Below are 69176 nucleotides of genomic sequence, written 5' to 3'. Positions count from 1 at the left end.
CATCATACAGAAATCTGCCAGCTTCATTAACTTCAGATTTAGAATTTAAGAAATCTGTTTCCAAAAGTTTATAGGAAAATTACATACCATTTTGAAGTTATTTTTGTGCACCTCTATTATGAAAAATTTTAAGCATTGCCAATATGGTATCCAAGAAAAAATACAGTTATCAATTTCACAAGTCATAGAGGTTCATCCAGACCCCTGTCAACAGCAAAGTCTAGGTGAATGCCAGAATTAACAGCAAAGTCCAAAGTTCTTTAGTTCCAGTTTCCATTTCTAATGCCTGAATTAACAACGAAACTCCAAGCTGTCAAACAGTTAAAACAATACTACATTATATTTCCATGTGCACCTGTGCGAGCTTGCTGCTTGCATAACCCACTAAGCTTGTATATTTCCTCTTCCCAGAAACAACATTCATGTCTTCCGTGTCAACAAAGCCAACATAATGCATCTACATGAGGAAGTGGACATGAATCATGTTATATAATAAACTAACTTGTATTTTAACATACTCAGATATCATCACAATGCATAATTTGAGAATAATACAGCTTGAAGTTATGTAAATGAACCCTGCCCCCAAAAGATATATATAAACTTAAATATCCATTGCATCTCAAAGTTTTAAACCTAATAACCATTCACAATCCATACAACACTAATTATTTGCAACCTTAATTGGCTCAATGGAAAAGATGTAACAGAAAAACATCTGCTCAACATTGATAAAGGGGCAAAAAAGTTCAACGCAGTTTCTGAAGTTCCTAATCAGATTTTCCGTTCTTAAAAATTACAAAATAAAAGGAGAGTCTAAAGGTTCAAAGATATGATGTGTTTAACAGATTGCACATTTATTTATTCTACTATCCATTTTGCATGCTGTAAGACCTACAATTTTATTAGTGATAGATAAATATACATAAAGAGCGCAGGATAATCCACAAACAAATACACACAGACAAGTGTTAATGGTATGTATGAGAATTGTGCGACTTACGACAGAATTCACATTAATTATACGACTTGGAGAGCCTCTCACAAGGGATGGCAAAAGCAATATTGAAAGCAACGCAGGAGCCAGATGATTGACTTGCATGTGTTCTTCATACCCATTCTTTGAAAATTTTTGCGGCTCTTTAAGCAATAAACATGAAAATATAAGTTAAATACAGTAAAATTCCAACTAAAGTAGAAGTATTAAAAATGAAATATATATTGCGGTTTAATAGCCTACTTTGAAACCTAAAAAAAATAAATAAAGAATACAGGTGTAGCTGATGAAACCTACTTGAAAAAATCTGTTTACAAGATGTGTCAACATGAAACCTAGAAAGTTTAAACAACGGCTAGAGTCACAACACAGACACAGGTTTGGTACAGTTACCTCCAATTGAAAAAATTCCAGCATTATTAATAAGAACATGCAAAGGTCCTAAACGCGCATTCCAAGCTTGAGCGAAGGAGACGACGGAATCCAAGGAAAGAAGATCAAGTTCCATGACCTTCGAAATAAAATAAAAAATAAAAAATAAAAGGATGAATGAATAACAATTTTTAATTTTAAGTTCTGGAAAACTGAAAATGTTGAACTAGTACCTAAAAGTAAGAGATAGATAAGAGGTAGTGCTACTACCTCAATATTGAGGGGGAGACCGAGGCCCATTAGAGACCAATCGTTCTGCCACGTCTGAATCAAGTCGTGAGCAGCTTTGGGATTCCTGACGGCCATAACAACATGTGCGCCGGACTCGGCCAACTGCCTGGCAATTTCGCGACCGATACCACTGGTGGATCCGGTGACAACGCAGGTAATGTCGTTGAGAGGAGGAAGAGGCATGGGGTTGTGCAAGTGGCTCGCCATTATTCTCTGGAACAGCATCTCGTATACCACATTCACCCATCCCCTCATCCATTCCATCCATCCTAAACCCTCCTTTTTCGATGATGTCATTCTTCTTCTTCTTCTTGCATGCCAAACTTATCAATCCAAGCTCGGAGCTCTCACTTCATTTGGAGAGACTTTGTGTTGCCTTGCGGATGGGATGAACCCAGAGATTTAGAGGCCACGCTACGCGATTCTAGGAATTTTTAGATCTTCCTTTCCCGTCCCTTCCCTTCCCTTTAACAAGTCTCTTTTGAAACTTCAATTTTTACTTCTATTATTCTTCTGCCTTTTTTTTTTTTTTTTAATACCAAAAATGCTTATTTTAGATTCTCTTATAAAAGTGAATAAATGTGTTTATTTTTTTCCAATAATATATTTATATTTGAAAGATATAACATTTTTAGTACATCATAATCGCCATTCCCATAAAGCAATATCAAAATTAATCAAATCTTAGTAATGGAAAATGATTCTTAAAAAACTAATTCTCATGAAATTGAATTTGAAAATCAATTTCCTCAAAAATTTAGCAAAGAAAATGATTCTCATAATTCAATTTTTAGAAATTAGTTTTAAGAGAATCAATTTTTATTTTATAAAGTTCAGTTAGTAATATAAATTTTATGACTTAAACATAATTAAATTAAATTCTGTATTACAAGGTAGTTTAATAAAAATTACATAATTAATTTTCAAAGATTTTTAACATTTATATAGGTAGGAATAACATTTCAATTTACTTTCTCTATATTTAAAAATCTGATTTTTACCCCCACCATCTCAGCTCCTAAAAACTGTCCAACGGCATGAAAATAAAAATAAATAAAAATAAAAAGCTGCTTTCTTAAGGGATTTAAATTCCCACAAACACCCTAATTAGCAAGCAAGTTTGTTTGAAAAACATTATACTATATAAGATTCCATTTTTTTTTTCTTTTAACTATATAAAAATCATTATGTTTAGCAATAATAAAAGTGCTAATAAGATTAGAATTCTAACATGTTTAGGTTATTTCTTCTTTTCTTTCTTCTTCTTCTTTTTTTTTTTTTTTTTTTTTTTTTTTTTTTTGGTTTTTGAGTTTTGGTTTCTTTGGAATGTAGTTTTTTAGAGGTGGAAAAATTCAATTATTCTATTCACACTATAAAATTTAATAACTATATTATATTTTATTTAATTCAATTTTTACTGACTACACCCGTATTTTATGCCTAATTTACTTTTAAATAAAATTAAATAGATACATTATAAATTTTTACCATTAATTTCCTTTGAAATTGACAAACAGCTTTTAATTGTTCTAATTACTAAGGAGGTTTATTTAATTTAGAGTTTGGAGGATTTTAAAAGTGATCAAAAGTTTAAAGGTATTTAATGTAGATTTTAAAGGAGTCTATACAAATCTAATGATATTCAATTCAGATTTTAATAGATTTTATAAAAGTCCATTAAAATCCAAATATATTCAATTAAGACTTTGTAGAATTCTTTTAAAATTTAGTGGTATTTAAAAAGCCATTAATTTTAAAAAATAATGGATTTGAAAGGATTTTAACAGTAAAATTATGAAGAAAATTATCAATATGAAATCCAGCCTTAATCTCAAAGATTTCGTTGACTGTTATAAATTCTTTATGAAATCTATGGAAATCCATTATCAAATCCTTTAAAATTTATAACTCATTTTCAATCCATTAAACTCTAAATTAAATACACCCCCCTAAATCAATTTAAAAAGGGTTTGTTGATTGGCTCATCTGAGTTTACCAATTAGCTAATCACATTATAGTTGGCTATTGCAGTCACCACTTTTGTGTATCTTTCTTTTTGTTTAGATCATATAATCCAAATATAAAAAGATACACTTGGTATCTGCCATTGTTAGGTTCAATGCTGGACAACAACTCATTTGGGTGCTTAACAAGCTCACATAACCATGCTTTTTGACAATTTTATCTCTCTCTCTCTCTCTTCTCCTCTATACAAGGTAGCTAAGCTTTTAAACTAGTTGGCAAGGCATTTTAACAAATAGTTGGCAGAGCTTTAAGAGCAGTGTATCATTTAGCTGGAGGGCATAGGAACTATGTGCCATGCACCGAGTGTTGGTGGTTGGTTTTCGCAATTAGAAGTAGCCCATGTACAATGCCAAACTATCCAAACTATATAATATGTATAAAACAAATATCTTCAATATACAACGACTACTTCGCATATCATTTGTTTTCATTTAAATTATATAAGCCACATGAAATTGGGGAATGTCCCTGCATAGTTTCAAATTATTTGGATTATATATGGTGGATAACTACACATATCGTTGATGTAATTACTTTCTGCTATATAAATAACCTCATACCTATTCATAACGTTCAGGCCATTATACCAAACAACTTCAAAATATATATAACAAAAATTAAAATAATTAATATGAAGAATAGATAAAATGAAACTAGAGGGAAAAAAAAAAAAAAAAAAGAAGAAGAAGAAGATGAAAAGCATATAGAAAAAACAAATAAATCATAAAAGCTGAATACTTACATTTTGAAGATTGAAATGAATGATTTATCAATCATTTTTGTGTATTTTTTCCTCTTTGATTGCTAAACATCATTGTCTTTAGAGTATATTACTTTTCTAAAGCTCCATTATAGCATATATAGTAATTTATTTTTATATAGTTTATGTATTTAAGGGTAGTTATAACCTTTTAATAAAGGATATGTCTGGGACATTAAAGTAATTGAAGTAATTGAAAATGTAATATTTTTATGTTTAGTGAGTAATGTGAAAGTTGAGATTTTTAAACAATTAAATTTAAAATTATTTTCTTTTGTATTTTTAAAATAAAACCTTCATAAGTAAATAACTTTTCTACATATTTTCTCATATAGGTAATAATCTAATTAATTGTATCCATACTTTTTTACTTCAAAATAAATATCTAAACAAAAAAAAAATTATTACTTGTTAAAAAAAATTAGATTGCCACTAACTTTATTATTATCTAAATACGCTAAACAAAGGAATAGTAAATCTTAAGAAATGGCTATTTTATTCTTATTTCTATTCGGCATATTAAGTATCCTTAATTTAATTTCACAATAATAATCATTAGCCGACAATGTTAAAGCTAAAGTTTTAGTCAATTATGGCTAATGAATCATAACTAGAAGATAGAGGAAAGAGAGCTAAATGTCTGTAAACCCAAATATTTCCCCAAAGTTTTAAATTTAATAATGAATAAGAACAAATAGAAAAATAAAAAAAATAAAAAAATAAAAAGGAAGCGTTCTAAAAAAGTTGGAATGGAAGATTGGGTTGCCAAGTCTTGCCTAATTCCAAAAATTTGGGTTCAAGTTAGCCGTTTTTGAATTGTAGAGAGAATTTGGACATGGTTGGACCAGATCGATGTTCCAAATTTAAAGGTTCAGTATCCAGCCCTATGGGTATGAGCTAAGTCTCGGGTTCAAATATTGGGTTTGGGCTTTAAGTTTTTAAATTTTACTTTTTATAATCTCAAAATTTGATTCAAAAATAACTGTTAAAAAAAATCTTTAATAACAAAATAAAAATAATCGCTTATATTATGGTATTTATAAAATATAAAATATCACAAACAATAAACAAATACAACTTAAAATATAGTAAATATGATATAATAAATTAAATAAAAATAATAAAATTATATCAAACTAGTCAAACTAGCTAACTGTTTGTATCTAGAAAAATGAATTAAATATAATAAAAAATAAGATAAAAATATCTCAGTGAACTATACAATATAAAAAAAGAAACTACTTGGCCAATTACTTTTAAACCAATTTTCTATTATCAACAATGATGAGGTTGCATAATGGGTTTAAGGAGATTCTAAAAATTCATAAGTTTCACAAAGTTGTTTTTATATTGGATTCTACTGTTTCGTTATGGTATTAAGTTATGCATATACAAGCATTACTTTAGTTATTTTAAGCCTTTACACTAATAAATTTTTGTTACCACTCCTATGTTTTCGGGTAAATTTTCTTAATGGGTGGATGAATTTGCAGAACTAGAGCTGGGTACTCTAGAGCTGATTAATTCTATGCATCTTACCCTACTGGAATTGAGATCTTGATAAATACGACAAAGATTTATGTATTACATGATTTGGAAGGTTTCCTTTTTATGATTTTCCAATGCCGATTACCTATTTGATTAATGGTTTCGTACCTTGGAAATGATATTTGTTTGCTTTCATCTTTTGGGTAGTTATATAAAGCTGCACTTGGCAATTGCTTTGAAGCAGAAGATGTGGCCCTATTGAGTTCTGTATCATGGCTAAACACTTTGAGTGTCAGGGAAGTCACCATATGCTCACCATTCTATGAGTGATTCATGTTAGGATATTGTGGTACCACACACAACTATAGCTAAAATGGAAATTATAAAAGTGAGAAATTTGTGTGAAAAATACCCAAATAAATACACACAAAATAATAGATAATTGTAGAAGGATTTTATTATAGCAAAAGAATATAATAATTTCTCTCTAAAATAAGGATAGCATAATTGATAATACCCTCTCTCTTATAATAAGAGAAAACACACACTTTCTCTTACAAAAGAAAACACAAGTATTTATGAGAAACTCTTTTAAAATTCTCCCTCTAATACTTTCACTTTTTCTCTCTATTTCTAAGTATTCTTTCTTTCAAAGAAATGGGATTGGCTTACAAGAAATGGGATGGGGATACAAAGTGTGAAGGTATGTATATATAGGTGCAATGGTGATTTAGATTGAGGACTAAGTTGGCATATAAGGTGATTAATCCACCTACTGCAAGCTATCATGAGAGCTTGATTTTTTCTTGCTAGCCTTCCACCGCCTTAGTCAAAGGCTTAATGGATAAGAAAAGTGGTTTTACGGCCACATATCTTCCACTTAAAGTCACTTTTACTGCAATCTTCTATCCTTTCTACTTGCCATTTCATACCTATGCTACCAATGTTTCTGCTAGGCAAATAGAAAATTTACACCACATAAACTTATCAGTACTGATCTGCTAGGTTATTTCTGGTATGGATTTTTTATAGATCCACACTTCTCTCTTCCACCATCTCACGAACAAAGTGAAATGAAACTCATATGTGTTTTATGTTCAAGTGATATGTTGGATTTTTTACTAAATGCAAAGCTCTCTAACTATCACAAAACAAAGTTATCTTCTCTTGTTTATGTCTAAGCTCCTCTAGTAGCATTTTCAACCAGATCACCTCTTTGCTAGCTTGTGAAGCTACAATATATTCTACTTTTATTGTAGAAGTTTCCGCGACAGACTGTAATTATGAAACCTAGCTTACAGCTCCTCCAATAAGAGTAAACAAATATTCTATAGTGGACTTACTTTTGTCAGGATCACCTGTATAATCTGAATCAATATAGCCTTTAACAGTAAAGTCTGATCCTTTATAACATAATGCAGCATTTGAGGTACCATTTACATATCTCAGGATCTTCTTTATAACACTCCAATGTTCTCTACCAAGATTCGCCATGTATCAACTAGCACTCCCATTGCTTGTGCAATGTCTAATCTTGTGCATATCATAGCGAACATTAAGCTACCCACTGCTTATACATACAGTATTCAAGATATTTTTATACTCTCTTTTTCATTGCTACGACTCATACTTGAAGATAACTTGAAATTAATAGGAAGAGGGGTAAAACTTGGCTTACAATTTTGCATGTTGAAACACTGCAAGATTTTGTTCAAGTAATTCTTTTGAGAAAGCCAAATCTTCTTATTATTTCTGTTTTGGTAAATTTGCATCCCTAGAATATTGTTTGCTAGTCCTAAGTCATTCATTTCAAATTTCCTAGCAAACTATGCCTTCAAATGTTTAATACGATCTTTGTTGGGCCTTGCTACCAACATATCGTCACCATACAACAGTAGAATAATGCAATCATCATTACCAAATCTCTTTTAGTAAGCACAAGGATCTGAATTAAGTCTATTATATTCAAAGCTCATGATGAACGAATCAAATCTCTTATACCAACATCTAGGCTCCTATTTGAGACCGTATAGAGATTTGCTCAATTTGTAAACCAAGTTCTCCATTCTTTTTTCTTCAAAACCTCCTGGTTGGAGCATGTAAATCTCTTCTTGAAGTTTTCCATGAAGAAATGTAGTTTTCATATCCAACTGCTCTAAATACAAGTCAAATGGATAGATATCGCCAAGACTATATGAATTGTTGTAAGTTGAACAACAGGAGAGAACATCTCAATGAAATCAATACCTTCTTTATGAGCATATCCTTTCACCACCAATCTAGCACGATACTGCTCTACTTGGTCATTACTATCTCGTTTGATCTTGTAGACCTATTTGTTACTAATAGCCTTCCTTCCTTGTGATAGTGGAACAAGATCTCATGTCTTGCTTTTATAGAAAGCTTCAATTTCTTCTTGCATTGATGTTATTCATAGAGAAGTTTATGGACTTTTTGTAATCTCTTGAAAAGTTTATGGCTCTTCATCTTCTGTTAGTAGATAGTATGCAATATTTCCTTCCATAATATATTCTGAGTGCCAAGCTAGTTCTCTTTTCTCCCAAGTTGACCGTCGAACTTGTGGAGTTACAAACTCAGCTTGCTTTTGTTCTTTATGCTCTGGTACTGCTTCAAAAGAATCTAGAACTTCTTGTTCTCATCTTTCTTCAAGTTGAACTATAGTAGCTTTTAGTTTCTCTTTTATAGTGCTCACTTTTATTTTCTTCTATTTTATCTTCTGTAAATAGCATATCTCGACCGATTGTCACCCTATGGGCAATAGGATCCCACATGTGTTATCCCTTATCTCCATCAGCATACTTTAAGAAAATACATTTTCTAAATTTTGGATCCAAAACTTTGATGTTTCTTAGGTGTTGTACATAACATATACAAAACTTCCAAATGTATGTGAGTGAGAATAATCGGTTAACTTACCAATCCACATTTCCAACGGCGTATTTAGATGAATTGCAGTTGATGGTGACTGATTGATCACATAACCGGTAGTTTTAACTGCTTTTGCCTAAAATGACTTGGCAATCCCCACAGTTCTCAATATTGCTCTTGTCTGTTCCAATAAGGTTTTGTTCATCCACTTGCTACTCCATTTTACTATGGAGTGTATGCCATCGTGAATTGTCATTTGATACCTTCTTATTGATAAAATCTATCAAATTCTTCATTGGTATATTCTCCTCCATTGTTTGTCATTAAATACTTGATCTTCTTCTCAGATTCATATTGCACCTTCACTTTGAATATTTTAAAAACTAGAAATACATCTGTTTTCCTCTTGATTTGATACACCTAACATCTCCTAAAGTAATCATTAAAAAAATATGAAATATCTTGCACCTCTTAGGGACAGAATGGTGCTTGCCAAACATCGAAGTGGATCAGCTCTAAAATAGCTTTACTTTTAGCATTAGAACTGTTGAACTTTAACTTGTGCTACTTACTAGTAACACAGTGCTCATAAAAGGGTAATGAAATCTTTTTGAACCTTGGAAGAAGCTTTCATTCAGCAAGAATTTTTAAACCTCATTTTGACATGTGGCCAAGCTTACGGTGCCACATCATCAGTGATTCTTCTACAAAACTTACCAATGCTGTAGATGCTTCTCTTTCTTATTGTGTTTCTCCTTTAAACATGTACAAATTTGCAGTTATCTTTTCTGTTTTCATCACCCATCTTGAACATGGGTTTTGCACCCATTATTATCTAACTGTCCCAAAGATAATAGATTTTTCTTCAGGCTTTCCACGTGTCATGCCATTTGGATGGTACTATCATGCCATAATACATTTTTAATTTGATGGAACCAATACCAGCAATCTCCAAGGCATGATCGTCTACCATGAACACAAATCCTCCTAAGTAAGTTCATATTGGTGGAACCATTCTCTCTGGGGGGTCATAAGCAATGTTGCTCTTGAGTCCATCAGCCAGACATCAGCGAATCTTCTTTTGCATTCAGCAACTATTGTCACCTCACTGTATAAAATTTTACCATCATCTGAGGTACTTACCATACAACCTTAAGCTTTTGATGACTTAACACCTTTTTCTTTGGTTTCTTTGTTCTTCTTAAGATGCCAACACTCCCTTTTGTAGTGTCATTTTCTTGCCACAGTGATGACACTTGACATTCTTCTTATTTTTGGATTTTGATCTACTTACTTCCACTAGGACCACATTCTGTTGATCTCCTTCTTGTCATTATCAAAGCTTCAACTTGTTGTGAGCTTCCCAACCTATCTTATTTGATTTTGCACCGACTTTCTTTTTCAAGAACCGCAGCTACAATATCATCAAAGACTAGAATTTTTATGTTGTTGGTTAAGTTGACAATGAGTTAATCATATGAATCATGTAGATTTTGAAGCAGAATTTCAGCACGTTCACTCATGTCTATGTTATGCTCCATTGTTGTAATCAGTGAAAATAAAGTATTGAGAATGTTGATGTGGTCAACCACAGTAGTTGACTCCATCATTCGAAGACTGTAAAGCCTTTTCTTTAAGAATATTTTATTATGTAGTGATTTGGCCTCATATAATTTAGTCAAAGTATCCCATATCTCTTTTCTGTCTTTTTCTCTACCGTGCTTAACAATACTTCATCGGCTAGTGCTAGGTGCAGATTAGCAATAGTATTTCCATCCATCTTGTTCTACTTGCTGTCATCAAGAATCTCCATGGCTCTATCTTCAATCATCGCCAAGCAGTTATCTTTTCTCAAAACTGCTTTTATTCTTATTTTTCACAATGAGAAATTATTCCCGTTGAACTTTTCTATTTTGTACTTCGCCTCCATTATTATAGGTGCCTCTTTTCTACTAACTAGATTTGATTGTAGGATGAAAAACTATCTATAAACTTGGCTTTGCTACCACTATTAGGATATTGTGGTATGAAACACACAATTATGGTTGAAGTAAAAATTATAAACGTGAGAAATTTGTGTAAAAAATACCCAAAAAAATACACATAAAATAATAGACAATTGTAGAAGGATTTTATTATAGCAAAAGAATATAATAATTTCTCTCTAAAATAAGGAGAACACAATTGACAGTACACTCTTTCTTATGATAGGAGAAAACATACAATCTCTCTTACGAAGGAAATACACAAGTATTTGGGAGAAACCCTTTTAAAATTCTCTCTCTAATTCTCTCCTTCTTTCTCTCTATTTCTAAGTAACTTTTTTTTTTCTTTTTTCTTTTTTTTTTCAAAGAAATGGGATCAGCTTACAAGAAATGGGATGGGGATACAAAGTGTGAAGGTATGTATATATAGGTGCAAAATGGCGGTTTAGATGGAGGAATAAGTCGGCATAAAAGGTGATTATTCCACCTCTTGCAAGCTACCATTACAGCTTTTGCTTGCTAGCATTCCACCAGCTTAGTCAAAGGCTTATGGATAAGAAAAATGGATTTACCGCCACAATTTAATCTTACCAACTGCTTATTGTTTTTGGTACCGTTGAATTCTAAATACATTTGGTTTTCTTGCTTCTTTTCTGTCTATTTATAATCAATTATTGTGAAAAATGGGTGTTTTTAATAGAGATTAGGATCAAAAGGCTGAAGTTTTATTTGTATATGCATTTTTTCATGACATGCACTAATTATATTTTATTGAATGCCTTATTTTATGGGAATGGTAGTGTATCCTTTTTGCTATGGAAAAAATATAATTATCAAAATAGAGATGACTTTTAAAATTAATACTAGCATATATCTGAAGGATGCTGGTTTTGGAATCTTATGTAATTGTTTCTTAAATTTTATTTGGGTTATTTGTTTGATTGTTAGCAAGAGGCCAAATATTGAAATTTGTGGAAGTATTGAGACATCAATACCTATATTCCTAAGTCTAGAAAACTAGATGTTAGAGCTTGTTATATGAATTTTCAGGTTTATCTACAACTTATAACTTGTCACACATTACAAGGACCACTTTGGGTGCCCATGCCAGTATCGATTCAAAACATGAAGTTGCCAACAATTTTCTTGACAGGATCCAAGATATTGCAATTACAAGAATTGTTTTATGTGGTTTAAAACTGACAACTCAAACAACCAAAGAGTGTTATTGTCTACCTACCCATAACAAATTTTCTTGAGATGATCCACTTTTCAGCAATTCTCTTCTAGAAAATTATGCTTTATTATGATGTTTGATCTTTGCATATTATTCTGATTGTTAACATAAGGAGGGTGGTGGTGTCTTTTGCATTGGATACCCATGCCAGTATCAGTTCAAAATATCAAGTTGCTAAAAAATTTCTTGGGAGGAACCAAGATATAGCAATTAAAAGAAATGCTGCATGTGGTTTAAAACTCATGTCACACTAATAAAGAGTGTTTTTGTCTATGAACGTATAACAAATTTTCTTGAAAGGATCCAAAATTTAGCAATTCTTCTCTAGAAAATTATGCTTTATTGCGATGTTTGATCTTACATATTATTCTGATTGTTACCATCAGGAGGGTGATGGTACCTTTTGCATTGGTTGCCCATGCTAGTATCAATTCAAAACATAAAGTTGCTAACAAATAACTTGATAGGATCCAAGATATGGCAATTAAAAGAATTGTTATATGTGGTTTAAAACACACACCCTCACACTAATATAAAGTGTTTTTGTCTGCTAACTTATAACAAATTTTCTTGACAGGATCCACGGTTTAGCAATTCTCCTCTAGAAAATTATGCTTTAAGATGATGTTTGATATTGCATTGGATGAAAATATTATTCTGATCGTTACTATGAGGAGGGTGGTGGTATCTTTTGGAATTCTACTTTTGAAAGAAAGTTAAATGATTTTAAGGTTCTGTATAAGGTGAAAGTTAGTGGAGTTAAGAAGGAAGAAATAGTATTGTGTTTATAGCAATTTAATAATTAATATTATATTGTTTATTAGGCTTTATTGTCTTCATCTGGTATGCTTTCCGATAATGGTGGCCATGTTCCACCTATGGTGGCTTTCTTTTATCTATATCAGTGCTTATAAAACATATTTAATTCTTAAAATGTGGTTGAGATGATGGCTATTTGTTAATTGATGTTATCTTTGTAAGAGATAAGATGATAGATAGATCATTTAATTATTCATATTTCACCCAAGGGTAGATTTTTTAGATACTCTTAGAGTGCTTGAAGAAGAGTCCAATTCTTTTTTTATATTTCAATTTTGTCATAATGTTGCGTGCCTTGTGTTGCTCTTATCATACAATGTATTATTTAGTATTTAGAAGGAGAGGCATTCTTTGCAATTTAGTATAGCTGGGAGATCTGAGAGATGTTGGTGCTAGACTTTATGTTTTCTTTTTCTTAAACAAAAAAGGGGCCAAATGCCCAAGGTAATGAAACTAGAATATCCTGGGATTACATTCTATCAATACAATCAGCTATAAGGTCATGCCTAAACTTTATAGAAGCTTTGTTTAGAATATGAAACCAAGACGTAACTATGACCTAAGTAGGCAAGTGAAATACTGGACCTTTTTGTTATTTGATACTATGAGCTTAAGTTGTTATTGTGAGGTGGAAAAATGTGGACCCAGGGAATTAGATTCTCACTAATATAGGAAAATATAAGAGAAAGTTGTTCCTATCTATACAGATGGTATTTTGTGAATCCCAAATAAAATAGTTTTAATTTTTTTTAAAAATACATATTTATCTTTAATTTGTTATACAATATTAAATTTAATTACTTATAAGTCTCAACTTTCCTATTACTCACCAAACATACCAAGAGAAAAATTAATTTTTAGGAAACTAAATCCCAAAAAACTAGATCCTGAGAATCAGTTTCCCTCTTAACTTTAACACTTTCCAAACGGAACTTTATCGTTAAATCCATGCATGCATCATCTAGACCTTCTCTGTGGTAGTTTTAGAGTACATATTGTGGTGCAACTGCATTCTGACTTGAAAATTGAACACCCCTTTTAACTTGTAAAAAAATTGACAATTAAGCTTATTATGTCAGCATAACAGGACAGTCCATGGCTTTCAATTATTTTTTATGTTTGTAATCTTCCTTTTTTTTTTTTTTTTTGTGTTTGCAGCATTAATACAGCACAACTCTTGTCTCTTGTACAATGATGCACAATTTCTATAAATATACGGGTCGTATGAAGTAATAGAGTGATGAGAAAGTATCGTTCTTATAAGGATTGGTTTTAATATTTAACTAATTACTAAAATTTTGACTAATTGTTTTTATCTAGGCACATAATTTAAAATGAAGTAATTAAAATTAAAAACAAATTAAGAAAGTAAACAATTGAATTGTAAACTAAACCTAAATAAATGATAAGCGAAAAGAAATTTATTCACAAACACACAATTCAACAACTTAAAATAGAATTACAATGAACTAAAAACCCAGAATTTTGATGTACCTTATACTCTTCCTACATTTGATCAATAAAGTTGATAAAATACCAAATTTTATCCAATTTCTAGCCTAAAGAAATTCCATTTAATATAATCTTTTTTTCCAAAGTAAAATTAGAATCTATAAGTTCTTAATAAAAATTAGAAATTCCTTCCCAAAATTTCTAAGTCCTCATATCTTAAACCCCTCTTTTGTGGCTATCTAATTCCTAATTAAATTTTTTAATATTAATCAGGGCTTAGTTTGTGTCAATTTAGTGACCAATTCACCAAATTAAACCTTTCCAAATTTAAAGTAGTAAATTTATCCAATACCCAAGCAAATTCCCAAATGCAAGAGTATGTTGAACAATAAATATAAGTTCACATAAAAAAACGAGATAAAAAGCAAAATAAAAATCAACCCATTAATTAAATATTATCCAAGTAGAGGTTTATCAAAATCCTAAATAGAAATTTAGTTACATATGTTCATAGTAAATATCATAACAAAATTTAAGGAAAAATCCATAAATGAGGACATAATATTCAATAATTAACAATAAACCCAACACAAATTAGAGAATAAAAGATGGAAGAGAAAAAAACTAATTTAGTTGAAAAATCTTGATGCCTCAATGTCTTGAAAGGCTTCAATCCTCTTCAATCAAAGTTTTCTCTCTCTAGTTCTTTTTCTTCTCTTTCTAAAATTTTCCTTGGTATTTATGCCTCCTTTTTCCTCATCTTCAAAGTTAGCCTCGTTTCTTCCTTAAACCTTAGCCAAAAATGAAGATCCATTTTTTTTTTAGATCAAAAACCCTTCCCCATTTGACACCTCATCATCAATTTTCTTTTGTTCACAAAATAAAAAATACTGAAATATCTTGATGCTTGGAGATTAAAGGTACACATCATTTTGGTGCAACTCAACACCACTCTCTCTGTGAAAAAAAAAAAAAAAAAATGATGGTTGGCATGAACTGAGGCGTGGAAGGCTTGAACACACGCATCTTGGCATGAAGCTTGTAGTGTGGACCATGGCGTGGAGCTTGACATGGAGGGTGGTTTAGCATGGAGCTTGGCCTGTAGGGTGGCGTGGAGAGTGATTTGGTATGGAGTGAGTCCTTTTGGTGTGGACTAGGGTTCACTCTAAGATGGCGTGGAGCAAGGGGTACACGATATCTTAGCTTGGAGCCTTCCCATGTTTGCCAACATTTGCTCCATGCTTGATCATTTCTTCAATAACAAATAACAAGCCATTAACTCCAATCTAAAACTTTCGTTCAAAATTTTCACAAAAAAAGCATTAAAAGTAAAATAAAGCTTGAGTTTTTAAGCCATTAATCAATCACTAAAGGTCAAATAAGTGAGTAAAAATATCACTTATCAGACAACTTGGTGGAAGTCACTAAAAGGGAATTACCAATAAGCTGCAGAAATGAGAAGCTCAGAATTTTATATTAGAATGAATGGAACCTAAAGCCGTAGCAACATCTGATCTTATTTGTACCGAAGGATTAATCAATAGATGTTCTCCTGCTTCATTGTTCATTTTCTCATGATTATCAATTTTTTTTTTTTTTTTTTTTTTGGGGGGGTGGGTCTTCGGTGTAGTGATACTCTGGATCACAGTCATTGAAGAGACAAGTCCTAGAATAGGTATTTTATGGTTTCCCTCTCTGGTATATCCATTGTATAAACATCTGTTATTGGGGTCGACTAGGTATCTTTATCTATTGCTTTCTCAAATAGTTTGTGAAATTGACAAGTAGAAAGAATAACAACAAACAAAGTGATCTAGATTGAGTATGGCTTTTCTGTTGCAAGAATCTGATTCTTACATCTTGTTTTCGTTTTTGTTTTTTGTTTTTGTTTTGTTTGGTAGGGTACTAGAGAAATAAAGAGTTCAATAATCTATCAACTAACAAAAAATTTAAAAATAGAATTACAAAAAATTACCGTTATTTAAAGTCTAATTAGATTTAAGGATTACCTAAGAAAATAGTTTTTAACGATTTATTCAATTTAAACTTTAAAGAATTTTAAAAATGTTTAAAAGTTTAGAATTATTCGATTTAAATTTTAAAGAAGCCTATATACTATTAATGGGTTTTATAAAAGTAAAATCCAATTGTGTTCAATTAAAATTTTATAGAATTTTTTTAAAATCTACAAGTATTCAAAAAAATTATTAATTTTAAAAGATTTTAAAAAATAATAAATTTTAATAAATTTGAAAGAATTTTATAGATTTTAAAATTCACAATTTAATGAAATATAATTTAGTATCTCATATTTTAAATTAAAAAGAAAAATAGTATTTCATGTTAGACCATTAAATTGTTGCAGTTATAAGTAGAGTCCAATGTGTTATCTTTTTAATAGAAAGTCTAAATTACGATATCTTAGAACAAAAATGTATTAAAATACAATTAATCATAAAAATAAGTGTATATATATCTAAGAAAAGGACTCTATGTATGTCTTGTTCATTTTTTTTTTAATTTTTTTTATACTGAGGTCAATAATTGTTATAGTTAAGGATTTAGAGTAAAAATAATAAATTAGAATCATCGATTATTAAGTTAATAATTGATTACATAAAATACATAAATACATATAATGCATAAGTACTTTTATAATATCTATGTTTCAATAAATATCAAAAATTAATATTTTTATAAAGACCTAGGAAAATATCAATTCAAATGATAGAAATCAACATATATACAACTACCGAAAGGAGCGAAATTGACAACCCAAATTAAAACAATAAATTTGTTGTTTGGTGTTCAAACTGTTATAAATCTGTTGGACTGACTAAGAGCAAGTTTTTATATTTATATTTTACTACAACTTTGGAGAAAAGAAACTTTAACCCAAGCCAAAGGTTTGAACTTTATATTTGGAAGTGTATTTTTAATGATTTTACCAGTAGGCCAAATGGGAGTGGGAAGGAAAAAATTGCATGTACTGCACATGCAACCGACCATTTATCTGAAAGAATTCTTTTTTATTAGTATTATTTATTTTCATAGCCAAGGTATAGGGCTTAATTTCCCCACTGTGATAAAATGATATTCAAATATTTTAACAAGAATTGTACGAAGTAAAATCTAGAAGATTAAAGAGTAAAACTAAAAGGGCGCCTATGAACTTCATAGCATGTGCGCTCAAAATTCCATAAAGCATTCCATTTACTTGACGAAAGTAGCAGAGCAGAAGATAGAGCTGCTGTTGAAGTCACTTGGCTTCAATATAATGTACATTCCACACGACCTCAGCATTAAACTTCCAAAACCACCACCGCTGCTGTGTGATAACAAACGGTCTCTTCATATGTCACATAACCCAGTATTTCATGCGCCTACTAAACATATCAGAACTTGACTACCCCTTCATTGGTGAAATAGTTGCTACTAGTGCTGTCAGAGTTAGCTGCATATACAGGGCCTGCATCCAAACCGCAAGTCATTTGAACATTTCTGTCGAGAGCTTGACGTTCATTCAATCTCACTGCCATACTTGTGGGGCCTGACAAGCTCTAGTAAATCTAGAGCAACATCATATGATTGCACGAAAGAGCCAGTGGAATATATTTAACGGTCGAAAGAAATTTGGCAGAATGCTCTGCTGTCTCAAGGATTCAAACCGTCAATAGTTTCATAATAAGTTCCATTAGTGTCGACTCATTTCTCTCTAAGAAATCAAAGCTTTCTTTCCTAAATCATTTGTGTCCACTGGAGGTGGAAATCATATTGTATATGTGTACCAGTAGCTTCTCGTAAAAGTTTGACCAATGCAAAAATATATTTTAAGCTTTTATTTTCAAAACTATTTTATTTTCTTTATTTGAAAACCATTATAGTTAACTGTGAACAAAAACAGATTCTGTTAGCAAAAAAAAAAAAAAGGGAACAAACCTAAATAGGTACACTGATACTAACTAGCATATAGAAAGGAAATACCAGTAAAAGGTATTAAGATTAGTCCATTCTAAAAGGATTATATATCGACTCAAGCCTGGTAAAGAATCCTATGGGTTAAAGGCCTCGCAATGAGTCCATCTGTGACCCAACCAACCGATTCCCCATCGTTTTTGACATGGTTAAATTCTCTTTGTACATAATCTAGAGATATTTGCAGCCGTCCCCCTGGTTTGCAGTCATAACAAGCACTTCTTCCTTCAATTCCTGCATTCTTCTCCAGCCAGTACAGATAATTCACTTGGAACATTGCCTTGAGCATGTCTTGCGGCAAACAAGTTTCTTTAAGCACCACCTGGTACATGCCAATGTCTAAATTACAACAAATATAATAGAGAAATTAAACAGACCACACCTTAAAATCTTTCTAAAATATCTATGTTTTTGTATTATTTATGTACCATTGCTTTTTGTATGTATAATAGAGAAATTTACTTACACAGAATCTTCCATTGATCTCAGTCAAAATGTATCCCTCATTTCTATAGAGACTGAATAGTGCAAGCACATCCTCTTTGCTGTTGACAACATCACTGAGTTTTGAACCCAGTTGCAGTCGATTCTCAATTGTAGAAGCTGCATCTTTTGCCTCTGAAGATAGTAAATTTGGTTGCCCCTAAAAACGGAAATCCAAAAACCACAGTGCAATTATTTTTTCAAGAAGAATGTAAAGGTTAGATTAAGCAACCTCCACAACCAATATAATGTTTATACTCACTATAAATATGTTTTATGAAATATCAGGACTCTCTATTTCCTGCCTCATACTCCTATTCTTTTCTAATTCATAGTGCACATGGTTAGAAATCTATGTTTCTTTTAACAGCACAGTTCTCATTCCACTCTACCAATCTCTGACACCCTTGCAATGGCATACAAGGTTAGAACCTCCCACAACTCTCGCAATAAAGCCCTTGGATCAGTAGTGGTCACAATTTCTCTTAACAGGTTGTTTTCAGATCAACATAATAATTAATTATCTCCAAAAAATCAACCAAAAAATTTATGTATTTAATAGATGTGTTAAGTAGGGTCATAAACATGTTATGATGAAACATTAGTTAACGTAGCTAAAACATAACTCAATTAATAATTGTATTTATCTGGTTAACCCCTCATGAAAAACAAGTGTTTATTGTCAACCCACATTTGATTCCAGTTCTCATATGTTTTGAGTTGTTTATAATATCATGACAAAAAATGATACCATTAGACAGGTTGAGTTTTCCAAGGTTATCCCTCACCACCAGGGCAGTTGCCTCAAGCTAAGTTAGCAATAGATAATGGAAACTCACTTTGTTCATAGGTTTCACATTTAAAAAAGGTACAGCAGGAAAAAGTGGTTCCTCATCATTTACATCTTTGACTGAAGGTGCTTGGCCACTAATAAGATATTCACTAAAAACCAAACCTGTTAAAACAATAGATGAATAAGTTGTTAATATCCAGCATTTTATCCATGGTTGAAATAAAATCAAATCATATTCAGCAGTAAGGATACAACAATCAGAATGCTTTCATCAGCCAAAATTGAGAGACATAAAGAAAGAGAGAGAAATACTTGCACGATAAGGATTTAAAGTCCTTAGTTTAATGGATTGATATGACTTGAGATTGCAGAACATATGGACCCAAGTGACCACACTAAAAGAAACGAAGGTAAGAAATGCAGAGGAGCCTATGCAGTTAGCCAATGCTATGCCAAGCACAATACCAATGGACTTGCTCACCATTCCTTGAGCTTCGCCCTTAGCAATAACCTACATTTCATTATTTCATTTAAAATAGATAATTACAGATCAATGTAGAAATGCACGAGTAAAATGCCAAAATGAGCAAAATGACCTGCCATTTTGCTTGTAACACGAAATTCCATAAAAATGGATGGAACTAGGTGGGAGTCTAATACCACTTCACCAAAACTCCACATTTAAAAACCTGAAGCATTAAAGCAAAAGAAACTACATTTCACCTCAGCAAAGTTCCTTTGAGCGGCAAAACCAGCATAGAAGCAGCTCCTTGTAGCAGCCTGTGTAATATGAGTTCAAACTTTGAATAACTATGCATCGTTAGAATGGCAGTTTATAGGAGGATAACAAAGGTGGTGGGGCATCTATACCAACTTAATAAGATTACGATGCCAAAACAGATTCCTTGCAAAAATTATTTACAGTATTAATTGAATTTAACCACAACTGCAGATGAGTACTCATCAAATGAAAGACTGCAGGTATGGTAAGTTCAAGAAATTAAAAGATTCATGAGAAAATAAAAAACTTGCCTGTTATTCAATTGTTAAAGCTCAGGAAGTTGGAGAAAGACTTTGGACAAGATATCAAAAATCTTAAACCGTCAATCCACAACATAGCTATAGTCAATGCTAGGGGCTAAAATACATATGTCTGGCAACTAATGAAACAATATGCAACTAAGAAAAACTTTTCATTTATTCCAAAAACACCTAAAAGCTAAAACCAACTAAATATGCTTTTGGGCAAGTAAAGAATTAGATGAAAGTACAGAAGAATAGGGTGACGCACGAAGGATTTTCCATTCTTCTCCAGGATGGATACATAGGACATTAGAATGTTTGAGATTCTGTCAGTGTTTAATCTATCTAACGAGCAAACTACTAGGCAAAGCCACAAACAAATTGCAACATCGAACTGCAAATTTACCTGGATCAATGCAGCAGCAGAGCGTCCTGCCCCAGCAACAGCACCAATCATAACAAAAAGATGGGGAAATGCTGGAGTCAACATCTCCATTCCAAAAGCAGCATTTTCCAACATATCTGCAAATAACCTCCATCCTTTCGGATTGACATCAAAATGTCGTCCATATTTTGATAGCATAATTTTGCTCAGATACCCAATCCCGTCCTTGAGTACCCAATTGACTGCAGCAGCAGTTGGAATAGCTCCTTTTCCCAACCCAACAGCATAAAGCAATGCCTGCAGAAAAAGGAGGAAAAAATAAAATAAAAATAAAACAAAATGGCATACAATTCGGGAAAAAAAAAAAATGAGCATCAAAGTCCACCCTTGCAGAAGCTTATCAGAGGGCTTCTTATGAAACTATCTCCAATCTGGAATTAGAAGGAGAAAGGAGAAAGAAGTAGAAGGTAAATGGAACCGAAATTAATATTGAACGGTTTAAAACCATACCAAAATGTAGTCATGTCTGATTACAAAGTAACATCGGAGAATTCAAACTATAACAAAAACTGAACCCTACCAAGGGTCCAGCAGCTTTCTCCCTCAGTTTTGTAGTAATAATGAAGGATTCTCCATATTGAAATCTTAAAAATGTCTCATGAAATGGAAAGCTACCATGTCTACAACAGTTGCTTTAAATTATCTTATCCATTATAAGCAAACAAAAACTAAGAAGTTAGAATCATATATGATGAGCTACCACCCATTAAATTTCCATTCAGATTCAAATTATTCGTGATAGCAAGCTTCCACAATTTTGATAAATCATATTTTGGGGGGAAAAAAAAAATCCATCTTGGTAGCAGAAGAAATGAAAGGGAGACCAATAGAAACTAAACTTTTAAAAAGAAATAGAGAAAGAAGTATGGGTCTCCAGAAGTTTATAAATGTACCTCAAACTTAATATGTTTAGTGTAGGCATAACGGAGACAAAAGATGGAATTTTTCTAAGGTACCAAAACAATGGCAAATCCTAAAAGAAAAGAAATTGCCCAGCAAACAAAGCATTCATAGTGCAATTTACAACTGGAAGTGTGAAGAAAATGTACCTGGGTGGCAAGGACACCGCTAATCTGGCTGGCAACGCCCTGAACTGCTCTCCATAAAGAGTAGTCCAGGTAATCGCTAGTGACGCTTTGAGGAAAACCTTCCGGAAGCATAAGACGCATAAATAGATTTCGGCAGTGCAGCCACAAATTAGAAAGGGAATAAGAAGAGGTCGATGGTCCTGTTGAAGTTGCATCAGGAACAACAACGAATGCATCGTCAAACAGATGAGGAATAAGCATGGTCCACTTGCCTCCACTCACTTCCCACACATACCCAGATGATGATGATGATGATGAGGCAGAGGTAGTTGTTGCCAGCGCAGAGGCCAATTGGAAGGCCCAAAAACAACATACAACGGAGCAAATGAAGAGGGAGAAGAAGATAAAGGACCCTGACGAACCAGAACCACCATCATCATCACTGCGCCAACCACTATCGCCGTCGTTACTGTTATTGTTATTGTTATTATGGTTGTTGTTATTGTTGTTGCCACCGCCACTGCCACCGCCTTCTTCTTCTCCTACTTCTTCAAAGTGACAGTCTCCGTTATTGCCAAGAAGCAGGGAAGGGAAGCAAAGGGTGCGAAATAAAGAAGGTTTTGCTGCAAATGATGCATTAAATGTTTTGAAAGGAATCCCTCCATGAGCATAAGCATGAGATATGGGGTTTGGCCGCAATGAGTTTTGAGGAAAAGACGAGAGAAATGAGCGCGCTTCACAACCACCAGCACCACGACGGCTACGGTGGTAACTGTAAGGAGCAGTTGGTAGAGGAGGTGGAGCAGTCAACAAGGGCCTGCGAGCGCAGTACCCCATCGCTTTTGCCTGCCTTCCAATTTCCAAACACTAGTAATTAACTAGTAAAAGTGTGTCACATCGCACGTCTTTGTTAATTTCTTCTCCGCCTACCCCACCCCCAACAAGGCAAGCAAATATTTTTATTTATAAAATATATATTTCAATTTCAAGCATGGCCTTCATTCCATATTTCTATATGCTATTTCTTATATCTGTGGACTGGATTGTTTGTTTCTCTCACCGAGCAATGGACCGAGACTTTCTACACTCAACTCCCAAATTGTCAGTCGTACTAAGCATAATTAGGGATGTCAATTTGTCCCGCCCAACTCCGAAACCGCGGTGCACCGCTCTTAACGGGATGGATTTTCCCCGAAAATTTGGGGATGCGGGGCGGACTCGGGGCAAATACCTAAAAACCGAGTCGAGGACGGGCCGGGGACGGGGAATAATAACCCCGTCCCGAACCCGCCCCGATATATATATATATTTATTTATTACTTTTTTTTATAAAATTTTATTTATGTAAAATCATTTTCTTCTTTTTTTTATATTTATTTTTCTAAATATGTATTTTATTATAATTGTAAATTTGTTCCTTGATGTATTTTATTATATTTTTATTGCATTGTAGTCATTTTCTTTATATTTTAATCATAAAATAATTTTTTATATAAATTTTTTTTAAAAATATCAATTAAAAAACAAAACGGGGAAAACCGTCCCGTCCCGTTTTCGCCCCGCAAAATCCCCGATCCCGCCCCGCACCTAAAAAAACAGGAAAAATCGCAAAAATAGGATATAAAATTCCCCACAGGGACGGAAACGAAATTTTAAAAACCGACCCCGCTTCGCCCCGTTGACATCCCTAAGCATAATTAAGTTTTTTTTTGTATTTTCTGTATTTTTGTTTTTTTTAACGAAAAGCTGGAAAAGCAGGAGAATAATAATAATAATAATAATTTGGTTTTAGTTGACATCATTACAAGAAAAAATAATAAAAAAACAAAAACAAAAACAGCTAAGCTAGGTTTCACGGCGTTACTTATAGGTGTTAAACGTGTGCTTATTTATTTGTTTTATTTTGAGAAATGAGAATGCAAAAGTAATAAAATCGGCATCGCAAACTAATAAATCACAGACCGTAAAATCGACATCTTTTTTTCCTTCAATCACAGGCTCAAACGTTGATAGTCGATGGCACTAAGCAGTGGGCATGTGACTTGTTATGGTCCATATAAAATGAGATGCCCAATCCAGTCATGTGGTTGGTTTTAAGCAACTAGTTAACAGTTGAGTTAGTGAAGAGACAGAGACAGAGACAGAGACAAAAAGACCAAAAATGAGTGGTGGGAGCGAAGAAGAAGGGACGACCTTAGAGTACACCCCGACATGGATTGTGGCAGCAGTTTGCACTGTAATCGTGGCTATTTCTCTGGCGGTGGAGCGTCTCCTCCACTACGCCGGAGTGTTCTTGAAGAAGAAGAACCAGAAGCCCCTGTACGAAGCGTTGCAGAAAGTGAAGGAGGAGTTGATGCTGTTGGGCTTCATTTCTCTCCTTCTCACTGTTTTCCAGAACGCCATCTCCAAAATCTGCGTCCCTCAGCGTGTCGTCCAAAATCTCCTCCCATGCAAACTCCCCTCTCAATCTCATGAGGAACCCAAATCCGCCGCCCATTTCCAGGCCTTCTTCTCCTCCACTGCCACCCGCCTCCTCTCTGAAGAATCCTCCTCTGAGGGACAGCTCGGTTATTGTGGACGCAAGGTGCCTAGCTACTTTTTTTTACTTATAATGCTCCATCTCTCACTCCATTACAATTTACAAATTCAAATTCTCTCTCGCTCTTCTCTCCCCTCTCCCCCCCTCCCCTCTTTCAATTTTCATTTTGAGCTAAGCTTTGAGCAGATCTAATTAAACAAGAAATTTCCATATCAGAGTATTGCTCTTTTAATTGTGTAGAAATGAACAACAGCAGTGCTTACTGCTTTGTTGTTTTTATTTTTAATGGAGTTGTAACTGTAGCGTGTCGATGTGGTCTGTTTAATTTTGGAAGTCTTAATCAAGGATGAAATTAATGGGAAAAAGGGAATCCACTTTAAATGGTTCAAAATTTATAACTTTAAAAAAAAAAAAAAAAAAAAAAAAAAAAAAAAAGAGGGTTCAATTTTGTTAATCTCTGATTTATATTCAATTTGCGCTTGTAGAATCTTGACTGAAAGTTTTAAATTACGTAAGCCGCAATATTGCTCCTCTAAGCTTGAAGCCCAGAAACAAGATTCTCTTAAAAACCATATGCTCTAACTTTATTTGACTTCTTCCTTTCAGAACAAGGTACCATTGTTATCTCTTGAAGCGCTGCACCATCTGCACATCTTTATCTTCATCCTGGCTATTGTCCATGTCACCTTCTGTGCTCTCACTATTCTATTTGGTGGAGCAAAGGTGGGCAACGTTTCTTTAACCTGGTCTCAATTGGTTTGGATCATTTATGTTTCAATTATCCGTTTTCTCAATTTAGATACGTCAATGGAAACACTGGGAGGACTCAATTGCAAAGGAAAATTATGACACAGAACAAGGTAAGGATTCTTACTGATTAAGATGCTGTGGGTCTTTTTTTTTTTTTTTATAATTTTTTTTTGGCTTTAACCATTGGAGATAATGTGCTGAACGTATCTACGCTTTTGAAATGAAACTGTTTGCAACTGGCAGAACTAATGTTATAAGCATATAAAATTGTTTGAGAACTCAATTTTAGATAAGCTTTCTGCCTGTCTGGCTGAAAACTGCTTTGTTATTCAAGACAAAGCTATCATCCAGCTCATGCTTGCCCTTGCTTCTAATCTATGAATTGGTTGGTGCAGTTATTAAATCCAAAGTCACCCATGTCCATGAACATGCTTTTATCAAGGATCATTTTCTCGGTATTGGTAAAAATTCAGCTCTGCTGGGTTGGCTGGTAAGTTTTCTTTTTACAAATAAGCAAGGAAAAACTTTAACAAAAAAGGTACATATTAAAGAAGATAAAATTGTTGACGAATTTTTGTGTTCTTTTCTTTTATTGCTCTGAAATTATGTTTGTCTGCATTAAGAAATAATGTGTTGACTTCTTCCATTCCATCCTTTGTTTTTCTATTTCTTACCTCTAGCAGACCTAAATTCTCATAAGCTAAAGGGTGTAAATCATTGATGACATTACTTGATTGATGTAAAAATTACTCAGGCTTGGCTTGGATTCCAGGTGACAAGATGTTCTCTCTAGAATAAAAATCAAGAAGGTTAAGGATAGATTTTTAGCGTCCTACTAATATAATTGTAGAAGTCCCTGGGGACCATTGAATAGAACACATAGGAAGAGCTTCTTTTCTTCTTTATTGGAAAAATTCTGATTTTTTGCCTCTACATTATACACTATTTATATAGAGATTTACCACATGGTCTGAAAAGATACATTAGTTAACACGTGAACCAAAAGGTACCTGACTAGTTTGATATTATCCTCACTTACTTAATGTAGCTAGATATTTCATTAATATGTGTCGTTTAGATACTTAAACTTGGATAAATTCATGAACATACATTGTGAAACCAAGCACTTAAACGCAACAACTAGACTCCGATGCTGGCTTCTAAAAGACATATGCAGGTAGTATCAGATTTGCAAATTTGTTTCTTGTGTTTTACAAGTGGGAAAATGAGCAATGGTCCTTTTAAACAATAATTTGAATTGAACTCAAAAGTTGTTAAGGAGCAGGATAATTATAATTGTTTCTCCAAGTTTATTGTTTGCAATCCTGACGATTCCTTATCTTTTCTTTTGTTTTCCTTCAGCATTCTTTTCTCAAGCAATTTTATGCATCTGTCACCAAATCAGATTATGTGACCCTACGGCTAGGATTCATCATGGTAAGTTATCTAATGGGAGGTTGTTGTCTGTACATAAACTATCACCATGTTTATTACTTCATTATTCTGTAGCAATATTTGTCAGTTTTTTTGTTATTTCTATTTAGACTCATTGCAAGGGAAATCCCAAGTTTAATTTTCACAAGTATATGATACGTGCCCTTGAAGATGATTTTAAGACAGTTGTGGGTATAAGGTAAGTAAAATCTGCCAATATTTCTGTGATTTTAGTGGTTTTGTGATTGTTTTGCAATTTCATGGCCCATGTTGTTGTAAACTCTATTTTTTACCATTTGTTTCCTTGACTGCAGTTGGTATCTTTGGGTATTTGTGGTGATCTTCTTGTTGCTTAATATTAATGGTATGCTGCTTCTTACTTTAGCTGGTTTTACTACCTTTTTCTAGTTCAAATAAGACCATTTTTCTTATACTATTTAATGGAATACCCTACCTAGCATTTATGTAGATCACCTACAGCTTGCCACTTGATCAATCTATCAAACTACTACAGAAAACATATCAAAAGGAACTATTAGATATTATGCCAGGTTTGAGGTTGACAATGCTTTTAAACTTCCAAGAATATCATTTTGAGACACAATCCTAAGTACGTGAATGACTTGCAACTGATGTCTCAGTTTAATTTTCTTCTCGGATTGTTCTGATTATACTTTCATTTACAGCAGGATCTATATTGGCTGATCTATTAAGTCTATCCTCTTCATCATACCTAGATGATATATAATTGTCATATCATATAGAGAAAAGTACAATAGCGAATATTTATTGTTATTTGTGTTAAGCATTATCTCCTCTTTTATTATGCAGTGTAATTTACTCTTCTTCTTCTTCCTTTCTTGCTTTACTCTGGTCTTTCTAGCTTTTGTAAGATCACTGTCACTGCTCTACTTTGAATAATAATGTGTTCTTATTGCAGGCTGGCACACTTACTTCTGGATAGCTTTCATTCCTTTCATTGTGAGTTGTGTTGATCTCTCTAGTTTCATGACTCAGATATGTATCTTCTTCCATTTCATGTTGCTTGCAGACACTATACATCATTTTCAAAGCATCATACTTATTATTTTAAGTTAACATTATGATCTTTAAGAAGAGAGTCAAAGAGACAGGCTGAGACTAAGAGAAATTGGAAATGGAGGTCTTGGAAGTTATCTCTGATTCTCTGTTAGATTCTATTTTAGTGTTACCAATTTTACCTGAAACAGATCGAGATAGTGCAAACTTTTAATAGTTTTCAGTTGAAATTTGACTTGCAATCCGGGCTTCATCACAAGTCCCTTTATATATGGTAACATGCTAATTGATGTTTTTAGGTTTTTTCAAGAGAGCTGTTGAGACCTAGTCCACAGCAAATGCTTTCTCTCAAACTTTGAGGAAAATCATAAAAACTTAATACTGTCGTAGGAGAAAGAAAAGAATGAACTGAAAAGGAACATACAACATATAACAGGTGTCGCTATATTTATAGATATAGGGTATTAAAGTTACAGTCTTATCCTTAAGTAAACCGATATTAACTAATCAAATATGATATAAACAATGATGATAACAAAATTATGCCATGATCTTTTCTAAATGTGGCTCCAACATTCGGTAACTGGGTCTTACACTCTTAAATTTGTTTGTGTAGTCTTAGTAACCATCTTTAATTTCCTCCATTGGTAACTCATAATTGCTTCTGCAAGTAGATTGATTTGTAAGGGGACTTCTGAAAGGAGTGATGGAGAAAACTATGCTTTAACTTAGGTTTAAGAGTTGAGCAAATGTGCACTTGTCATATCTGCTTTTAACTTTTCTTAATTACCTGTATACATCTTCTGTTACAGCGTCGTGAGGAGTCCTTGCTGCTCTAGCACATTCTTCATATTGGTTGTCATAGGCTGTAGTTAGTCGTGCCCTTAAAGAGTTCTATATGCTGTGACAAAACAAGTGAGGTCTTAATAACGCAAATCCTGTTCTGTTACCATTTTAATGTGAAAGGCTCTCAAAAAATGCAATGAAGATGCAAGTTTACATGGTTAGTCAAGATCACCAGCTATCATTGGAGAATGTGATAAGAAAGTCCACTATCATCAAAAAAATATAATGATTTTTAAGCAACTTGACCTCAGAAAGTTGTAATTTCGCAACTGGAAACACTCATTCACACAAAGCTCTTCATGTTTCTCTCTCACTCTCTAGCTGCTTCCACTGTCAGTTGTTGTCTTATACACTGTTAGACACAACCTTAGTAGCTTTTATATTGGTCTATAACTCAAATGGTTAGGTGGAAGAAGAGTTATTAACGAAATAAGAAACTTATTTTTAAGAATTCTATTCAAAATTGGAATTTTTCCTACTTGTCAAACTTGCAAACTTGAAAACTTCCAACTGTTCATTTGAAATGCGGCATATAGGTTTCTTTATGTAAGTGTCACCATTAATGAGTTTAAGAGCCTCGTGCAATGTGGAATTTTGTTGCATTCATTTATCTTTTTCAATTTAATATTTATTATTGTTTTTCTCTTTCTCAGCTTTTACTTGCTGTGGGCACTAAGCTGGAGCATGTTATTACCCAAATGGCTCAGGAGGTTGCTGAGAAACATATAGCAATAGAAGGGGAACTAGTAGTTCAACCATCAGATGAACACTTCTGGTTTGGTCATCCACGAATTGTTCTCTTCTTGATTCATTTCATCCTTTTCCAAAATTCTTTTGAGATGGCATTTTTTTTCTGGATATTGGTAAGCTGATTCTTTTTAAGGTACCAATTGACCTACTTTTTTTTTATAGCGGATAAAAGATTGATTTTTTTCATAGAAACTTTTTCTGTTTGTGTATTTTTTGACACAGTTTCAATATTCATTTGACTCCTGCATAATGGGACATGTACGTTTTATTGTTCCAAGGCTTATCATTGGGTAAAAGTGAATTTCCTTTCTCTCATCATTCTTTTTGGACATGGTTTCCAAAGCTATTCATGGTTATACCTAGCTTATTGCCATCCTAGTGCTAATTTTTTCTTCCCCTTGTTCTTTTACATCAAGGGTGTTCATTCAGGTTCTCTGTAGTTACAGCACCCTACCACTCTATGCCATTGTCACACAGGTATTGTAGATAATAATTACACTACATCTTACCCTTTTTGTTTTACTTTTTGGGGTTTGGAGGGGAAGGAGTTGCTCATTTAGTCAAACTGTTTATTTAAAACTCTTTTTCCGACGAAATGAAGATGGGAAGTTCTTTCAAGAAAGCCATATTCGATGAGCATGTGCAAGCCGGCCTTCTTGGTTGGGCTCAGAAGGTGAAGCAAAAGAAGGGACTAAAAGCAGCTGCTGGCGACGCCTCTGGATCTGGGTCTGGTACGGGTCAAGCAACATCCAATAATGGTTCTACTACAGGAATCCAGCTGGGGAGAATAGTACACAAGGCATCTACACAGGAGATACAGCCTGCAATCGCTTCTGATGGCTCCAAGTGAGCAGTTTACCCTGAAAAAATTAGCCTAGTTATGTGTAATGCAATGTCAAATCTGAAATTTGATTTAAAAGTTATATTGTGATTGGAGTTTATAGTTTGAGATTCTGTTCATATTGTTTTGGATGCATAGAGTGTAAAATTATGGGTGTGGATTGGGGCTAAAATAAAAAATGATGTGGGCTAAATGCTAGAGGCGATGAACCGTGAATGACAGTGTGCTAGCTTACTCCACCCTCAAGGGAATTTTGCAGTAGTTAATTCGCAGAAGTCGAGTAAACTTATAAAACAATCTATCATCTAATTTGTTCAACAAAAGTGAATTTAGATGATAGAACCCATTCAAACGGTAAGAGATCATCTAAACATGTCTTTGGTACATCCTTCTGTATATCTTAGCACCTTCATATTCAGCATGAATTTCTCTCTCTGTCCTTATCCCCATTGGGTTCCGCAACAACCATCCATCACTGTCACACAGCACAGTCGAGTCAAGCTCATCAATGTGCTCGAGAGAATTGGCTTCTGAATCAAACTGATTTCTCATGTCAACTGCCACCTCCAACACATCAGATTGCATGAAAACCTGTTCGACCAAATCATAAAGTTTTAATATTTACACGCACAGGATTCACTAGATGGAAAAAAAAAGCTGATTAATTGAAATCCCAATGGTGTATATTAGAACAAATAACTAAGCTAGCAGGGATACTAATATAATTTTACCCTCAAAATTAATTTGGAGGAATAAGGCTGCCTCATGAAAAACATAAAGAAGAAAAAGAAGTTGTTTTTGCATGGCTTCTTAGGACCTTGTGCAAAGCAATCTGAAAGATGTTATCGATTCCTAAATGCAGTAGGCTCTTACCCGTAGAAAAATATAAATTCATTCACTCTCACAAGCCATTATAACTTTCTACCACGAGAGAAAACCTGGCCATTAAACTGCCTAGAAATCTACCAAATGAGGAACCTTATCCCTGATGCACGAAGTATATTATTTACCAGTCAACATATTATTTGCATATAAATGGTATACACAACAAGCATCATTTGTAATATTTTGTATGGTAGGTCTTTCAAAGGCAAAGCGCTAAGGAAAAAAAAAATCCATAAGATCCTTCATATAACAGGTAGCAGGAACATAAACCTGGCCTCCAGGCACTAAGCTGTTCATGATGGAATCTACTAAAGGCTTCTGGACAACCCTTCTCTTATGGTGTCTTTTCTTAAAATGAGGATCTGGGCACTGCAAATATAAGCATGAGTAAATAGTAATTCAATTAAATTTTGGAATTTCAGTTAACAACTGAATGCAAATCATTTAAAGAGAACCTTTTTGGACAATATGAAAAATATCTCACTTTCCAGTATGAGAAGTGCACTTACCAGGATCGAAACTAGCATCAGGGGTCCAGGGTATGTAGATACTAGTTGTTTGAAAGAATTTGTAGCATTTGCAAATAAGAAATATCTGCATTTTAGTTCAAATCACTAATCATTAATTTCAATTTTTTGCAATGTTTAACATAACTTCTCACCCCATTATGGGCATTAAGGACCTCACACATTATCAAGAGCTAGCTCTTTTACCCAGAACTGAGCACGCTTGACCAGCTGCTTGAGGAAAAAAAAAATTTGAATTACTACATGCTAAATTAAGGAAAAAGAGAGCCAATCAATTATACATTATTATAGTTAGACAAACTTTCAAGTCTATAAAAAGTTAACCGAAGGGGTTCATACTTTCTGTCGTATTTCCAGTCCCAAATAATTTTTTGAATCAAGATTTCTTTTTGCAAGCCATATAAGAAATCTGCCACTTCCTGGAATATTTTGTACCGTTAGTTTGATTATTGAAACAAATAAATTATCCTCTAGTCTCATGATGATGATTAAAACCAACTAAATTTAACGTTGACAAATCGAAAGGATTCAAATGAGCAGTATGGCAATAAAAATATGTATTTTATATAGGAAATATATGAAGATTAACAAAATGATGTGACCTGTACATCATTTTTCTCTGATTTCAACTGTTTTTCCACATGATATTATGTATATTTCAAGTGCACGCATGGCCAACGAATAAGCTGGAAATAAGGTAGCAGTAATTGTTAAATTCCGTTGCTAAAAATCATAACTTTGGCATTATATAAAGAACCAGCAAAGCGGTAGCCCAAGAGAAACAAGAACATATCATAGTCTTTATGTGAAAGGAGTAAGGTTGGTACCACTTCCAATATCCACCATTAGTGGTAATGTTGGGTCTCTGAAGACTTGACTCCAATCAGGAACTTCGATAGGCGCCTAAACGGCAATTAAAATTTAAAAATAAATAGACAAACAGATCGAATAGTTATATTATTATTCACGATGATGTAAATAGAGATAAAGTTATTAACTTCCACAGCTGGGTGTGGAAGTGACAAACTGCAGCGTATAAATGAGAAGGCAAAAGAAAGACACCCCCTGAATTACATACAGAGAAAGAGGCACTAAGTGGGTTGACATGCTGTCTGATCCTAACCTGACCCAATTCCTGCAATCAAATTGAAAAACCCAAAAAGCTTGAGTTTTTTTTTTTTTTTCCTTTTTTTCTTTTTTTTAACCCTTCTCTTTGACAGGAAATTAGTTATTCTTATAAGGTATGTAAGAAAATATATGTATACATATGGAAAAGAAGTGAGGAAAGAGATGAAATATTTCAGAAAAGGGAAAAAGAATAAATGTACCGGAGAAACTCTGTGGGAGAGATTAAGGTCGGCATATTCCAGGGCAACAAGGTCAGGGCTGATGGGGCGGTGTTTTTGTGAAGCAGAAGCAGTGAGTGTTGTGTGGGAGCGGGAGTAGTGGTAAGGTGGAAGAAGCAGTGGTGGTAGATTTGGCCTAAGCCTTTGAAGTATACAAGGAGAAACAGCCATTGTTTTGTGTTTTCGCTAACCACTGGTCTCTCCCTCTCTCTCTCTCTCTCTCTGCTCGAAAGTCTCAAATGAGTGGAGTTTGGCAAATTTATATCAGGGGCCTTTTGGTCTTTTTGACAAAGAGCTAGCCATTAATTATTTTTGTTTAGCGTTACGAAGCAGTAGTTTTGAAGTGAGCGTGTGTGTGGCTGCGTTTGTTTGATTTTGTGGCAGTATAGGCTTCAATACAAGGCCAACAAACAACAGCTCCAATCTATTAGCTATCAGACTACTCTGTTGGCTTAATGGCTTCCGTTTTGTCAGCATTTAAACTATCTTCTTCCTCGCCGCTACTCTCACTAGACCACGCATCTGCTTCTTTATCTTCACCTTCTTCTTCTTCCGTCTTCAAGTACCGCCCTGCCGTTATTCTTCCAGTTAATTAAAGATTGCTTTCCCATTTCTTTATCATTTATTATTCACACTAATACTGCTATGCTATGTGCTATGTTCTTTGTTGCTATGTGCAGTATATATAACATTAACAAGCATTATCATGCTATTATTACTGTTGGAAGTATACATTTTTTACTAGTCTAGTCTAGTTTACCTACCATCAATAATAAAATAACCGAAACAGAAGTTGAAAATACTTTGGGTTTGAATTCAGGGCTTGGGAAACAATTCGAGTGATTATCAAAAGTTGGAGCTTACTTTGCGAAACTACGGAGTGGAGACGGTAGTCGCTAAGGTGTCCAGGTTTGATTGGCTGCGGAATGCTGCCGGTTTGGTTGACCCCAATTACTGGCGGGGAACTCTCCGTCCCCGCCCTGTACTCGATTGGTTGGAGATTATATATGTTTATCATTTATATATTTATATACATATATATATATATATATATATATAATCCTAATCCTTCCTTCTATTTCTCTTTTTATGACGCACAAGTTACAACAACAAATATTATTTACTTATTAGCATTTGCTGGCACTCCCACTCGCAGGTATTTGAAAAGGGTTGACGAGGCCGTTCAAGAGGCAAAGGAGCTTAGCCAAGGTTAGGTTAATTTGTAATTAATTAATTATCTGTATCTTTAATTTTATCTTCAATTTCAATTCTTTGCTTCTTTCATTTTGTGCTTTTGTTAATGCAGTATGAATTACCAAAAATAAAAAATAAAAAATTATTTGCTTCTCATAATGTTATCTCTGTATAACTCCCACCTGTAACTAATTTTATCCTTTTAGTTGAAAAGAAAGCCTGCCAATATTGAAATTGTATACTTTTACATATGTATATGATAGAATGGATTCTAAAGCCCTGGAAAACGTCGTATATTCCAGGTTGTACTTTGTCTCTTATTGGACACTCAGCTGGGGGATGGCTTGCACGCATCTACATGGAAGATTTTGGGATTTCCCATATTTCCTTATTATTGACCCTTGGAACCCCCCACCTGTAGGTCATAAAATATATTTGTACTACATGTTCTTTTTTTCTGTTAAGTGTTAGCAATGATTAAGATATACTTCACCTTCCCCATGAAAATAATCACCACCTGTATTTTTCTTCAGGCCACCTCCAAAAGGTTTACCAGGGGTCATTGATCAAACAAGAGGTCTGCTCAATTATGTTGAAAAGCATTGCTCAAAAGCTGTTTATACTTCTCAACTGAAATATGTATGTATTGCTGGGAGGTAAAAACACAATATTAATTGGATCCTTCTTGCTCTTTAGAACATGTATGTTTTCTTTTTCATGGCTATTTGATCTACATTTCCAAGAACATTCATGCTTTTGAGATATCATGTACATATATGTGTGAACTGAAAACTCACCTTCCATTTTGTTTCTGTTACGTATTTATGGCATAACATTCAGGATTTATCCAAAATCAGGTTTATAAAAGTGAGACAATAATTAAGAGTTGCTTATTAATTTCAATGGACAAATCTTGAACGGAAAGATCCTTCTTTATCTTCCAAGTTCCAAAAGGAGTTTGAACTTGCCTGCTACGTAATCTCTTCTTGGAGCAGGAGTTAAAAATTCATAAAATTGTTGACAAAGGACCTCAGCTTTTATTTGAACACTTGGTAACATGTATTGTAGAGCTTTTGATCTATAGTAGATGTGATTTCTTACAATTTAAGGCTAGTTCATATCTAATTTTCGAACCTGGAGCAAAACACTGGTTGATTAATATATTTTCTTATGTAGTCACGATTTTGCAAATTAGTAAATGCTGTGGTAATAATGCGTGCTGGTGCCCTTTTTCGCAAGACCAAAATAAGAGACTTGAATATTGGCGTGTGAAAGTGAAAACCCATAAAAAGTGGTGATCCCTTGTACTGTAAAAAAAACATTTTTCTGTGATCATTGTTGAATTTAGAAACTAAATTGTAAATGACAGACGTTTAGGATCTATAAGGGATATGCCAAACTGCAGGTATATCCAAGGTGCACCCTTCTTTGGCAGCTCAAATGCAAACGTTGATAATGTGCTTCCCATTGAAGGTACGGCACTACCAATATCAGAATCAGATGGTGCTGTCATAAATAACACGAGCACCTCCACTTCAGTGTCAACTACCACCCTCCGTGCTCGCATTGTAGGGCAAGGGTATAAGCAGGTAAACAAATCCTACTGTCCATTACTATGAAGTGAAAATATATATTGTTAAGGGGGTTAGTACGAGATTATAGCTATATATTTTTATATTGTTTGGTCAGGTCTGTGGAGAGGCAAATGTTTGGGGTGATGGAGTTGTGCCTCAAGCATCAGCACATCTGGATGGTGCGCTGAATATCAGTTTGGACGGTGTTTACCACTCCCCGCTTGGTTCAGATGATGCTTCAAAACCATGGTATGGTTCCCCGGATGTTGTAGAGCAATGGATACACCACCTCCTTAATTAACTAATCACTTTTTTGCCACTGCACTTTACAGTTTGCAGAAAATAATAGAGTCCCATCCCATTCATGTTATAAATATAGCATCATTGAACATCTCAATTTTTTTTAATTCTATTCATTTAATGTATGATTAATTGTTTAATTTTTCCATTTTGCATCCATCTTCCAAACTTTCAGCTCGCAGAAGCTAACAATGCTGTTTTTGTAGACTCTATCTGGGTGATTGAACTCTCACCTTTGATGGTATTCTTCTGCTTACGAAAAATCTTTTAAATAATAAAAATAAAATAAAAAACCAATAAAAAAAATAGATGGATGTATTGCCAAAGCTTCCCAGTCCAACGAATACCCTGTTTGATCTTTGCCGGTTGGACGCTTTCATGCAATCTAATCGCCCGTTGGAGCAGTAGAAGAGCTTCAGTCATCCCTTTAGCTGCAAAACAAGCTAGAAAGAGTATACTATCCGTGCATTTGATTATCACCGAGCTCATTCTTAACTCTTGTTCTGAAAACAATTAACCGGCAACACATTCTTTAGGTCCCTAAAAGGATTCAACTTTGAGCTTTGAGACCATGGAAGAACTTAGCTAGTTTCAAATTATTTACTACACCTCCGCCGACAAAAAGCATAGAATCGATAGGAGCAACCATACATTTTGTACCAATCCTTTTTCCTTTTGCCTTTCTCTCTCTCTCATTTTTTTTTTTTTTTCCCCTTATCATTTATATAGATTGTGTTAACAAATATCTATGCAAGGCCTTAAAAATTTCTGTCTGATAATAGTTTAACCTATACGGTAAATTCCAACTTGTATTGAAGCTTGAGAGAATACCGCCAGCTTCTTATCCGAAAAAAGAAAAGAAACCGTGAAAACTAAACATATAACGCTTTCAAATGGATTAACGTCGGAAAAACTAAATTAAGATATTTTGAAACATGAAGCACGACTCTAGAAATGTCAATCCAAATTCCGAGCCTTGATATTTACAAGGCTAAAAACCACTTTTTAAAAACATATAACTCACATCCCAACACAATGATCTCCTGATAATACTGAGAGATATGACTTTCATTTCATCCAAGCTACTCATCATAAGACCAACCGATAAGAGGATGAGCATAAGCACAAATGAATTAGAGCAAACTTCATAAAGTCACAAGCTACCTTTTTCCTATCTACTTTTTACAACATGTCAAGCTAAAAACTTGTCAGCCAGCAATTGAGCCGAGAACTTTGCTCTTTGCCAAAGTTAATATCAACATAATAATATCCAAAACGATTCAAAAGAGAAATCTTAAGACCTTGAATTTTCATAAAGGTGCCCAAGTGAAAACACATCAAGTTGATATCCAAATCAGTAGTTTTCCAGACCTCATGTGGTCTTTCTAAAATGACGAGATAGCAACTTGCCAATTTCCAAGAAGTTGACTGTGTCTTTTCCATCAAATATTGCCTTGAGCTTTTCATCGCAATTTATCTCCCTCTTATCAGCAGGATTCTGCGAAAAGCATGCACATGTTTCATTAGACTATAATATAGAATAAAACTTCATTTATTTGTGGTCAAATGCAACTAATAACATTTCAGGCTCTTCCAGAATTATGGTCCTTGCCATGGCTCACATGGCTCTTTGTTTCTTCTTATGTGTCACATGATAGTAATTCAAACATGCACCTATATAGAGTACAGTTTACCTTTTAGGGCATGGTTAAGAAAAAAGAAGCAGTTAAAGTACTTGGTTCCAAATAACTACAACTATAAATAAACATTGACATGTTCGATTCCAACTAAGATAATTTCAGCAAAGATCATAATATATTTCCTAACAGAAGAACCCTCTCTTCCAATAATTGCAAAGTCAAGAAACCATATTCCATAAGCTTTTCCATTGTACAATGTGCATATACTCGTCATAATCCACTTGAATTTCCTTTCTACAGGCTATTGGAGGAGGTTAAAGAACGAACACATTATATTAAGCAACTAGCACTGAGATGAAAACTATATGTATCATCTTCAACACTCTAATTGATTGGCCAAGCAATGTTTAATAAAAAAACCTTAGCATGGATGATGCTTCAAAGTCAAGCCCTGATACCAAATGTTACAAACTCATTTATTTGTAATTAGAAGAGATAGAAAATAAAAATGAGATGAACAGATAGAATAGGTTCTTTGATGGAACGCAACCTCCAAATAGATCAATAGTCAAAATAAAAAGCAATGCCGATCAGCATACACTATTTAGTGGCTGGCGAATCTTATATATTTCGATATCCCATAAAACAGGCTACAACCGCATCACATTCACACGGACCTAACATGAACACAAAGATCAAAGGTCCATAATGCCATAAATTTAATGCTAACTAAGAGATTTTAAAGTTAAAAATCAATAATAAATCCAAATAAAGTCTCAGTAAAGCAGCACAACTGGCCATTTTGAGGGTATGCAAATGGATTTGTACGAAGATAATGCAACAGGAAGGTTTTGATGTCCAATAGCAGCAGATAACAACCAGGCCATAGTGAAACACCTTTTCTTCTTTTTCTTCTTCTTTTTGTCACTTATAGAAAAAAGATATCGAGTCCAGATTTTTGTTTCTAAGTATTCCAAAGAAAGAGAGAAAGAAAACCTGGAGGTTGTGGAACTTGATGTGAGCCCAGATCTGCTTGACGGCATCAGCACGCGAGGTCTCGGAGACGCCGAGGAAGGCTCCGAGAGCAGGAGAGACGTGAGCGGGCTTCAGGATGCCGGTGGGTCGAATGGGTTCTCGCTTGGGAGTGGAAGAGAACTGTGGCTTCGGCTTCGGCTTCGGCTTTGGTTTGGCCGCGGGATTAGGCTTGGGCTTGGGCTTGGACGCCGTCGGAGTAGTAGCAGAAGAAGAAGATTTTGCAGCTGGCGCCAGAAGAGCCCTGCAACCCTTGAAAACCCTCGCACCCACTCCAACACTACCACTCGACATCTTTGCCTTGTGAGACTCTCTCTCTCTCTCTCTCCTACGCCCTTGACCCTTCCCTCTCAGTCTCAAGGTAGAGTCTAAAATTTCTTATGCCTTTTCTATATATATACATATACATATATATATATATATATATATTATGGTCACTGTAGCATTACTGAATTATTATTTCCAGGAGGGCTTCTTCTTCTATTTCTCCCTTATCATCATTTTCATTATTCAAATTCTATTACCAAAAATATATATATATATATATATACATTATTCAATTTTATGGTTAAATGAATCGAATTACATAAAAATCCACCTTTGTTTTCAAAAAAAAAAAAAATAGAATGTTTTTATGAAAAAACTAAAATTGAAATTCTAAAGAAAAAAACAAGCACAAGTAAAAAAGACAAAATTTTTCACTAATTGGAAAATAAGATATCATTACTAAATTAGTTTATAGTTAGTTTCATCTATCTTTTAAAAAGATTCATTTATCTAAAGTATATTATAATAATTTTTAAGCTAATAAAAATATCACTTTTGCTAGACTAACTCCTGGTTTGGTGTAAAAAAGAAAAAAATAATAATAATAATACATCCTGGTTTTACATTTCTTTTCATTATATAAAATCATTATAACATAAATTTGTGTTTAATTTTTATTTTAACCGACCGTACACCAAATATGTGTGTGTGTGTGTGTGGACAAGTACACCAAATAATTTGATGAGAAGCACAGAGGATGAAAATAATGAAAACGACGTCGTTAGGCGAGAATAAAGTGGGTTGGGTTGTTTCTCTGGTCCTTAGGCTCAGACAGAGAGGCAAGGGGAGGCAGCTCGTTTTCCTTTCTCCTCTCTATATATCTCACTCTCTCTCTCTCTCTCTCTCTCTCTCTCTTTCTTTCTCTCTCTCCTTATCCGTTATATTATCACCAATTCGGCATTCGGGCTGGGCATTCACCACAAAGCCCCCAAGTATTATTTGCCAACAACTAACACACCCTCGAAACTCTTCCTGTTTCTCCACTGATGAGTAATGGTAGAGCACCCTTTTCATCTCCCTCCTAGAGTATGCACATCTAAAGTCTGCTTCTTTCATTGACTGCAAAAACAACCAACCAACCAAAGAGATACATAGATTGTACAAGGATGTCTTGTCTATTGCCACAGTTCAAGTGCCAGCCGGACATCTTCTCTATACATTTCCGAACCCATCTCCGTAAGTCTCTTTTCTTATTCTCCCCATCTTGTATTAACTACGCCTTGTTTTATGTCACTACTGTAATGGGTATGTCTTCGTTTTTCTCCTCATTTTCTCAACTGACGATTCAATTTACGTTTTGTTGCTGGGGCCATTTTGTAATGCGGGCTTTCTCTGTAAACAGCATAGCTTTTCGAATTTATGTAGATTTTTCCAAATGAAAACTTTTAATTAGTCTTGGCTTCTTTTCTGTTGTTGTGTGTGGTGTCGTCTCGTCAATAGCTTTTTTTTTTATTTTTTATTTTGGGCTAGTGTTTGGATCTGTAATAAAAAGTTAGCTGCTTTTACCTGCAATCATTCTCTTTCGTAAAACAATTTGCTGCTTTCGGTGTTGTTACTCTTCTAAATTAAATCTACAACCACTCCCACAATACAGTCATTTGCTTGTGGTCATTATCTTTTATGTTTTTTTGTTTTTTTGGACTCTTAACGAACTTTCTTCTCTAAATTTGTCATGCCCTGCAAAATAGATTTAGTGTTTTCATATTTACTTGGTTAATTATATTTCAGCAAAACCTAGAGACTCTATCTCTTCCTGGCCCCATTGTATTTTATCCACTTCCTCACCTTCGACATCAATGGCAACGACTACCGTGCTTAACCTGGAGAAGCTGAGATTACCTTCTTTAGATGCTAATTCTGATTCTGTGACTGCAAATAGACCATGGACATATACAGGGGCAATTGGTCCTCCTGCCAAGGTCAGAATTCTATTTGATATTTTAATAACTTCACTGAGATTTATTGTACACCAATATGTTACATTTTTCAGTGCATGTAATAAATTATTGTTGTTTGAAGCTATCTACCTGGAGATGCATCTGGTTTTTGTTTTCAACATAATTGAACATTTTGCTCATCTTGGACCAAAACCAGTACATTTAGTCAAAGCCTAATATTATTTGCTCTGTTTCACTGCATCCAAAATGCCCAAATTGCTTTTACCGTTAACTAATTTCAATAGCAACCATTTCAAAATCCATGTTTATGTTGGTTAGGTTCTCATAGTATTTTGACAAAATTCATCCATTTGTGTCCTAGCTGCCTTCACTTATTTATCGCATACTCGTTATTCATCAAATTCCATTTCTTGATCTTGAAGTCGCCACTCTGAGCATTTTCTTTCTGATATAAGTTTTTTAATATATATTTCAAGATTATATCTCTAATTAGCTTTGGTGTTTCTCTTCAGGCAAACCTTGAAGCTACTTTAGCCACAGAGACACTTCTTACAAGTGAAGAGGCTGTAATAGCAGCTGCTGCTGCTGAAGCTGTTACTCTTGCAAAGGCAGCTGTGAAGGTTGCAAAGGATGCAACTCTGCTGATTAACAACAACCCTTGTACAAGAGCAGAGAGCACATCTCTATTTTCTCCTGAAGATGATGCTTTGCATCTCAAATGGCCTCAGCATATGAAAACAGGACAACCTGTTAGACTAGGAGATTCCATGGGACCCAAAACTGCACAGCTGGATGATTATTCCATGCAATGTGCTATAAAAGAGGCTGATGATTTGGAGCCAACACATGAAGAACTTGAACTACTGCAGTCGCAACTTTCAAATGGTATAGCTGTAAGATCCAGGCGTCAAACAGAACGGAAGGCCAGAAGAACCAGAGCAGCCGAGAAGGCTGCTGCCACTGTTGTGTCAGTGAAGTCTGGTTCTACAGTTAGAAAGAAGCGCGCTTCTTTGCAAGACATAGATCATTCTGACCCACTGCGATACTTGAGAGCAACTACTAGTACTTCTAGGCTTCTTACTGCAACGGAAGAAATTGAGTTGTCAGAAGGAATACAGGTGTGCTATTATCATTTGCAATCTTCTGAGGATTTTCAAATCACATTGTTTTTAAAAAAGTTAATTTACCTTACTTTGGTTCCAGGCAGGATAGTTACTAGAAAGACAATCATAGAAAGTGAAAAAGCAAGCATAAATTTTTATTCTTTTGTTGGGGAAAATTATTGTTAGGATATTGTTCTGTTACTGTACAAGAGCAATTCTGATAGGGGTAAATGCTGGATCTCATATTTGTATTTGAAACCACATGACCGCTAACTAATTCATGCAATATGGCAAATGATCTTATGCTGACCTTGGGGTGTCTCCTTGATCTTTCATCAATAGAAGTATAAACAACCAAGAAAATATCCGTTGGTTTCTTTAGAATCAATTTTGGATGTATTTTTCTGATGTCTCCATAACACCAATGTTTTCCAGGACCTACTGAAACTGGAAAAGCTTCAGGAGGAGCTAACAGAACGATGTGGAAGTCAGCCCACCTTTGCCCAGTGGGCTGCAGCAGCAGGAGTTGATCAGAAGACCTTGAGGAGGCGTATAAACTATGGTATTCTGTGCAAAGACAAAATGATCAAGAGCAACATTCGGCTTGTTATATCAATTGCCAAAAATTATCAGGGAGCTGGGATGAATCTCCAAGATCTTGTTCAGGTATGCATCTTCTTTTGATGCATGCAGTCAAGAAGAGAATTGAGATTTTCTTCCCCTAATGTAAGAGATAATATTTTCCTACTCTGGTAGCTTTCTATTCTTCTAAATGGCTACATATTGCTTCTTGCAGGAAGGATGTCGAGGTCTCGTAAGAGGTGCTGAGAAGTTTGATGCTTCAAAAGGTTTTAAGTTCTCAACCTATGCTCATTGGTGGATTAAACAGGCAGTTCGCAAATCTCTTTCTGATCAGTCCAGAACTATTCGCTTACCGGTAAGTTTTCCCCCACTCCAAGTTATTGTCCCGCATTCCATTGTTTGATGGAAATGGTTGAGGATTGCCCTTCATCCTAAAAGAATCAATGTTAAAACAACATTTTCCTTTTGATGAGTTTTTATCCCTTTTTTCTTGGGTTTGGGGTGCAAGGGGAAGTGTTTGGTGTTCAACAATTGTACCATTCTACTTCTACAAGCCAGTAATTGTAAATGTAAAGACATCTATGTTTATACTCCATTTATCTTTTATAAAACAGTTTCACATGGTGGAGGCAACTTATAGAGTAAAAGAGGCTAGAAAGCAATTATATAGCAAAAATGGAAGACATCCTGATGACGAAGAAGTTGCAGAGGCAACAGGGCTGTCAATGAAGAGGCTTGCTGCAGTTCTACTGACTCCAAAAGCTCCTAGATCTCTGGAGCAGAAGATTGGGATCAACCAGAATCTTAAACCTTCGGTCTGTAATGAATTTCTATTATTGTCATCGTTTGGTTAACTCTGTGGGCTTAGTAACAGTTGCTAATGTGGTGTTTATGTGTCTTTCTGACCAGGAAGTAATTGCAGATCCCGATGCAGAAACATCAGAAGACGTGCTGATAAGGAAGTTCATGAAACAGGACCTGGACAAGGTACTGGATAGTCTGAATCCAAGGGAAAAACAGGTCATCAGATGGAGGTTTGGAATGGAGGATGGAAGGATGAAGACATTGCAAGAGATAGGAGAGCTGATGGGCGTGAGTAGGGAGAGAATAAGGCAAATTGAGTCATGTGCCTTCAGAAAGCTCAAGAACAAGAAGAGGACCAAACATTTGCAGCAGTATTTGGTTTCATAGGTCCTTTTTGACATGGGAGTATATTTAATCTCTCTCTCTCTCTCTCTCTCTTCACACATATATATATATATATATATATTCATATTCTAGAGTAGAAAAACTGTACCTTTTTCTAACAGCATTTGGAGAACATTTGTGCATAAATTTTTTTTTTTTCTTCTTAATTTTCTGGAATGGAAAATCTTCCAGTTTTGATGTACCAAAGAGAGAAATATTCACAATAGAAGTTTGAATTGTCTGCCAACGGCACTTGTGATTTAATTTCAACAGTGGAGTTCAAATTCAACAAAGCATTTCACTTGCCGAAGTTTGCGAGTGACTTCGTTTATATTTGATCCTACCATTATATTATTATTTTTATATTTTATTTTTTTGGAAAGAGAAAAAGAAATGTCTAAGTTCTCACTTTCTTCAGAAAGAATCTCTATGGCTTTGACGGAAAATTTTATTTTACATATTTGATCTCTCTAGCATAAACAACGAGCAAAATCTAAACTTTGTGAGAGGCAAAAGGATTTTAAAATCTTTAAATTTATAACAATATAGGTGGTAAGATAACCTTGAATATGTAATTGAATATTAAAGTCCCAAATAAGATGACAATTTAAAATGGATCGCATTGTTTGATTTACTTATTTGGCAAACCGATAAACCATGGCACTCATTCAATACCGCATTATAATTCATTTGTGCGTCGTGTAATTGATAGATCAGTTTTATTTTATTTTATTTTATGTTGCTAAGACTATAGGAGTAGTAGATACTAGATAGGGTAGGGCAGGTGGGGGTACGGAGTGAGCGGACATTTTAGGAGGCGGCAGTGGCAGAGGGCACGTATCATTACGGCTTTGGTATACGGTGCACATACATGTTTCGTTAATTTAGGGTCGAAAAAATAAAAAATAAAAAGGGGAGAGTTGGAGTTGGACTGGTTGGATTCTCTCTCTCTCTCTCGCACAGGCTTTAATCAAGACGAACAACAAGACAGAGAAAGAAAGAAACACGAAACAGACGAAGGCTGGCATCATTTGCATTCCTCGTCTTCAGTTACTTCTGTAAGCAACCACATCAAAATATTGTTTGCTTTTTTTCCTTATGTTATTTTTCTTCTTTACCTATTCTTGTTAGCTACTTAATTTCATTGAAAAACAAAAAACAAAAAACACAAACACAAACAAAGATGAAAGTAAAGGGAGGAGGGAGGAGAAAGAGTTGGGAGGCATTGCCTGTTTCAGCTGCTATTGCTGCTGCTGAAGCTGATTTACCTGCCGATTCCAACTACAATCCCCTCAATCACTCTTCATCTTCTGCCCCTTCTCTTCTTCCTCTCCATGAGCATGCCCCCCAACTACAACCCCATCATCACGACGATGCCCTAGGCCTCCTCCACTCTCAACCCCAACCCCAACCCCAACCCCAGACCCAACCCCAACCCCAAACCCAAACCCAACCCCAACCCCATGGAGATACTGTAGCTCCTCCTGTCGATGTCGAGGTTGACGACGAGGAGGACGACGATGACGCTGACGACGCTGATGCCGAAGCTGACGCCGGCGACAATACGGAACGTCCCAAGCTAGACGAGGGCTTCTATGAAATCGAAGCCATTCGCCGTAAAAGGGTTCGGAAGGTACTACCTTTTCCCACCACTACCACTACTACTCTCGAAAGCTTTCATTTTTCTTTTCCATTGCTTATTATTATATAAGAAAATCGACGTCTTTTTTTCTCTTTATTTTTCCTCCTAATCTAATCTAATCATCTAATCCTTGCGCTTGCCTACCATGCAAAAACCTCGACCTTAGGGTCAGCTTCAGTACCTTATCAAATGGCGTGGTTGGCCCGAGACTGCCAATACTTGGGAGCCCTTGGAGAATCTCCAGTCCTGCTCTGATGTTATTGATGCATTTGAGGAGAGGTATGTTCATTTGCTTTCTCGTTTTAACATTTCTCTTCTGTTTTGCCCTTTGTGCCTTATTTGGGTTTACCAAAATATTATTATGATTAAATGGTTTGCTTTTAAAATCTGCCCAACTGTGCTTTCATCAGAGTTATTTCTTTCATTTTTGTAGCTAGAGCTCCAAACCTGCATCCATTTTAAAAGGATATTTAAATATATGTATAAATTTTATACATTTTCTTTTTGAAGCTTGCGACTGGGAAAGCATCGAAAGCGAAAGCGCAAGCATGGGACTCCCCATACTCAACCCAAGAAGAGGCAGCAGCGTTCTTCATTCACTGCCTACAATGATACAGGTGTTGAGATTGTTGACATTGACAAATCCCTGTCCTCCGCAGCTCTTGACAATTTGAGCCTTGCTCACCTTCCTGCCCTCCCACACTCTCTGAGTTCTGCTTGTGAGGAAGACCACACTAGGGATGCAAACAGTGCTGAAGCAGCCAAGAAAGCCAATATTGAGAATGGGTATGTAAATGTTTCTCAACAGATTGTTGAAAGGAGAGATGAAAATGAGTATGATCCAAAGCTAAGTGAGCTTAAAGTAACAACGTCAAGTAACAATGTGGATAAACTAGCCATACATTTTCAAGATGCCAAGGCTTCTGAAGGTAAAGGCCCCATTGATGGACTTTCTAAGGTTGATAGTTTGGAACCAGTTCAGAGCAATCGAAGTATTGGATCTAGGAGAAGGAAGTCTGGTTCTGTGAAGAGGTTTAAACAAGAGCCACACATATGCGAACTGGTTGTCGAACAAAATGCAACAAGCAGAAACAGAATTGTGTCTGGTGGCAGGGTTGAGCTCGTTGGGGTTGAATATCCTGACACTACAGGGGAGAATTCAAGCCACAAGAATAAGATTGATGAATCAAAAAATGCATTGCGTATCACCAAGATTATTAAGCCGATAGGCTATTCAGCTTCAGTGTCAAACAACATCCAGGATGTGTCAGTAACCTTTATGGCCATGGGGTTTGTTATTAAACTCTTAACTTCTACTCCCTTTTTGTTGTGAAGGTTAAGTACCCAAAAATTGACCCACACTTATGCATAATTTAGTGTATTCACAATGTTTGTCATGCATGCTGAATGCATATTTCCCATCAAACTGATGTTAAGGACTTCCCTTTTGAAGAAACTGGAATAGTTTATGATTCCAGGGGCCTCAATCTCCAAGGTGCCACCATAATTTGTGTCATAACTTGGTTTATGCTTAATGATGCTTGTAGAAGTCTCAATATTTTGTTGGGCCTATTTATTTACCTTGTGTATTTAAAATTTGAAATCATAGTTGTATGTTATTATATATAAATCTGTGCTGTTTTACAGTTTTGATTTCCTAGTTCCTAATTCCTGTAATTGGATGCATACTTCATTCAAGTTAAAATTTAGTTGCTGAAATATCTTAGACAGTATAGTGACCAAACATGTCAATAAGACTAGGATTGTTTTTTAATCATTTAAATGTTGGTGTCGGTCAGATGTTTTGATTGTTTCTTGAAGCTTGATATATATATATATATATATATTGACATGATGTTTTTGAGACTTTTATGACATAAAAAATAGCGTGACACTAAAGAGAAACCTTTACTAGCATGTCTTCTATTAAAAAGCTAAAAGGTTGTTATGCCTTTGACACAAACTATGGGTAACTTTGGCACCCAGACCACGTGATTAGAAATAAGCAAGAGTTCCTAGGCCCAAAAGTTTAGTCAGAAAGGATAGTCGTGTAATGGGTGAGTACTAATCTATTAGACTAGGGAATAGACTTCATTAAAAAGATTTTTAGAAAAAAAAAAAAAAATGTACACAATTAATGAACTTGTAACGCTAGTGTTGGACAAAATGACATGGTCTTCTTCTATAAGCACGAGGTAGAAGCTGAGGTTCTTAGGTCTGATACTTTATTGATTGTGTGAGTTGTGTATTCCTGTCAAGGAAGAAAGAAAAATGCTTACAGGTTTTTTGGAACAAATATATTTTTCCTCGGAAGGGAATGTTGGGTGCTAATTTTCCTCCTAAAGTGGCAACAGTTGTTTAACAATAAGAGAAGATTTTGGCAATTATGTTGTATGTGCAAACAAATGAAACTGAACCATTTGTTAATTATTTTTGAGTTTAGGGTTAAGTTCTTATGTTTTTATGATTGAAATTCAGCTCTTTTTCTGTTTCCTTTGTTAATTATTTTAATTTCTACATTCACTTGTTTCTTTACATTTTTAGTTTCGTTGCTCTTCTGGAAATTCTAAACTTTTATTGAAAGGAAACAAAAAATGTGAAGAAAGATGTGATATATTGTATGGAACGGTATATAATTATATGCAGATGCTTTAAGATTGCTCTTAATGGGGTTGACTTTTTGTAGATCCGATGGGAGGGAGGTGATGGTGGATAACAAGTTTCTCAAGGCTAACAATCCACTTCTGGTAATAAAATAATTATTTAATAGTTTTGTGAATATTGTGCAGCTATTCATGTCATTCTTATTTTGTTATTTTGTTCCAGTTGATCAACTTTTATGAGCAACATCTTCGATACAGTCCTACATTGTGATGGGACGAAGGTACAAATGGAGGATAAGCTAGCTGGATGTGCATCTTCTATGGTGTTAGCTGTATACAGTGTATTATTCTTGTAGTTGCAGGAGATAGTGCAGGTTAACAAACGAAATTTAGTGTAAAACTAAGTTATATACCATCAAACTAGTTCATATACCGGTAGCCAATCTGCCTATTCTCTTTTTTGTTTCTCATCTGTATGACTATGTCATCTGCGTATTTAACATGGAGATTGGAGATAACTAGAGGGCATCTCCTCGTTTTGTCAAGTGAATTTATCATGTCATCTCTGGATATTAACATGGAAGTGATTGGAAAGTCATGTTTCTCCCTCTCTCTCTCTCTCTCTCACCATTTATTATTTCTTAAATTAGTTTCCATTTATAAAACTGAATTTGATGTAATGGATTTGTTTATTGATCTAGTGTCTGTCTTCTAACGAGATGAATAGATTTTTTGTTTTTTGGTCATTTCCATTACAAAGCACGGCATCCGGAAAAAGAGTTGGACATTGTTAAATCTCGTCAGTTGCTTTTAAGCTGATGATGAAGTCGCTCTTCATGAAATTCTAAAATGCTTTTTTCCATCGTTTATTTTTGGAACAATTCTTTCTGTTGTTTGTTGGATAGTAGGCACAGTGATGCTGTAATTTATATGTTTTGTTGTCATTATCAGTGTTACACAACCAACGTTTCTCGATGGCATCAAAAAAGAAAAAGAAAAAGATGCTAACCGGCAGCTGAGATGTTGGCAGAGCTGCTCAGCTAACTATAATGATAAGACCGAGAAAGAATATTATCTGTTTAAAGTAATCTCTTATCTTGCACAAGCAAAGATATCTGCATAGAGCAGCAGGCAGCAGCAATGGGGGAAAGAGGACCTTCGCCTTTGGTACCGTCTCTAATGGTTGGTGGCTTGGGATTGGTCATCTATGGCCCTGCCTTGCTATCCCTTTTCGAGATTTTAGTACCTTTATTTCCAGCAGGGGAGGGCGTAGAAGGCAGGGCAACTGTGGTATTTGTGATGGTAGTGTTGGTTTTGGTGTTACTGGCTTTGCATTTGTTCTCTGCTTTCTTTTCCATACCTGGCAATGACATCTCATCATAGGCTCATATTACATACGATGGTAATGGCGATGGCTTTGGATTAGGGTTGGGAACGTTTCTCCTACTTGTGCTTTTCTTTCTTCTCTATAACCTGGTGCGACTTTCTCATCATCATCGATGTAGTATAGAAGTTTCATATATATATATATATATATATATAAGCTTTTTAATTTTGAACTTCAAAATGGATCTTATATTTGAATTTATGCGCTATAGCCAAATTGGTCTGTTTTCATTGCATGGCTAAACAAGTGCCAAATGAGCCAGAAGGAAACCAATCGTCAAACCAGCAAAGAATAAGATTAAAGCTCTTGAATTCATAAAATAAATAAAATAATAACGATAATAATAATAATAATAATAAAAATAGGCGGGTGCATATATAATCTCTCTCTTATAGAGTTCTAGACGACTTCTCGACGCTGATCAGATGGACAATTTTTCATGTGTGTATATATTCGAAGGTAAGATATTTTGGTTCGATATAAAATAGAATCTTTCCCCACAGGCATATGGGAGTTCTTATGCGTCAGGTGGTGGTTGTTTAAAATGAACGCTTTTATCTGGTTTTTTGACATCGATGAACCCTGTAATTTAGCTGGAATCTATCAGCTTGTATTCCAGTTCTGTTTGTGACGCACAGAAACAGAATAAATTGAAAGGATTTAATAATGTTTTATGTGCATGGATATGCATGGTATGCAGAAAATACCATTTGGGGCTGCGCAGATCAATTTGACTCCAATAAAATAGGGTTGGTTTAGCCTACATCACATCTGGATATACCAATATGAAGACTAAAATATACATATGCTTCTGATAAATATGAATTTCATTAATTACAAAATTATAAAGAAAACACTCCTTTCAAAACAAATAGCTTTACTTAGAAGGCAGATCAAAGACAAGAAATAGAGCCTTTACTAAAATTATCCTTCACACCCCATTTATATGGCAGTTGAGCAATAAGATTTAGAACTCCAAGAGAATTTACAGGTAAGAGCAATATTTCTTATAATGCCATCCATAAAAAGGGTTTTCCAATTTCAAAGTGTACCCTTTTTTTGGAATTAAAAAAAAAAGGTGGTTTTGTGTCATAGACCTCAAGCTAAAAATTTCGAACCATAACTTCCAGTCCAGCTTCTAGGGGTGTGATAGTTGGATTGCTTTCTTTCATTAAACTACCACTCTCGGTGGTAAAATAACTATTATCTTTTTTTTTTTTAATTTTTTTTTCTTGTTTTTTTCTTTTTGTGCTGAATAAATTAATAATAATAATAAGTATTATGTAAAGAACATGATGTGACAACAATTACATATTAATTTGACAATGAGAGTATGCTTCATAGTAATGAATATTGTTGATAGGTCAAATGAATTAAGCGATGATAGGATGGCTGTTGCATGAGTTGTACGTATATCAGATATGGAGTTCGTAGAAGGTGCTGTGGTTCACCAAATAACGACTAGACATTACTTAACGCTTAAGCCTGCACTACCACCATATTAGACTTTTTTTTAAATAAAAAAAAAAATATATATATATATATATATATATATTTTCGTTGGATGGTGGCTGACTGGCGGTGCTCTGTTTGCGCTATTGGTAGTCTTTTTTTTTTTTTTTTTTTTTGGTAGTCTTTTTGTTGAAGAACAAAAAGTTAGATTTGATGCGGAAAAAATATTAAAGTTGTTATTTATTTTTTATTTAGTATTCTTATTATTTTGGGCCCTTTTTTTTTGGCTTTGAATGTTGTGCTTTTCATTGCATAGTTTTTTTTTTTTTTTTGTTATTACGTTTTTAATGAGGTAACAATTAATCAGTAATTATCAAGTACGTGTTAGAAGGCCTGGAATTTTCAGCAAAAAAGATAGAATGCCTGGAATAAAGCAAACGCGTCCAAGGAACGCGGCTTATTAAATACAGGGCATATAAATACGATATCTTTCTTGGTGCAAGCAATCTAATCCTTAAATTACCATCACCTATCTTAAAACAGAGGCAGGGGTTTGCCCTGTGTTCACCGTTCCCAGATATACGTTTTTTCTAAAATCTCTCACTCCTCCAACAGTGTTCAATTTGGTGAGAAATCTATAATTCTCTTTTGGGTTTTTGCTTGATTAGTTTTCCCTTTTCGACTTAGCTCGTCTCTTTATTTCTCTTAGAAACTGCGACTCTGTTTTCTATTTGTTCTTTTTTTTTTTATTTCCTTTTGTTTTCTCAAGAATTGCTGTTGTTTCTTTTTCTTTGGATCTTTCATTTAAGTTGCATCTTTCTTGGGTTGGATTGTTCTTGACGGTCTTGATCAGTATATGTATGAGATTATGGGTTTCTGATCTGCAAACATCCTTCTAATTGTTATATACGGCGATATGATTAAATTTGTGCAACATTCATCTGTGGAAAGTTCTTTAGCCCAAAAAAGAAAAATCATTTATGGAAAGTTTGTATATATTTTTACTAGGTAATAATATGAAGCAGAAGGAGAAGGCTGTTTTATCTTCTAATTTCTGAAGTTTTTACTAGTTTCGATATGTTTTCAAGAAAATTATCATGTTGGCATTTAGAATTCATTTGTGCTGAATGTGAACTCTTTGGCATTGGAGATATTAGTTTCGCATGAAATCCAATGCTGAATTTGATCAACCTCATTACAATACTTGTTAACATTACGAAAGATTATATCTTTTCTCATGTACTTAAGTCTTTACAAATTTTTTATAAAGAGGCTGATATGTTTCATCGTTGCCTCTTTGATTGCAAAAGTGACCAATTAGCCCAGTTTATAACACAACAAAAGAGATGCTTAACTGTTTCTTTGTGATTGTGAGTTGAATTTTCTACATTTCAATTGGTCAATGAATTTTCTACATTTCAATTGGTCAATCTTTTTTCTTTTGGTTCTGCTTTTTCTACATTTAAATGGTTTCATCTCTTTTTTTTTTTTTTTTTTTTTTGGTTGTGTATGTGTGGTTCTGGTGGCATGTCTGCGGTATGATCTATTTGCCTTTAAACCTAGGTGAAAGAGCTTCCGGTACTCTATACCTATGTAGCAAAAGCAATATGAGACACTACATAGAACAATTTAAAGGGATTTTTCTTGGCTCATACTGGAATTGTGGGTTACTTGAGTAGGAGTGATATTCTGTAGTCAAGGTTGTGAGTTTGCTATTTTGAAGTCTGAACTCATTAGTATTGATGACTTGCTTATTATTTTTTTGCCTGTCAATTGTTTTTCGCCCTCTTTCATCTCTTTCTTTGGGAACTGTGTTGGTTCTGGAATGGAAACTACTCGTACATAATTGATTATCAATTTCATCCTCAGGTGGATGGTGATGTCTGTAGGATTAGGAACTTTTGGTTTATTATCTTGATTGAATAATAATCTCATGTTAAAATTGCCTTTGATTTGCAACTTATCATCAGTAATTTCCAAGTTGAATAAAGATGGGAGGTGGAAAATACAACAATGATGAATCCAGTGACAAAGGGATCTTTTCGCATCTAGCTGGATTTGCTGCTGGGCACTACCCACCTGGACATTATCCTCCACAAGGATATCCACCTCAGGGATATCCTCCACAATCCTATCCACCAGCTGGATATCCACCTCAGGCATATCCTCCTCCAGGCGGCCATCCACCAGCTGGATATCCTCCCCCTGGTGGATATCCACCAGCACCCTATCCACCACCTGGTGGATACCCCCCGGCAGCTTATCCTGGTCCATCAGCTCCCTATCATCCAGCAGGTACATATGATAACCTCTCAATTTAGCATTTCCTGAGTTTCATAAGTTTATTTACTTGCTACATAAGTGGTGGAGGACCTTTATGGCCCTTCCTTCATTTCACTTACGGAAGATGAACAAGAGAGTCTCTCCTTGTTTTTATTCTATTTTTGTCTTGCCTCCTTGGAAAAAATTAATTGCCAGAGCTACGAAGTACCAATTGCTTTAAAGATGTATTTGAATTTGTTTTTCTTATTCACTAAATGCTAATAACTATACAATATCAGAAGAGAGAAAATCTGTTCCACTAGATTTGTCATGATGCTTTGCAGATTAATCATAAATATTTACAGGGCCAGGACATAGTATAGGATCAATTCTAGCTGGAGGCGCTGCTGCTGCAGCTGCTGCTTATGGTGCTAACCATTTGGCACATGGCGTTCATCATCATATGCCACATATGGGTGCCTATGGCTATGGCCATGGTGGAAAGTTCAAGCATGGGAAATTTAAGCACGGAAAATTTGGCAAGCGTTGGAAGCATGGTGGCAAGTTCGGGAGGTTCAAGAAATGGAAGTAATATTGTGGATATAGGCACCACCAGTGCTGGTTGATTACAGGACCAAACACTCGTTACTGGCTTTGTAATAAAATTATTCTTTAAGGCTCCTTTCTAACCATCTGTTGACACTTCTTATTTGTGGAACAAATACCTTGTTTATGTGATTTGGTTTGCTTATGCTTGCTTGACAGATATGAATATATATTTTTCATCTTATGAGAGCTTTTAAGGAATGTTTATATCTGCTCTTCTGTTAAGGAAACAATGCTTAATGAGTTATAATTAGCCCAGGAAACCTTTTACGCAATTTCATCTCTATAGAATGTAAAAATGAACGTTGGTGCACTTATAAACACTTGATGACATCCAAAGAAAAAAAAGCACGCAATGTTCCACTGGTCCGGTTCATTCTTTCCCCTGAATTAATGGGGTTGTAAAGCATGTATTTCCTCAAAAGAGGAAAACCATCAGGTACTGTTGGGTACTACAAACCAAGTCCCTGTAGAAAGTTAACACGTACTCTCAATTTTTTTATGCTAAGAAGACGATCTCTTAACATTGATGGTGTATATTGGAAAACAGAGAATGAATAAATGTATCAGACACGGGTATATGAGTGCATTTAGTGAAAATATTAATGATAAGATAATAATATACCACCACCAGTGAAAAATCCTCCAACAGCAAAACAACCCACAGTGGTTTATAAAATTATTGCCAAAACTTTGGTCAACACTTTGGTGAACAGGTTAAAACGTATCCTGCCTACGATAATCTCTTTCGAACAGAGCGCTTTTTTTCCATGCAGACACATTTCTGATAACATCATGGTAGCGTTTGAGACTATGCATACTGTTTAGTAAACGGAAATCTGGAGCTGATTCTTTTATGGCAGTGAAGCTCGACATGTGTAAGGCGTATGATCAAGTTGAATGGGGTTTTTCGAAGAAGATGATGCTGGTTATGGATTGAGTACAAGCTAATTATGAGGTGTATTTCTTCTTTATCTTATTCCATTTTGATAAATGGAGATGAATGTTGTTTCATTAAGCCTGGACATGGTCTACGATAAGGTGACCCCCTTATCACCTTTCTTGTTTCTTCTATGTGCAGAAGCATTGTCCTGTTTCTTGAAAAAAGTTGAAGCAGAGGGATCTATAGAAGGTGTTCAAGTTGCTGTGAGTAGCCCAAGAATTTCACATTTATTTTTTGGTGATGATATAATTTTCTTTGCAAAGGCTACAATGGATGTTTGTGATCGGTTTCTGGGTATTTTAAAGCAATATGAAGAGGCATCTGGACAACAAGTAAATTTGAGGAAGACGGTTGTTACATTTAGTCCTTATACACCAAGAAATGTGCGAGTAGATACGAAATCGGTTCCTAGTCCAACATGTGGTTGGGCATGGAAAATATTTGGGTTTGCCATCTCTGATTGGGAGGAATAAAATTCAGTTATTTCAATCTATAAAAGAACGTGTATGGAAGAAAATTGCAGGTTGGAAATGGCGTTTGTTATCCAAAGCAGTAAAGGAGGTTTTGATTAAAGCTGTTGCTCAATCAATTCCTACTTACTGCGTGAGCTTTTCTAAGCTTTCAAAGAAATTGACGAAAGAACTTAAATGGATTAATAGCACGTTTCTGGTAGAGTAACAATGGCGCTAATCGAGGTATTTCATGGGTGAGTTGGGAACGGACTTGCCAACCTAAATCAGTGGGCGGGCTAGGCTTCAGATCACTGGAGGATTTTAATAGAGCATTGTCGGCCGAACAATGTTGGTGTGTGGTTAAATTTCCTGGAAATCTAGCTTCGGAAGTGCTGAAAGCAAGGTACTTTCCATCATGTACCTTTTGGGAGGCACGATAAATCCATCTCATCAGTGGCAGAGTATCTTGTGGGGTCGTGGCATTCTTGATAATGGGGTAATGTGGAGGATTGGTGATGGCCAAGCGATAAAGGTTCGGCATGGGTTTTTGAACGTGGTTCAGCATAGGCAGGCTCCTTCTGGTGATATGCTGAAAATGAATGTAGATGGTGCTATCAGTGGAACTAGCATGAAGGTGGGAGTTGGCGGTGTCATTCATAATCAGTGGAGAAAAAGTCAATGATAATATTGGATTTTGACGAGCATCGACACCGATAGGTGGGGAAGAAATGTTTATCTGGATTGCCGTGGAAATGTTTGCGTTGTCGATGAATGTCGATGTCATCGACAGATATCGATGGAAATGGCGGTTTTCCAGTGGATATTTATGGAAATATCGCCGATATTTCGGTTGTTGGTAGAAATTTAAGTTGTTGGTTTGCAAATTTTGTTTTTTAATGAGAGATCCAATACTATATTAAGCTTTATCACAAGTCAACAATAATAATAATTTAATAATAATTTGAATTTTTTTTGTGAATTTACAATAGTCAATTTGGAGCTTTTTTTCTGGGCACGAGCTAAAAAGAAGAAAGAAAAAAAACAGAAGGTTCCAGAACCACAAAGGAATAGAACCACGAGGGGGAGAAATGACATAATAGAATTATAAAGAATTGGAAAGTTCAGAGAATAAGGAAAAGAAAAGGGAAAAAAAAAAATCCATTTACAGGATAATAGAAAAAAATAATGGATATGAAAAAACTCATTTATAATAAAATTATAAAGAATTGGTAAAAGAAAGTACATTTTGATTGTGATATAAAATTGCCCGAACTCACAAAAGACAAAGCATCAAGTCCATTTTTGCATGTACATCTCTCTAGAACATTCAAAGAAAAAGAAAAAAATTGCTTTGTTTTTTTCTTTTTATCTTGGTTTTGTACATCCAAATAACTGAAAAGTATATATATCACGAAGGAAAATATTATTTCTCTTGATTTGCAATATTGAGGTAAGAAAATGCATATATTTTTATTTTATTTTTTTATAAAGCATATACAACTTAAAATATCAACTTCATGTGTATAAGAATCAATTATAGTGTACAGTATTAAAAACGTGATAAATTATTAGTCCATTACTCATGCAAAATTCTATTTTAAAGTTTTGAACCCTTCCTCTTCCAGCATAAAATTGTGCAGAAAGAATGATTTTGAAAGTTTCAAAAAAAAAAAAAGATAATGAAGACTTTGTATTCAGTAAAGGTGGTTAGTTTCCAACATCATTTTTTTTTTATTTCACATTTTATATTCATAATAGAAAGAGCTTTTGGAAGATTTAAGTTAGAAAGAAAATCTCAATCCACAATTTCTTAACCTTCAAAAGGTAAGTATTTTAATAATAAATATTGTAAAAAATTTGCCACTTATTTAATGTAGAATTAATTATAAGGTATGGACCATATAATTGATTTAATGAAGAATTAATTTTGCTTTACAAAGTAATATATTATGTACTTATTAATTTTGATATTTATTAATATTTATATTTATTCATATAATTATGTGGATGAGTTATTGATGGTGGAAATGTAATGCTTAACTTGGATGTATAACAGCGTAGTACTTATTATAATTATTAGTATTATTATGTAAGCAATTCTTACATATTTTTATTACAAGTATTTTTTTTTGAACTCATTATTATTGCTAAATATTAGTTTTATAAACTATTATTGTTAATGTTATTATTATTATTATGATAAATTAACTTAATAGTTATTTATAATTATTAAGAGAAAAAAAATGGAAAGTGGTAGAGTAAATCTAGCTTGGTTATATTGTATTCTAATTGAAGGTAACAAGTATAATATAATTTGTAAATATTATAATCATAAAATGCAAAATAGTGTAATAATAAGATTAAAGCACCATTTATTGCATTCTGATCCAAAAATAATGTCAAAAAATATCTCAATATACCTCTAAAAGTAAAGAAAGAGATTTATAATTCTTTACGGAAGAAAAAACATGGAAAATTGAAGGGGGAAAAGAAAAGGCAATCGAAGAAATATTTGTCATAAGTTACAGGGTAATTTAACTTCATCTCGAAGTAATTATGATGATGATGATGATGATGATGATGATGATGTATGTATGTATATATCCAGCCAATATATATCCTGATGAACGAGACTCATATAGAGCTGTAGTACATGAATCTAAACACGACAAATAGGAAAAATAACAAAGGATAAATTTTTTTGACCCAAGAGATCAAGGATCAGGATTTTCTAGGAATGTGATAGTCAACCATATTCTCAGTTTCATTGTGCAACAAATGTAAGAGAGCCCATTCATAGGCAATAATTTTAACAATTTTCTCCAACTGCACATTCATTATATAAGTCATATGATGTAAAATAAAAAAATATAAAAAAAAAGTGTTGACAAAAAATCTGTTAAAGAAACATTGGGAAGACTAATAGCAAAATTCTTTATTTATGATAATGTTCCACATGTAAAAGTAAGATCATACCATTTCAAAAACATGATCATTGGTGCTTAACAAACAGGTATGGGAATTGAAATACCATCTCCGTATGAAATTAAAGAAAAATATTTAGATATGGAGTATAAAGATATGTAAAAACATATTGAAAAGTTCAAAAAAAAAAAATAGAAGACATATGGTTGTACAATTATGTACAATGGGTGGACAGGACTAACTCAACTGTCCATATTGAATTTTATGGTTTATTACAAAGGATTATTAGTGTTTCTTAAGTCAGTTAATATCACAGATAAAATCAAAAACCATAAGTACATATATAAGTTTTTGGAGGATGTTATCTATGAAGTAGGCAAAAACAATGTTGAGCAAATAGTCACGAATAATGGTTCTGCATTTGTAAAGGCTGGTGAAAAATGGACAAAAGTACAACTTGTACTGGATACCATGTGCTGCACATATAGTATTGATCTTATATTTAAGAATATAGGAAAGTACAAGAGTATTGCAAGGGCCATTCAGCCTCCAAGAATGATAATCAATTATATTTATAATCATAATTGGTTACTTTCTTTAATGTGAGATATATGTAAAAGAGATATATTGCAACCAGGAAAAATAAGATTTGCAACAAATTATATTACTTTAAATAATCTCCTTAAAAAGAAATTTTCTCTAAAATAAGTCTTTACCATCGATGCATAAGCGAAATATCAATTAAGTCGAACAAAAACAGATAAAGAAGTAGAGAAACTTATCATTGACAATCTTTTTTTAGATTCCATTGCTCACGTTGTTGATATATATGAGTCATTATATACTATTTTTGTAGATTGTTAATGCTGAGTTTATACTTACGATGCCAGTATTGTATGATTATTTTTAAAAAATGAGATATACAATCGACAACTAAAGAAGAACTTAGTGGGTTATGGACATAATAGATGTTCGATGGGACAAATTAAGAAAGCTTTTTTTTTTTTTTTGTAATTACATATAGATAATATGCTTTAGAGATACACGAAAAATGGTTCAGTGATCATTCAGCAGTTACGGCCCGAGTAGAAATGGTACCTGGTATGTGCATTTGAGTATATTTATTAATTGTTATGGAAAAATCATATGCAGAATATTTAAAATTTTATTAAACTTTAATATATTTTGATTTATAATGCTGAAATATACAGCTGTATGGTGGACAATGTATGGGAATAGCACTCCAAAACTCAAAAAACTGACAATGAGTATTTTGTCACAAACTCTATCATCATCTACATGCGAGCGTAATTGGAGTATCACCCAACTGGATAGTAACCATTTTGGGAACGTCCACCGTACGGCTTACACGAAGTTTTCTTATATATATATGCTTACGGTGTTCTTTCTGATCTCTACGCATTTCACCGCTCCACCGGAAATTCCCTCTGCCCCTACTGTACTCTAGCTTGGTAGTTTCCACCGCCTGTTCAGGGTTGAGCCCTGGGATTTGACGGCGGACTTAAAAAGCCACCTACAAACGCTTTACGCCCAATCATTCCCGATTGTAAATTGGAATGATCATATTATCGTTATACTATACTGAAACTTACAAAGTCTTTTTTTTTTTTTTTGATTGGGGTTTTGAATAAGAAGACCTTTTCATTTTTCATTTTTTTTTTATTTTTTCATATTGAAAAAATAAAGTAATAAGAATGAGAAGTGTTAATCTTTTTATCATCCTGGCGTCGAACAATTTTTTAGTCTATCTGTATAGGGTCCCATATTATTGTTATTTCGATTCCAATTTTAGAAATTAGTATGAAAAAACAACAACCTTACCTTACACCAGTCTTCATCCACTAGTTCACTAAAAAAAAAAATTGGATTTTTTAGCTATCTATACATAGATATCTTTTTAGGTATCATTGATATTCGGAATATTAATACACAATTTTTTCAGGAATTAACAAAAAAAATTCTTAATAAATATATTTACAATGATAAAGATATTTCTACTTCTAATAATGAAACAAATCCAAAAAGAATTTATAGAAAAAATAAAAGTCTAATTCACTTTATTTCGACTATAAAAAAGTCCCTCGTTATTTGGGACCCTATTCACCTCACCTCTTTGGGCTTCTATTGACTCGAGAATAGGTTTGATTGTCCATCTTTTCGATATAATATATAAATATAAGATAAGGCACCCTCCGGATAATTCATATCGAAGCAAATTGCTCCCGGCGGTACCATCACTGTTTCCATCGCTATTCCAAAACCGTACATGAGATTTTCACCTCATACGGCTCCTGAAGGGCCATAAAAAAATCTAAGGACCGAGTCCTTTTATCTTGCGATGCTTGGTTATACGATAGATAAGATTCAAATCTATTATACGGTCCAAAATTAGACCAATTGAATTCTGTCTGTTATGTTTTAATAAATTTTAATAAAAAATAATAATAATTAATATTAATAATTAATAATAAAGAATTCAATTTATTATTAATTTAATAAATTAATAAATTGAATTAATAATAAATAAATAAAAATACTTCTAAATTGATCTCATCCTTTTTTTAAAAATTTCCATAATCATTTAAATTTTTCTTCGTTGAGTTTCTCGACCCTTTGCCCTAGGAATAGTCAGTGCTATTTGCCTTAGGATTAGTCAGTTCTATTTCTCTCGATGGGGGGTCAAGGGAAGGGATATAACTCAGTGGTAGAGTGTCACCTTGACGTGGTGGAAGTCATCAGTTCGAGCCTGATTATCTGTCAGGACCCGCCGAGAATTCCTTCCACGGAACCCTAGACAAGCCCTGATCCCAGGGAAATACCACCGAACCTTCCAACGGAAAATCCGGCAGCACCTCCCCTAAGGGTAGGACTAACCAAAAATTACCTGCACTGAAAACACACTTCCAAAATTCATCCCCTTATTCCTCCCACATTACTACAATTTGATTCCACAAATTTACAGCACTTCAAAATATAACAGCAACTCAGTGCATAACGAGCAACTACATGTCCAATACAGTATACAGAGCATTATACAAATAAATGTGGAATTTATACAATGACAGATAAGAAGTAATACAGGATGGAGAGGAAAAATGAAAGAAATACTTCTTGAACTTTCGGCGACGAACTGAGACGTCGGGCTCGCCCCGGACAATCAACGTCTCCAACCTGGAGCTAGGGGAATGGAATTTAAGAGTGTGAGATACTAATCATTTCAGTGAGTGACCCTCTCTACTGTACACCTTTAATATAATAAAATACCAAATAAAGGAATTTAATTAATCCAATACCAAACAATTAAATAAATAAATAAATAAACAATTGAAATAATAATTTCTCTCAAAACCCTCACTATTCACTCCATTGGAAATGTTCCCCTTTTAAAACATTTTCACAAAACCCGATATTCGTACTTCCCGAAAACCAAGGGACCAAATAATTTAATAAACAATAAATAAATAAATAAATATCCCAAATATAAATAAACTTCAATAAATTATAATAAATAATTTTGTACTCTTTGGGGTTTGAAATTTCTATCCGAAAAATTTGTACTTGACGCACCACACCATATACCAGTGATGCCCTCCGATACCCAGCGTCCTGAGCACCGACTGGCGGGGAGGTTAAAGAGAGAAACTTGCAAACGGCACTTCGGCGTCCCGACAGTACTGCTGCTGAAACCATCATCCCGGCCAAGGAGGGGGGCGGCTGTGGCCAATAACAAACTTGCCTGCCCACGGTCCAATGGCAACAACGGGAGAAATAATACCTGCGCGCTAAACCACATAATACTTGCGTGCTACCACGTGTCCATACACCAGAACACCAATACTGTATGAATGCGTCTAAAATAATTATTATTAAACCAACCGTACCGTTTTCCAAAATTACCGTGGAAAATATATTAAATTCTCACACTTACCATCCCACATATTTTTATTTAACAAACGGGTACAAAAACATCGATAACAAATAAAACCATACCTTTTCTCGTAATACGAGACTCAACAATTGAAATACCGCGGGCATAATTTATAAAATTAAACCACCAACTTAAATAAATATTTTCATAAAATATTTAACCCAATTATGCCCGAAATTAATATAAAATCCAAACACAACGAATTACTGAAAATACTTGCTCATGTGTAATAAATACCATTTAATCACAATGAAATAATAATCGGGAATTTCTAATGACCCCAAAATTTCATTTAGCACCAATGGGTAAATATATATATAAAATAATATTTTTTTCCAATTATATTTAAAATACGCCACATGAGCACCAATTACAGATATCAATTTAATACCATATAAATACAATTAATTACCCCAAAAACATTTTCAAAGGTGGGTCACTCACCTGGAGCACGCAATTAAACCATGATCCACCGTGGGATCAATTCCACGACTCACCGGTGCTCCTAAAACACAATTCATACACAGTCAAATAAATTAATATTTTAATTGGGTGAATAATACCCGGTACCCGGAGGGTCAAACACAAACGTTATCCAAAATAGTCGAATAATATACCGAATCGAAGCTTGAGCGACGAAGATTACAAATCCGGTCTCCATCGACCCCAATTCCGCCGGAGGTGGCCGGAATTTGGCCGGAAAGCTTCGGCCAGATTTAAACTTGAGGGATCTCTCAAACGGTGGGGATTTTGGGCAATCTAACCCCGGAAATGGACTCAGAGGGGTCGAAAATGGTGGAATAGAGGTATGGGTCGGGCTGGGTTGGTCGGAAACCGCGAGAATCGCCGGAAAAACATAACCGGCTGCCGCCGACTTCACCGGCCCGATCTGGGTGCGTCCGGCGGCGACTGACCGGGAAATTTGGAGGCTGAGGTCGCGGCGAGCTGGGCTTCACCGGTGGCCGGCGTGTGTGGCTTTCTGGTGACTGAAATCCGGCCAAACGGTCGGTCAAACAGGGAGAGGGAGAGAGTCAAAGGAGAGAGAGAGAGAGAGAGAAAAATTTCTGCGTGTTTTTGTCTCTGTCGGGCTCGGGGAAGAAGAAGGGAAGGAAGGGAAAAGAAAAGAGAAAGGTGTTTTCCCACGTGGGGAAAAGAAAAGAAAAAGAAAAAGAAAAAGGAAAATAAAAATAATTAAATAATAATAATATTATTTAAATAATAATAAAAATAATTTGATATTACACATGGTTGACATGTGACTTCTCAACATGGTGACACATGGTCACCTTCATTAAGTCACACGTGGCACATCATTACGCGTTTTAAAAATAATATTAAAATAATACGGTGTTTGAAAAACTCTACACGTCCATAACTTCCAAACCACATGTCCAAATCGGACGTGCCGCTAGTCTACGGACTCGTATCAATGAGCACTTGACAACCATGTATGAGTCAACGCTCAACTTTGCATGAATAAAAAGTCAACTCCGGCACCCCTTGGACAGTTTGGACCTCAACTTGTTTTGCTCATAACTTTCAAACCGTAGCTCCGTTTTCAACGTGCTACTAGTCTACGAACTCGTGCCAACGTGTACTTCGTAACGGTACCTCAGTCAACCTAGAATTCCAATCGAGTCAAAGAGTCAACTTTTGACCCCTTGGTCAAAGTCAAAGTCAACGGTCAACAGTCAACCTCGGTCAATGTGCAAAATTTTCGACATGGTTCGGGACGGGGTGTTACATTATCCCTAAACCCAATGTGAGTTTTTCTATTTTTACTTGCCCTCCCGCCTCTAATCTGACTAACATTGAATTTGGTGAAATGAAATGGTTGAATAATTGAAAAATGAGATTATTCAAGAATACACATTGAATGCTAAGATTACGCATTGAATTTATGTTAGTAGATCCATAATCAAAAAAGTATTTTTGATCATTTGCTTTGATACACACAAAATAACGAAATAAGCTCGCATATGAAAAACTTCAAAAATTGATTTTAATATGAAATTACGGATTCGTGATATGGAATTAGCAAATCAACGGCAATTAAAATCATATTATTTGGTTCTTTTTGAAATTGGAACTTATCCTGATGAAGATAAAGATAATCCTATTATCCAATGAGTAAAGAATTCACATTTAGATGATGATGAAGGTAATGCAGATCCTTGAGTTGCAATGTATGTTTCACAATTAGGGAAATGTTATTGCTAAAGAAGTTATGAGCAGTAATAGTGGAGGTAATAATTTATTTGAAGTAGTGATAAGGCCTTCAACTAGATGATTTAGTTCTAATTTAGAAACATTTGACGGCGGTTATGCTCAACCAAATAAGTATGAGGATGAAGATGATGATGATGACGTTGTTGATTTTGATGATGATGATGGAGATAATGGTTATGATAACGATGGAGGAGTAGAATATAATATAAATGGAGGTGGAGGTAAAACATATTATTAAGAACCAAGCCAACAACCATTAAGCCCATTTATTGGTAAAATCAATACACACATGCCACACAAGATTTTGATTATAGGACTCGAACAATAGGCACGGGTTCAAAAAGACATTGAGGAATTTCCATGATGAATCAACTAAATGAAAATTATCTTTCTAACTCTTTGGATGCAATGAGTTTAAGTACACAAGTTAGTTTTCAATATGAAAATTCTTATCCAACTGGTCAAATGAGATCACATAGTCCTTACAATGATTACGGTGTTGGTATCTTTAGTCATCCCATTTCTCAAAACAAATGCTATACTTCTCCATGGGTAAATCCATATTACTCTTGACTTGGATAGTTGATTGGAATTGATAGAGAAAGATATATTTGGCATATCCACAATTTCATGGAAAATTTTTCTAATATAATAAGTTGGAATGCATATTATTATACCCATGAAACATCTGGATATGATCATTAATTTGAAGCAAAAAGGAGTTTGGTTTTGATGATGCATTATGAATTATATTTGAGAATTTCATTTATCTTAATATTATTTGTTAAATTTTTTATATTTTGGTGCTAATAAACACTGTATTTTCTTTACTTCCAATAATTATTAATATTTATGAACTATTTTATTATCATTGTATTTTTTGCATTATTTTACTATATTAATTATCTCATATGCAAAAATTATTATTCTAAATTAAATATTTACAATTTCCATAATTTTATCAACATTTTTATCGATATCGGCATTTGTATTGATATACATAAAATTATACCCTCAACATTTTTATCGATACCGATATTTTCATCACTATTCATAATTCACGTGGGGGGGGGGGGGTTGTTATTGAAAGTGATTCTAGGTAGCGGTACAGCTTGCTTCGGGTTCTGCAGATTGTGAAGATGCTAACTGCTTTATTGTACAAGATATAAAGTCTTTGCTATCTGTCCATTTTAATTTCAAATGTTGCTATGTAAGTCGTTCTATTAATCAGGTTGCTCACAATCTAGCACGTGAGGCACAGTCAGTTGTATCTTTTATGTCTTGGATAGAAGGTCCACAATTGCTTTCGAAACTTATCCAAGATGAGTGTTGTAATGCTGATGTGTCATAATTAATGAAACTTCAATATTGTTTTCAAAATAATAATAATAATAAATTTATTTAAAAAAAAAAAAAAAAAAAAAAAAAAAAAAAAAAAACCACAACAAAATCTATGCAAGAAACTAGAAAGCATGGTTCATTTCTGTCCTCTAGAGGCAGCCAGGGAACCTGCCACCTGATCCTAGAACTCATTCCATTATCTTGCCGGATCTCACATAAAGGCTATCTACAACCTTGCCAATGTTAGATATGGTTTCCAGTGTTACAGGGTATATAGCATCCGTCTTAGGATTGTCAAAAACGATGAGGCATCTAGCACCCTGATCCAAAGTCCCTGAAAACTTCTTATCCAGAATCATCTGAGACAATTTCTTCTCCACATGATCAACAGGCAGATCAGTTCAGCAACATGAGCAATCTCCACTCTTGAGAAGGGCTCAATCAACCTGCAAAGGTTCTGCTCCAAGAGTGTGTCAAAGAGAGATGAGAGGTGTCTGAGGACAATGGGGTCTTCCTTCCTCTAGCTGGGCTCACAAATCACTAGGAGCAGTCCCAAAAAGCTTCAAAGAACGTTTTGATTGGGCATCTGCAACAGCTTTCATGGCATCCAGATCAGGTCCCACATATTGCAGTCCTGCTTTGGATCATATTACCCCAGAGACATCCTCAGCCTCATTGATCATAATTTTGGACAGCAACATATACTTGAGGCTAAATACTGCTCGAGGATCTTTCAAGTGCATTAAAGGCTTCAAATGCTTCAAAGAAATAACTATAAGCAGTTTTATAGTTCTTGTATTCTGCATGAAGGATCCCATTCTGCAAATCTATGGTTCCCTGCTGAGCTGGGGGCACATATATAGCATTGGCTGCTGTTCTTGCATCAATGAGTGCAGCCTTGGCTTTAGGAAGATTCCTCAAGGAAAAGTGAAGCTTACTCTCCAACAAGTCCATGTCTACAAGGAGAAGCTTATCATCTAGCCTTCTCACTTCCCTAATCAAACCTGAAAGAAGATTTAATGCTTCCGAATACTCCTTGTTTTCCATCAAAAGTGCCGCAAGCCTAGCCTCCACTCGTTGCCGAAGGAAAGTTCGCTTCTCAGCACGGGTCCATTGCACCATTTCTTTGCAAAGGGAGATCTGAAGATCAGATGTTCCTGGTATTTTAGCAACTGCATCAATAATTGCACGAACAATTTTCGCTGTTCTTGCCTTAGGGATCAACTTAAAGAAAGGCCTCAGTCGAGTCAGTAGGTTCAGAAGATCCTCTGCCCGATTCTCCTGCCTAAGAAGCTCTGAAATATTTGTGATAGCCTGTTCTTTTATCCGTAGGGCTTCAGAAGACGATGATGGATTTTCAATAATACGATAAAGAATCGAGATGGATTTAGATTGATTTTTGGCTTCTAAAGCCTGAGCAATCAGTAGTTGCTGGGACATACGACGAAGACATGGCCAGTGTTTTTGAAAGAAGCAAGTCCTGCGAGAAAAGATATTTCGTTTCTTTAATGGTACAAAGAAAATTGCAATGATGTATGAAATTTCAGAATGCAGGTGTTTGGATATTGCAAGCTATTTAGGCAATTGGTTGCACAAGTTAAATCTTATTATTATTATTATTATTATTGTTTTTTTCTTTTTTAAATCTTGGTGCATTACAAGCTTCTAAACTAAATTTCCGGTGCTTATTTTACTAACATTGATAAATGAGTAAGAGCTCTAATACGGACAACACTCTAAGTAGAAAGTAGCAGTACTTAAGACAACGAATAACTAACTAAACGGAAGTGATAGCCAACTCTCCAATCCATAGGAAGATGTAAAGTGTGTCAGACAGTACAACACCAGACAAGATTCAAGATTGGAGTCGCACATTCTTGACCTACCTTGTGCAAATTCAAGTGTTCCAGTATACACTAAACAATACAAGCAAGTGCAAATATGCAATCTTAATTAAATTAAACAGGAACTACAATAAGCTTTTCACACGCAAACAAAGAGATTTAATAAAATAAATAAATAAATAATTACATTAGTTGACCCAAAAGACCAACTGGGGATCTCTATCTCTTATCTCTGTGGTGGTTTAGTGAAGTGAACTTGAATAGAAGGGTTGACAATGTTTGGAGAAATACTCAGTCGGTTGGTACATGCAAAGGTGTTCTTATTCAAGATTCAGAAATGTTACACCGCCGGCTACTGGAGTTTGGAGATTGGAGATTGGAGGAGCACTATGGTACGGTATGGACCATGGAATAATGGAATGGATCTCTTGTTTGTTTCTGCTACTGAAACAGAGGTGACTTTCAAGTTTCAACAGAGCGAATCCAAGGGATAAAGCAACCAAGCCCTAATCCAACATAAATAAACGCACGTGTTGTGATTGAATGCGGTCTCATCCCAAATTTCGCACCAAAAAATAAATAAATATATATATATATATAAATATATAATTGGCATTTTTGTTTTTTATTTTTTTAAAGCAGTACATACTATTAAATAATACAATTTTTAATTTTATTCTTTTAATTATTAAAATTAAGAGAAATGGAATACAACCCAATATAATAATGTAATTAAAAATATATATAAATTTGTCAATATTATTCTTTACCATGTATAATTAAAAAGGCAATATTAACATTTGGGATTTGTAATTTGTCAATTTGGCATTCATACTAATATATGCATGGTAATTGATCATCTTCTACAAAGGAAAAGTGCTTTTTGTTGATTAGTTAGTGACTAAATTGAGTTCTAATTAACCCACAAATATCTGTATAGGTACAAATCAAAATTAGTTGTTATTATCTGTGTTTTTCTTTTGTTTTCTTTTTTTTGGATAAGAATATTTATATTATTTGTTACCAATGCATAGAAGATGCAATTTTTATTAGATTATGATAATGATTTGCCATTGATCTGGTTCTGGTAAGTGGGAGGCAAAAAAAAAAAAAAAAAGTTAAGAAATTATTGGGCAGTACGGATGTACAGTTAAGGTAGTAGACTTATCCAATTAAATATTACCAACTTATTAAAATTTAACACATCATCTATAAACATCTACTTAATCAATTTAAAATTGGCAACGTTTCACTAACAAATCAATTTGCTGACTGCCATGTTTAACATATTCAATTTCCTTATAAAGAATTTTCATACAAAAAATATTTTCTCTAAGGAATACTTTCATTTTAATTTAAACATTTGGTTGTTCCCAAAAAAAAAAGAAAAACTTAACATTTAACAACAAACAAAAAAAAATGTTTAAAACAACATATTAAATTGTATTTTGCATGCGTTAATACTTATATGTGATACACACATATACATATATATAGTACCCGAGTTAATTTTATTTTGCATAAGCAGGTATTATACAAAATACATATGTATACTAGTTTCTGCTAAACAAAATAAACTTTCTAATATATGTTTATCTGTTTTTTTTTTTTTTCTGTTGTTAACAATTTTTTTTTTGACATCTATATACTTTTAATGTAATTGTCTTTCAAAAATATTTAAATTA

General features: G+C 34.3%; 9 protein-coding genes, 1 long non-coding RNA gene and 1 pseudogene across 16 annotated transcripts in view; 5 read left to right on the top strand and 6 right to left on the bottom strand.

The window, feature by feature from the left end:
- Window positions 1–2152, bottom strand: part of LOC107406698 (dehydrogenase/reductase SDR family member FEY) — a 6590-nt gene extending 4438 nt beyond the window's left edge. Inside the window, exons 1-4 of the mRNA XM_016013871.4 lie at window positions 1640–2152; window positions 1391–1508; window positions 1004–1140; window positions 356–457 (exon numbers count right to left, since the gene is read on the bottom strand). Coding sequence (XP_015869357.1) covers window positions 356–457; window positions 1004–1140; window positions 1391–1508; window positions 1640–1957 — 675 coding nt within the window. The 5' untranslated portion in view covers window positions 1958–2152. The remainder of the gene's footprint in view (window positions 1–355; window positions 458–1003; window positions 1141–1390; window positions 1509–1639) is intronic.
- Window positions 2153–18245: 16093 nt separating this feature from the next.
- Window positions 18246–23147, bottom strand: LOC107429648 (protein root UVB sensitive 1, chloroplastic). 2 transcript variants are annotated; one of them, XM_016040379.4, is made up of 7 exons: window positions 22084–23141; window positions 20996–21271; window positions 20290–20346; window positions 19879–20077; window positions 19613–19728; window positions 18757–18933; window positions 18246–18612 (listed from the first exon to the last, which is right to left on the bottom strand). In XM_016040379.4, exons 1-7 carry the CDS (start codon window positions 22897–22899, stop codon window positions 18349–18351), a joined length of 1905 nt encoding a protein of 634 aa, XP_015895865.1. In that variant the 5' UTR covers window positions 22900–23141; the 3' UTR covers window positions 18246–18348. The 2 variants fall into 2 exon arrangements, with proteins under 2 accessions (XP_015895865.1, XP_048332142.1); XM_048476185.2 differs by lacking the exon at window positions 19613–19728 and having other exon boundaries at window positions 20048–20077; window positions 22084–23147.
- A 768-nt stretch (window positions 23148–23915) lies between these two features.
- Window positions 23916–30373, top strand: LOC107429474 (MLO-like protein 1). Of its 4 annotated transcripts, none has more exons than XM_016040185.4 (12): window positions 23916–24646; window positions 25208–25324; window positions 25401–25461; window positions 25747–25841; window positions 26714–26788; window positions 26896–26984; window positions 27100–27149; window positions 27726–27766; window positions 29323–29532; window positions 29609–29709; window positions 29849–29896; window positions 30021–30235. In XM_016040185.4, the coding sequence occupies exons 1-12, from the start codon at window positions 24224–24226 to the stop codon at window positions 30094–30096; spliced, it is 1386 nt and encodes a 461-aa protein (XP_015895671.2). In that variant the 5' UTR covers window positions 23916–24223; the 3' UTR covers window positions 30097–30235. The 4 variants fall into 4 exon arrangements, with proteins under 4 accessions (XP_015895671.2, XP_015895656.2, XP_015895679.2 ...); XM_016040170.4 differs by having other exon boundaries at window positions 23973–24646; window positions 29836–29896; window positions 30021–30373; XM_016040193.4 differs by having other exon boundaries at window positions 23979–24646; window positions 29642–29709.
- Window positions 28245–30068, bottom strand: LOC132803877 (uncharacterized). Its single transcript, XR_009639123.1, has 2 exons — window positions 29929–30068; window positions 28245–28724 (listed from the first exon to the last, which is right to left on the bottom strand). It is a non-coding gene; the product is annotated as an uncharacterized LOC132803877 (long non-coding RNA).
- Window positions 30141–33189, bottom strand: LOC107429504 (uncharacterized). 2 transcript variants are annotated; one of them, XM_048476186.2, is made up of 9 exons: window positions 33001–33189; window positions 32751–32807; window positions 32500–32575; window positions 32012–32091; window positions 31833–31882; window positions 31655–31739; window positions 31416–31514; window positions 30668–30851; window positions 30141–30279 (listed from the first exon to the last, which is right to left on the bottom strand). In XM_048476186.2, exons 1-9 carry the CDS (start codon window positions 33187–33189, stop codon window positions 30275–30277), a joined length of 825 nt encoding a protein of 274 aa, XP_048332143.2. In that variant the 3' UTR covers window positions 30141–30274. The 2 variants fall into 2 exon arrangements, with proteins under 2 accessions (XP_048332143.2, XP_015895691.2); XM_016040205.4 differs by lacking the exon at window positions 30141–30279 and having other exon boundaries at window positions 30503–30851.
- Window positions 33190–33452: 263 nt separating this feature from the next.
- LOC107429114 (uncharacterized) lies at window positions 33453–36234 on the top strand. Of its 2 annotated transcripts, none has more exons than XM_016039772.4 (7): window positions 33453–33605; window positions 33839–33927; window positions 34175–34227; window positions 34515–34629; window positions 34746–34868; window positions 35618–35801; window positions 35902–36234. In XM_016039772.4, exons 1-7 carry the CDS (start codon window positions 33474–33476, stop codon window positions 36085–36087), a joined length of 882 nt encoding a protein of 293 aa, XP_015895258.3. In that variant the 5' UTR covers window positions 33453–33473; the 3' UTR covers window positions 36088–36234. The 2 variants fall into 2 exon arrangements, with proteins under 2 accessions (XP_015895258.3, XP_015895250.3); XM_016039764.4 differs by having other exon boundaries at window positions 33839–34011.
- Window positions 36235–37127: 893 nt separating this feature from the next.
- LOC107429005 (upstream activation factor subunit spp27) lies at window positions 37128–39138 on the bottom strand. The gene is made up of 2 exons (XM_016039618.4): window positions 38723–39138; window positions 37128–37584 (listed from the first exon to the last, which is right to left on the bottom strand). The coding sequence occupies exons 1-2, from the start codon at window positions 39050–39052 to the stop codon at window positions 37459–37461; spliced, it is 456 nt and encodes a 151-aa protein (XP_015895104.1). The 5' UTR covers window positions 39053–39138; the 3' UTR covers window positions 37128–37458.
- A 715-nt stretch (window positions 39139–39853) lies between these two features.
- On the top strand, window positions 39854–45038 carry LOC107428976 (RNA polymerase sigma factor sigB). Its single transcript, XM_016039587.4, has 7 exons — window positions 39854–40261; window positions 40814–41004; window positions 41496–42101; window positions 42522–42752; window positions 42883–43023; window positions 43283–43483; window positions 43578–45038. The coding sequence occupies exons 1-7, from the start codon at window positions 40192–40194 to the stop codon at window positions 43857–43859; spliced, it is 1722 nt and encodes a 573-aa protein (XP_015895073.2). The 5' UTR covers window positions 39854–40191; the 3' UTR covers window positions 43860–45038.
- On the top strand, window positions 45034–48709 carry LOC107429641 (chromo domain-containing protein LHP1). Its single transcript, XM_016040367.4, has 5 exons — window positions 45034–45489; window positions 45665–45777; window positions 46009–46788; window positions 48185–48245; window positions 48325–48709. Exons 1-5 carry the CDS (start codon window positions 45040–45042, stop codon window positions 48370–48372), a joined length of 1452 nt encoding a protein of 483 aa, XP_015895853.2. The 5' UTR covers window positions 45034–45039; the 3' UTR covers window positions 48373–48709.
- A 2642-nt stretch (window positions 48710–51351) lies between these two features.
- LOC125423047 (glycine-rich protein A3) lies at window positions 51352–53992 on the top strand. The gene is made up of 3 exons (XM_048476188.2): window positions 51352–51566; window positions 52911–53235; window positions 53568–53992. Exons 2-3 carry the CDS (start codon window positions 52932–52934, stop codon window positions 53792–53794), a joined length of 531 nt encoding a protein of 176 aa, XP_048332145.1. The 5' UTR covers window positions 51352–51566; window positions 52911–52931; the 3' UTR covers window positions 53795–53992.
- Window positions 53993–65774: 11782 nt separating this feature from the next.
- On the bottom strand, window positions 65775–67100 carry LOC107428739 (26S proteasome non-ATPase regulatory subunit 11 homolog; annotated as a pseudogene).
- Window positions 67101–69176: the final 2076 nt, after the last annotated feature.

Source organism: Ziziphus jujuba, chromosome 5 (genome assembly GCF_031755915.1).
Source record: "Ziziphus jujuba cultivar Dongzao chromosome 5, ASM3175591v1".
Taxonomy (NCBI): Eukaryota; Viridiplantae; Streptophyta; class Magnoliopsida; order Rosales; family Rhamnaceae; genus Ziziphus; species Ziziphus jujuba.
The sequence above is the reverse complement of the archived record's forward strand: the minus strand, read 5'-3'. Positions and strand labels throughout refer to the sequence as shown.

Excerpts from the sequence above, each read along its gene's own strand:
- LOC107429648 (XM_016040379.4), bottom strand. The coding sequence starts at position 22,899 with ATGGGGTACTGCGCTCGCAGGCCCTTGTTGACTGCTCCACCTCCTCTA. Across the intron at positions 20,078-20,289 it reads CTCAAAGGAACTTTGCTGAG|GTTATTGCTAAGGGCGAAGC; the intron begins GTGAAATGTAGT and ends AATGAAATGTAG. Across the intron at positions 18,934-19,612 it reads ATGTGAAACCTATGAACAAA|GGGCAACCAAATTTACTATC; the intron begins GTGAGTTTCCAT and ends TTCCGTTTTTAG.
- LOC107429474 (XM_016040170.4), top strand. The coding sequence starts at position 24,224 with ATGAGTGGTGGGAGCGAAGAAGAAGGGACGACCTTAGAGTACACCCCG. Across the intron at positions 27,150-27,725 it reads CTTGTTGCTTAATATTAATG|GCTGGCACACTTACTTCTGG; the intron begins GTATGCTGCTTC and ends TTCTTATTGCAG. Across the intron at positions 29,897-30,020 it reads TCTATGCCATTGTCACACAG|ATGGGAAGTTCTTTCAAGAA; the intron begins GTATTGTAGATA and ends GACGAAATGAAG.
- LOC107429504 (XM_016040205.4), bottom strand. The coding sequence starts at position 33,189 with ATGGCTGTTTCTCCTTGTATACTTCAAAGGCTTAGGCCAAATCTACCA. Across the intron at positions 32,576-32,750 it reads CACTTAGTGCCTCTTTCTCT|GCGCCTATCGAAGTTCCTGA; the intron begins GTATGTAATTCA and ends ATTGCCGTTTAG. Across the intron at positions 31,515-31,654 it reads TGATGCTAGTTTCGATCCTG|TGCCCAGATCCTCATTTTAA; the intron begins GTAAGTGCACTT and ends TTATATTTGCAG.
- LOC107429114 (XM_016039764.4), top strand. The coding sequence starts at position 33,474 with ATGGCTTCCGTTTTGTCAGCATTTAAACTATCTTCTTCCTCGCCGCTA. Across the intron at positions 34,012-34,174 it reads CCCCGCCCTGTACTCGATTG|GTATTTGAAAAGGGTTGACG; the intron begins GTTGGAGATTAT and ends TCCCACTCGCAG. Across the intron at positions 34,869-35,617 it reads TATGTATGTATTGCTGGGAG|GTATATCCAAGGTGCACCCT; the intron begins GTAAAAACACAA and ends GCCAAACTGCAG.
- LOC107429005 (XM_016039618.4), bottom strand. The coding sequence starts at position 39,052 with ATGTCGAGTGGTAGTGTTGGAGTGGGTGCGAGGGTTTTCAAGGGTTGC. Across the intron at positions 37,585-38,722 it reads TCAAGTTCCACAACCTCCAG|AATCCTGCTGATAAGAGGGA; the intron begins GTTTTCTTTCTC and ends TGCTTTTCGCAG.
- LOC107428976 (XM_016039587.4), top strand. The coding sequence starts at position 40,192 with ATGTCTTGTCTATTGCCACAGTTCAAGTGCCAGCCGGACATCTTCTCT. Across the intron at positions 41,005-41,495 it reads CAATTGGTCCTCCTGCCAAG|GCAAACCTTGAAGCTACTTT; the intron begins GTCAGAATTCTA and ends GTTTCTCTTCAG. Across the intron at positions 43,024-43,282 it reads CCAGAACTATTCGCTTACCG|TTTCACATGGTGGAGGCAAC; the intron begins GTAAGTTTTCCC and ends TTTATAAAACAG.
- LOC107429641 (XM_016040367.4), top strand. The coding sequence starts at position 45,040 with ATGAAAGTAAAGGGAGGAGGGAGGAGAAAGAGTTGGGAGGCATTGCCT. Across the intron at positions 46,789-48,184 it reads GTAACCTTTATGGCCATGGG|ATCCGATGGGAGGGAGGTGA; the intron begins GTTTGTTATTAA and ends GACTTTTTGTAG. Across the intron at positions 48,246-48,324 it reads AGGCTAACAATCCACTTCTG|TTGATCAACTTTTATGAGCA; the intron begins GTAATAAAATAA and ends ATTTTGTTCCAG.
- LOC125423047 (XM_048476188.2), top strand. The coding sequence starts at position 52,932 with ATGGGAGGTGGAAAATACAACAATGATGAATCCAGTGACAAAGGGATC. Across the intron at positions 53,236-53,567 it reads AGCTCCCTATCATCCAGCAG|GGCCAGGACATAGTATAGGA; the intron begins GTACATATGATA and ends AAATATTTACAG.